Below are 60,948 nucleotides of genomic sequence, written 5' to 3' on the forward strand. Positions count from 1 at the left end.
ATTGAAGTATTAACCGTGTTACAACCGCGTTATTGGTAGTGATATTTTTTAGGTGAAAAAAGCTTGAGCATGAACTGGAGTAATCGATGAACGCGCAAAAAAAGATGAAAAATTCGCATATAAGACGCACCCTTGTATAGGACGCACCAGCAAAATTTTCGAAAAAAAGCCGCGTCTTATACACCGGAAAATACGGTAGTTGAATGGGCATTCTCTGCCATCGTTTACAGCAACAACAACAATAAAAAAAAAAACTCTTAGGTGGAATCACAGATTCCTCGTACGAATTTCACACAAAATTAACTGTTCTCAGGTAGCATGAGACTTTGTCTGAGTAATATGTTATTATGGTGAAAATTTTGCTATACAAAAGTGTATGGAGCAGGTCAGTGAATGGCCGTATCTTTCTCTAGATTACAGTTGCTGTAAAAACTAATGTGTCAAAATACCCGCGCTAAAAAAAAAGAGAGTTTGTGGTCACCACATATATTCTGATAAAATGGGAGCCGTTTTTATATTTTCGAAGAACCTTTCGCCGACCTACTGAGCAGAAGAAAAAAAAGAATACCCTTCATAAGGTTTCAATTCTGTGGTTCGGTTTTGAGCGATATTGAGATTGAGACTGGCCTGTTCTGGGCATGGTCAAATCAGGAAACGTCTGCCGCCCGCGAGTGCCTGCAGAGGCGCGATGTCTCACGATATTCACAGCGGGCATCGGTGCTTCTTGTTCGACCTCGGGAATCGATTTCGTCTTCTATCGATTCCAGCCAACGCTGGGTGCTGAGCGCGACCCAGTGTTGTTGTTCAGCGCCTATTCCGAGAGCGCTGGCTGTCCAACGAAAGCAACCGGCCGGATTCGTACTTGGGTGCACTTCTTTCAGGCCGACTTTACGGCAGCGCAGTCTGCCGCGGCCATTGCTCTTCTTCTCAGAAAAGCGCAGCCACTTGGCGCCTTAGCAGGCGTCGAAAAAATAGTTACCAAGAGCCGAGGCACAAAACAAAATATTTTTGTAAGAGACACACTCGAGTACCCAATTCGTATTTAGTTCTGAACTTAATATAAAAAGGTATCGCGTGGTCAATCGCTCAGAGCAAGATTGGTAAAAAATAAGAAAAAATGTACTTTTCTCACTATATATTTTGAGAAAGTAATCGTTGGTTGGCGCAGATAAGTTGTGTCCTTTCATAATTTTGGCTCCCGTGCTTGTTGGCAAGGCACAGAGTAAGACTGCTTACGCGGGGCTGCAAAGTGAGTTTATTGTACTATTTCTTCACAGATTAGGAAGAATCGTACTGATCTTGAGGGCTCTTTTTCTGTGCGCAATGGGAAAAGTGAGGGCGCCACTGTTCTGGCTCATTTCCGACTTGGCAGTTGCAGTTAGCAGCTAGAGAGCTGGCCGTCTTTGTCTAGTTGCCTGCTGCACAATCCGTTCTATCGAATATCAAGATGCCATATGGACTTGGCACGTGCATGAAGGAGGGACCATTCTTATTTGACAGCACCAAGTCTGTTGCGCAAGTCATGGGACGAGCGCCCCTCGGAACGTCACCTTTCTGTGGTGCCCAGACTGGCGCCACTCGGTGGCCAGCGCAGAAAGCTCTGCTGTAACACCCTGCAGCAAGGAGCGCAATGCAGAAAGGAGAAATGGCAAATCGACGACTACGTGGTTAAAGTGCACCCATCGAGTTAGGTGTCCTTTTACACAGTCTTGCGAAAAAACCGCCAGTATCTTTTTGCCTGTGATGAGGGAGAAAAAATGCTCACCGGCGTTGCCACTACCTATATGTCTGCGTCAGTTCGTCCGAGAATTGTGTTGCTACTATTCCGCAGCCGTCTGCCTCTCACCCGATCTACAGCTGAACCAGCGGTTGAGAGCGGACCGATTGAGTTCGCAACCACCTGATTGTTATCGCAGCTTTATTTTCATGCGCCTTGATTTCCCCTTCACTACTGCACGGTGCAGAGCGCCCACGCGTTATAATTTAATCTTGCATGCACAGTTACACGCGTGCTCTTGGTTTTGGACTGACTTGCGCACGGGTGGAAGCCTATGCAGACGATGACATTCAGAGCACGGTGCGAGAGACTGGCAGCTTAACGCGCGGGCTGTTCGGCTGCGGTGATGCGTAGTGGTGTAATGCATTGGCTAGCGAAGCTGACATGTCCGCGCCGCCACTGGTTCGACTCCCGCTCACGTCCATGAAGTGTTTAGTTCATTTTGTCCGTTAATATGTGTCGATCGGCTATGTCACATGACCAGCGCACCTGCAAGCTCGGTCATGGCACATGGTCTCAGGACGTCATACACACCGGCGACCATTCAGCGCGCGGCCGTGTCGCCTAACCCTGTGAAGTCATCATCGTATCGACCTATCGGCGAATTTTATTACTAACCACACTGTTTTTTTTTCAGCGCACCTGCCATCTCGACCATGTCAGGTGGTCTCATGACGTCACATACCCCGTCGACCAATCAGTGCTCGGGAATGTAACGTGACCTTGTGACATCATCACTCTCTCGGCCGATCAGGAACTTTCGTGACAGACGGCGCCAGGTTTTCCTGCTGATGTGTACTGCAATGCTATCGAATTAAAATAAGCCTTCATAAGGTATAACTTTTCTGCTCAAGGCTTCGTGTACTCGCAATTTAGGGAAGCCGATATCCAGGAGGCCGACACGGTGACCAAGACATTGAAGCGCGTGCGTCCTTGCCCATATAACGGGCGGTTACCGGCAGACGATGTGCTGCGTATCGCCGGCCACCGCTCACGTGTTTCTGCTAAAACAGTCGAGCTCAGCACAACATCCCGTCCTGTGTCTTCCTACCCAAACGATGTGCACTGCTTTCTGCTGTCATGCTAGCAGTGAACTCTACATTTTTTTTCACTTGGTACGCGATAGTTATGCGTGAATAATCCATAGAGAATTGCTTGCATAGTAGATTGTAATCATCGATGCAGATTGCCGCGCGTCGGCAGCAGACGAACAACCTCAGTTCAGTGCCGCGCTTTGTCAAGTTGCGGATCTTTTTTTTAAAACCCTGGGGTCAAAGCGCTCCTAAGCGACATTATTTTAACTTTAAGTGTGCTTCAAAGACAACCTCGGCAACCTCTGCGCGGATTACTCTTGGCAAGGGAGTCATCTGACTCCTAGCACGATGACTCTCAGATTATATAGACCTACTTGAGACCTACGTGACCCCCAGCACTTGTTCCCTAGGCTAGCCAGGCAAAGTGCGCCAGGTGAGGCGCTCGACACAAGAGAAAGAAATAGAAAAAAAAACTGTGCCGCCGAGACTATCTATGACTAGAGGAGATAGGTTTGACGGCTGAAAAAGCAACCGAGATGACCAGAAGCACAGCTGTGGACCTTCAAACCATCTAAAATCTGACACCTTCGAGTGACCTCGGATATATTCAAGCCATCCCCTCGATAACTGTTGCACAAAAAAATCATGGAAGACAGTTGGGCTAGTTGGTGGTGTGTATTCGTTAGTGACTGCGACATTGCAACTAGCGTGGAAAGCACAAGGACAGCGACAAAAGAAACCGACGGGACAGCACGCTAGCACACTAGCGTGCTGTCCCGTCGGTTTCTTTTGTCGCTGTCCTTGTGCTTTCCACGCTAGTTGCAATGTCGCAGTCACTAACAAAAAAAAAATCAAGCCAGAACTCCTTCACATAGCGTAACTATTGTACCTAGAATAGCTATGTATAATGTTCAACTAAAATTGCGTAAACGCTTTCGGCATGTTGCACCGCCCATAACTACTGTATAATGAAATAGTCATCCAGTATAATGTATGTCACATTCTTATCATTTTTCGTTCAATAACTGTTATATAATATTCAATGAAAATCATGTTAATAACTTTTATAGTTTATCGTAACCTCATAACTATATTCCTGCTTTTTATATAGATGAACATGTGTTTTTTCTAAATTAACTGAACGAAGTTTAAAAACTCTGTATCGAGCCTGGCCCTTCCGCGGCAGCTAAGGCTATAATAGATCACCTTTTCTTTTTCTTTTTTTTCTGCTATGGATTTTTTTTTTGCCTCGTGCCTTATTGTTTGTTTTAAATTGGTTTAAGCCCGTTTTGCCATAGGCGGTGCGGGCAGGGCAATTAACTTTTTTTTTCTTGGCAGCCCATCATCCAAAGAAAGGTGGTTTACACTTGGACGTAAAAAGTAACTTTGTCACGCATTTTTTTAATCACCAGAAGTTCCCAAGCGTAGCTGCAACGCAACCCGAACGCCCGCGGTGTCTTCACTGCGGCTGAGAGCGGAGGCCGCGCTGGGCGTGCGACCATTGCGACTGTTCGTTTTAACTGCCCACTCGTGTTTCGTTGTATGCATATTTGTACACAAAAATTACAGAAATTTTCTGCACATTGGAGCCCAGTTATGCACTTCCTGAAATCGACTCAGCTAGCAATACGTAGAGCGTCATGCACGGGGGCAACGGATACCTTTTCCTGTAGTGCAGGCACTGCCTAAAAAGGGACGCACGCAATGCTCGAGGGAGCCGTCGCAGTAATTCACGAATATTAACGACCAAGCAGCTAATGAGCGTTTTCAGCCGAGAACGATGAGAGTAAATGCGGAAAAAAAGGGCTGATATCTCGTAAATAAAATATCAAACTCTTTATTATTTACCTTCCCGCGGTACACGAGAGGTTTCTCGAAGCAATAAATTTCTGAGAGCATATATGGAGCTCACCAAAGACATCAAACGGGCACAAGTAGAAAGTCTCCATTACAAGAATTTGGTGACCGTATGAGGCTCAAAAGAAGTTGAACAAGTGGAGGGCTTAGGCAGACGCCCAGTTTAGTTTTTTTTTTTCTTCTTTAGTTTCTGTTTTCTACGACGAATCCAAAGTTACTCTGGCTGAACGTCTCCGCCATCGTGTTAATCTGTTACCTGCTTGATTTGATCTCGCAGAAGGAGCGCGTTCGAGCGTCTCAAAGTCACAGACTGTAGCGGCTCGCTGCCTTTTTTATTCTAGGGCGGTCAGCAAATTGAAAACAAGAACCAGCGTTCCTCTATAGGGTCCCCTGTCGCAAAAGCACGAGCGGTCGCTTTTCCATCACCGCTAATGGACGCCCGCTCCTGCGCACTGACGCAGGGCGCGCTTAATCTCTGATGACGCACTAAACAATTTTTTGTTCCAGCTCACCTGCTCCTCCTCCTACTTTAATCGGCATTAGTCAAATTGTGATTGCTTTCTCTCTCTGGCAATGCGTGCCGGCTGTGGGCGATTTTGATTTGCTCAGTTGCATTTGTCGCTAACCGCGGAGCACGTATATGCAGAGGTAGCGATGCCACCAAGTCTACGACACGGTTTAGCTGTTTCGAAACCTTATATTGGCGTCACACATAATCTGGCTTTCAACTTTCGCTCTTAATACTGCAACGGGAGCTGAATGAGAAGAAAATATAAATGAATGAAATTTTGAAAGTCTTTCTGCCCCTTTTCGCATGCTACTAAGTTTCCAATTTTTCGTTTCATTGCTGATACTTTGGCGCCATTTTTGAGTTACCTGAAAAATAACAGAAGAAAAAAAAAACAACTAGAAAACACACACAAACTGCGTTTAATGTCACCGAAATACCGTACCTATACCTGGTCGATACAAATTCAGATTTTGAGATATCTCCGGCCTGCAGAGTTTGTTTAAAACAAACCGTACTGCGCGCGTTGTAGCACATATGTACAACCGGCTGCAAAATAAGTGGGGGCACGCGACAGGCGGCTGAAATCAGGCAAAACTGCATCGCCGCGCCGACTGACGTTGCACTTCTCGTGTCAAGACATCGCAGTGCGCGTGCGCGTCCATTCATGCTCGCAGCTGTGTTTTTTTTCTCACCTACAACGGACTATCAGATTGCATCCACCTTGTGGCGTTAGGCGTCGCTTTCTTTATTCACAGCGTGACGCTCGCAGTTCGCTTCACCCTTGCATTGCTTCACCCTTGCCACAGAAAGCGACGCCTACCGAAAAACGCTGCATATAATCAGCTACTGAAATGCAAGCGAGAAAAAAGACACGGCTGCGAGCATGAAAGGACGCGCACGCGCACTGCGATGTCTCGACACGAGAAGTGCAACGTCAGTCGGCGCGGCGATGCAGTTTTGCCTGATTTCGGCCGCCTTACGGGTGCCCCGACTTATTTTGCAGCCGGTTGCACACAAATACAACCGCTCCGGGTATGATCTGAAGCATGCGGGATGCAACTGAAACTTAAGTTCGCGATTCAAAGGCGCCGGAAAAGGGTGCTTCCTAATGGGAGTAGAAAGGAGATGCTTTTGTTGGGGGCTGCAGATCGTAGCGCGTTTCGGCTGAGTTTAAAGAACGGCGCGATGAGCTCCGAAGCATTGCCGATCACATCGAGCGAGGCTTCACGGGAACTACCTGTATGCAGGAACAGAGCTTTCTCACAAAGCACAACTGATCTGAACGCGAGAATGGTATCTTTGAGGCGTGGTGTACCACTCAAAAATAAAATGTATGCAAGCGATGCGAATTTCATTCTTGGAATTTCATTATTTTTTTTCGGGCGTGTTTCAAGCTTTTGGCTATATTCGATCTGGCAAAAAAAAAAAAAAACTCAAAATGCCCGGTAAATGATTACTTTTTGTGCATAGAGAGGAACGGCCACAAGATGCACTTGTTTTGAAGATTTGAGACGAGGAGTAATAAGCGGAAAGCACTTTTTTTTTACCACGCTGAATATAGTTGGACATTAAACTAAGCCTAATGACTGAATTTTGAGTGTTAATTTTCAAATATCGTATGCAGAGCTTGTCCTTGGGCACCAGATATTCAATGGCCAAACATTCAGAACCACCAGCAGCAAAAAGCCTTTCCGAATGAACCAGGTGGGTAAAAAAAATGTCCAAAAATGGTTGGCGTTTCGAGTGAAGCTCGGCTCATCGGCAAAGAACACAACCCTGTGAAATTTGGAAGAAGGCGTAGATGCCAGTGGTGTCCCACGATGGGAAAAGTAGTGCGAACAAGTTTAACAACAAGCGAACAAGTGCGAACATGTTCATGAAGTGGTTAGCACAAGCTAACTTGGTGAAGCAAACCGTGTAGATCAACGGGACAAATACGTCCGGTTTTCTTTATCCCAATTGAGTGCCAATGGGACAAATATGTCCGACTTTTTTTCACTGAACTATTCCTTTTACAACTGTGAAATTTGTTGAGAACCGTTTCTGTGCACCTCATCATCTCGTGCAGTAAAAATTTTTCCATCAATTTTGCAAAAAAATATATGCTGTCCTACAAACGGCTAGTAGGTTATTGTATGCAAAACGCTACTCTCTTAACATCTGATAGGTTCACTTACTAAGCTACCAGCATTGCGCAAAAATAACAAAAGTGTCAGTGCAGTAGTTATATTCCAATGACAGCATGACTCTTGCGTTAGCAGCATTAGCATATGCATGCTATTATGAATTCTGATGTGGTACACCGAATGCTGATATTTGAGCGCTGGCTTCGCAAGTTATTAGGGTTATGCAATTGGCGCAGCACACATAAATATACAGCCTGTTGCACATGCAAATAGTGTTATCAGAAATCGCTGATTTGGTAACACGGGCCGCATATCTTCGGTTCTGAGGAGCCGGCAGCGGGAACAGAAGCCAACCCATTTATTTCATAGTTTTAGCTCGGCGTTCGATTCACACACTCTAATATAGTATCATAATTAGATTGCCGTTTGTATGCTTGGCCAATAAGGTGAACGAGAAAGAGGTGATAGGAAAAGAGCAGCAGGTAAAGAATAGTGTGGCGATGCAGATGCTTTCAAGGGGAGTCCAATGTAAAACAGTTTCGGTAAACGAGGCTGAGGGGTCAGTGGAATTTGCTGTCAGCACGCGAGAAACTGATTTTGGCTGGAAAATCTGACTCTGGCCGCACCAAGCCTAACACCACATGAGTGGAAAGTTGTCACCAAGCGTCTTCGAGACAGCTCGCCGGGACCAAGCATCAACATCCCGAAGGATCTCCTTTATGCCAGGTGTTCCACGGAAGCCCGCCTTTAATTTTTAAAAATATGCTTTGTGGAGTAGATACACGGCTTCTGCGGCACAATAATACCAGTGTTGGCGGACATCAGAAAACAGGTGAGTAATGTTAACTGCTAGGTGCCTGGTTTCAATTAGTGATTTGTCGCCAGCTGTTAATAATAGCCATATTAGTTTTTTATAACTCCGAAAACGAGATTAGCATCGGCGCTGCGGCTCAACAAATTTTCGCCATTTGGCGCAAAATGACGCGCGCTTTCGAATAGCCGGCACGCAAAGCTCATTTATGGCCTTTTCTTGTATTTTATTACATTGATATGAAAGGGGTGAACACCGCCGGACTGCGCAGAGCTCTCTTGAAACTTTCTTCCCCGCTGGGGCCACGCGGGCACGCACAACCCCGAGTGGACATGCCGTAGTAATTGTCGACTTATCAGCGCCGATGAGGCAGGGGGCCCTTCACTGCTCAGTGAAAGTAGGTGTGCCTTCACAAGCAAGAAACGAGCGGGCGAGCAGCTCAAGCAAGACCGATTTCACGAGCATTTGCGCTACTCCACCGCCGCGGCGATTCACTCTGGGAGCAGTAGTACTCCAGCCGGCGGCCGCATCGGCGCGGTGCGTGGCGTACGCGCCACACGATGTTTATCTGCATGAATGCTGTGGGGCAAGTGGGTTCATTTGAGGGGTGTCACGCGTTCCGAAAGCTGTGCGGAGCAGAGGGCCCGGATTTTAGAGCGGGAGCTCTACTTCACGACCAAAGCTGGAAAGGCCGGACCGTCGCTGAAGTCTTGACCTTGACCTGGCCACTGCACGAGAGCCTATCCTATCGCCCCAGTTTTTTTTTCTTTATTGCATGGAAATCAATCCTGCTGAGCTACCAAATTCTTTACGTTCGCACGTACTATTCCGCAATGCAGGCGCACATAGGAGTGTACGAAAACTATGCTATCACCGCAGCTGATCACGCCTCGTGCTAAACTGCAACACAGTCTCGCACTGTGCATTGCACATTGTCGTCTTCATCAATTTCCATCTGCGGCTTAACCTGAGTCTAATATTGTCGCCAAACGTGCCGACGACCCAGCAAAGAAAACATGAGCCAATCCGGCTAAACGCATGCTTTCGCATGTCTACTCGGTTTAACTACGTTAGGACCTTACCATTTTTTTTCGTCTTCTAGATAAGAAGAAAATGTCCCTAAAGTAGCACAGAAGCTGTTCATTTTTTGTTTTGTACAAATTCTAGCTCTGCGTCGTTTGTTTCCGCTATGCACCCTGGCCAATCCCCCCCGTGGGTATGTGCCATTAAGCCTGAGGACATCATCATCATCATCATCATCATCATCATCATGCGGGGCAGCGGAGGCGGTCAGATTCACCTTTGTGCTGTCTTGTCAAGGCGTCTTTACAGCGATTTCTGCCCGATGTAAGGTTTTGGGTGAAGACGCTATGAGCGGCGTATAAACGTTTTGTCTCTCTCTGTCTATTTATTGTTATATTCAGGAGTGCACAGTGCGCTTGTGCTTGATGCGCATATTCACGCCTGATACCTTAAGCTGCCATAGCAGTGAATAGTATGACGAAGAAATGGCGAGAAATAAAGACAGCAAACATACTGTGATATGGCTAGTGGATCCCTTGATGGATACCGCGAAAATTAACGGGGCAAAATTAGAAGGCAAGAAATGTAAGCACTGTCTGAGGGCGCTCAAACGCGTGCATCATCATCATCAGCCTGACTACGCCCACTGCAGGAGAAAGGCCTCTCCCACATCTCTCCAATCGACCCTGTCCTGTGCCAGCTGCGGCCCCCTTATCCCCGCAAACTTCTTAATCTTCCGCCTACCTAACTTTTTGCCGCCTCCTACTATACGCTTGCCTTCTCTTGGAATCCACTCCGTTACCCTTATAGCGACCATCGGTTATCTTGCCTTCGCATTACATGCCCTGCCCAAGCCCACTTCTTCCTCTTGATTTCAACTAGGATTTCATTAACCCGCGTTTGTTCTCTCACCCACTCCGCCCGCTTCAGATCTCTTCATGTTACACCTATCATTTTTCTTTCCACAGCTCGCTGCGTTGTCCTTAACTCAAGCTGAACTTTTTTCGTTAATCTTCACGTTTCTGCTCCATAGGTGAGTCCCGGTGAGACACAGCTGTTGTATACTTTTCTCTTCAGGGATATTGGTAAGCTAGACCATTCATGATCTGAGAGAAACTGCCATATGCGCTCCACCCCGTTCTTATTCTTCTGGTTATTTCACTCTCGTGATCCGGACCTGCGATCACTACCTGCCATAAGCAGACGTATTCTCTTACCGCTCCCAGTACCTCCCACCTCGCGTACAACGCTGGAACCTGACGGGTAGGGTACTGCACCGGATGGAGAGACCTGCCTCGTATAGCTGAGCGCATTGTTGTCGCTGCGGAATACGTTTGGTTTGCCTTGATTCCCTTCGTTGTGCCAAGGATGGCGTGTCCTCGGCAGCACCTAGTGGCGTTCTAGGGCTTAAAGATGGCTGAATACGTAGTCTGAGACGGAGGCTAGGCAGGCGTGCGGTGAAAACGGCTCAGAGCATTCGCCTGTTTGGCCTTGTTGCTTGGAAAAGCGAAAAGCGTCGGGACGAAGTCTGGGTGCCAATGTGACATCCAGGCTTTTTATGCTCATCAATAAAAGGTTTATTCACAGAGTGCGCACGTATTTATCATCAATAGCTCGTCCGTAGCTGTAGCAAAGTGATTCCCGCACAGTGACGACGTGACGGCTCCAAAGGGCTGCCGTGATCGTCCAGCCGGCGATCAGCTTTGATCCATGCTTAGCGTTACCCCAGTCACTTGGGCAGTTTAACCACAGTTATGTTTAACTGCGGTTACCGAGCTCAACCACGGTTATTGCGAATCAGCGGCCGTTTGTGTGCAACGAATGAAGTGACGCGATGACGGGTAGAGCGATGCTGCCTTTGCAAATATCATGCAAAGCAGTAATACAATGCCTCCCTCAAGCCGTCCGCGCCAAGCCAACATCTGTACATCACTCGGAAACAGAAAAAAGCCGAGGCCTCTTCCGTTTACACACCGAGAATTTCGTCCCTTGTACCGCAGGCACTGATCAGCACGACTGCAGAAGGCTGATGCAGCTAGTTTATTTACCCTACCAGTGTATTTTGCGACACCGCGGCCAGGGGATGGGCGCACGATCAGTAGAGTCGTGAAAAAGGCGTTGATCGTGAAAACTGTTGTTCCCGTCCAAGTCTGTTTAACATTACTTTGGTTTTTTGCATATTAACTTTTAGACCCGCAGTACTGCTCCGCCTGTCTCATTCATTCATCATGTTTTGCAGTTCATGTCCTGAGTGACCTAGCAAGACAATGCTATAAGCGAATCGCAGATTACTTTGGTATTCTCCACTGACTCTTATCCCCAGCTGTTCCCAATCTAGGCCTCTGAATACCTCCTGTAAACAGGCGGTGAACAGCGTTGGCGAGATCGTGTCTCCCTGCCTGACACGCTTTCTGTCTGGAGCGTCAGCGTCTGCAAACACGCTGACAAGTTGGAGACTCGGTGAGGGGAAATGCTCGCAGTCAGTATCCAGCGTGAGGGTGGCGTTGGGAGCAGTGGCGGCATGTTGGAGGCAAGGACAGCTGGCAGCAAAGCTGAAAGCAGGAAATTCGCGCGTGGAAAGGGGTGTCAAATATTTTGTTGTTGTTTTCTTGTTTTTTTCACGACGGTCCTGAGTTTGAGATTGCCCCACCCTCATGGGCTGCGTAAGAATTTCATTGGTTTACTGAAACCTGGGGCGGGTCGCCAGGAATGACCGCCCGAACTGCTTTATTTCTGAAGACTTTAAAAAGTCAGGAAAGAGCCTTAAACAGCAGTCTAGGTAGAGGCTTCGTGCTCATCACGTACTTCCACAGAGCCTAGGCTTTAGCAGCTCATCAGTCAATAAGTAAGGCTCTGTAAACGCTTCTCTGTGTGAGATCGTTTTGTGTTTCAGTTATAAGTTTTTGTCATGTGACCTTGCTTATGTAACTTAAAGTTTGCACTTTTGTAAATTATTTAAATATACTTTACCATCTGCATCATCGATCGTCTGCTCCTTCACTACAGCCGAATCGCCACGACTGGAGGGGTCTGAGCCCCTCCGGAGAAAGGGAACGAACCGTCTTTAATTTTACTCTTCCCTTTCTGTAACAAAGCTTTTATTCTTGGTAGAAAAATGGTTTTGCTCTTGGAGCGGGAAAGCAGCGCCTTTTGTCTTATACAATTTATTGATACAGAATATTGATTCAGGAAAAGGTAACAAGAGGGTTAATGTTTCTTCGCATTTGTTTCAATGTCTAGAATTATTACCTGTAACTAACAAATTGGTGGCGTCTGCGTAGTAGATGAGCAATATTTGGGGTCTTATCATTATGATGCGTAAATAATTAATGTACGGACACGAAGAAAGGGGCCCTAAAATTCATTCTTGCGGTACCCCTGTGGTAACGGTTTTCATCTCTGATGAATATTCATTTTGTGAGACGAACTGCTTACGGTTCTTCAAGTAAGCGGCCAAAAAACCTATATGCTACACTATGAACAGCACTTGACTAATTTTTTAAGCAAAGTTCCATGACATAAGGAATCAAAAGCTTTTTATAAGTCTGCATACAGCTCTAATGTTAAAGAAAGATTTCTAAGAATAATTCCTGTGTTCTATAGCAGTGTGGTTTCCGTGGAATGTTTTTTTTTTAGAATCTGTGTTGGAAGTTATGCAAGATGACTTGCTTGTCACGTTTGCTAGCATTAACTTTCGCACCAAACAAACATAAAAACAGGCAGATGACCGCTGGTGTCTGTTACGATAACATTTGCCTTAATTAGGGGTTGTGAAGTATTTATAATAAAGAAATCGAGTGATGTTAACGCCGTTTCTAACTCTCGTTGCAGGTGTGTAGGCAAAATGAAATACACACGCAGGAACAGCAGATGACAAGGATTTTCTGTTCGTAGTATATTCAAGTAGGTTAACATATAATACCCTCCGAGAGCAAGTTTAAGTCTGTTCTCTTTTACATAGCAAAGCATATTTTCAAGGAAACAACAAAAATTATCGAATGGTACCACTTTTGGGCTATGTAATACCCCAAATATATGTTTGCTGACGAAAAGCTACGTTTCGTAATCATCGGTTACAACAGTATAATTACTTTCCACGTGACATTCACGGGGCTTTTTGGCTAAAAGAGAGACACCACGACCATGCCTCGAATACCGTGTTATTTATAAATGAGAGTATGACTGTGGTGTATACATCTGCAAATTTCTGTTATATCATGTTTCGATTAGTATGAGCACTGTAGGTTAAAAGTTAAGGCTATCAAAAAGAAATTCTAATCATAAACTTTCTACTTTGCTGAGTGACAATCCGGTTCTACAAAACATAAACACGGCTTGTACTTACTGCTGAAAGCCAAAAATTTATGGCGCAAAATGGCCGTATTGTACACTTACTCATGTTTCCGCATCAGGTCAGGTCATTTACTGCTGGAATGATCTGACAACATTTGCTGGGTCGCCTGTGTCCTAGCATATCAATTTTTGTTTTCTGATTGTGTGTCAAACAGAGTGGTATCCATGACTAATAATCCAGCCCTTTGTTCCCAAAAAACTTCCCTGCTATGTTTGGCAATGTTTGCTAGCGTGAACGCACGGCTGTATCTTTCAAGCGCTTACGTTTTCTTAGCCACAAATCTGTCTGTGCTTGGCAATTGTAGCGTATAGTAGCATTCTCGGAACTTTATCTGCCTTAGCTGGAAGACGATGAATGGCGGTTATGTCATTCGGAACAGTGACGATAAGGAACAACGAGAACACTAGAGAGCTCATGAACTTTCATTCGCAGGTCTTCCACGGCATTCCGCATTCAGGCGTCCGCTGCGCCATTCAAGTTTGTTTACGGCCTCCTGTACCTGGGAAAGCTTTTCAGGAACTGCTTCTTTTTCGATTTTATCAACAGGTTTTTAAGTCACTTTATGTGCATATCTTCATCATCGAGACATTTCAGAACGCCATAAACCCTGAAGGACATGCCCTGAACTGTGCGCTTCATGTCTCCATCAAAGCTTCTGAATTAGAGCTGCTAGCTGTAGCTCAATATCACTGCCACCGACACCCTGTCGGGCTGTCGTGGCCACAGTGCTGACCGGCTTGTCTTCTCGGCGACACTGACATTTACAGCGTTTTTCATATGTCCTTGAAATGCCGCCACGTTTAGAGTAATGAATCTGTTCTGAGCAACAGTTACTCTTTTGTACTGAACTCTTGCGCAGTCTCGGGAAGAGCGACCGAGAGAAAAATGCTTAGTTGCGGCTGCACCACTGGCACAGTGACAGCTTCCCGCTAACATACCATGCAAGGTCATCAGCAAGCCACTCAGCACTCTAAATCAAGGGTCATATACGAGCTAAAGCCAACAAAATCAACCAGTTCGTGCCGGCGGCTTGGCGAAAGCAAGCAGTCATAATTCGCTACATCAGTTTCTGCTAACTGAAGGACCAGTTGGCAGCTATTGATCTAGGGAATTATGATTGCTTGCTTGCACCAAGTCGCCGGCACTAACTGGTTAATTTAGCGGGCTTTAGCTCATACAAATTTGTTTCTCTCTCGCACTCTCTGCGAAATGTGCGAGGCGTACGTGTCTGTGCTCGAACGCATAAACCAGCGCTTCTCATTTAATCAGAATCAAATGTCAACTCCGCACAGACAACACCAACAACCTGTTCATTTTCTCGCTTACAAGTGCCGACCGCTTGCAGCCGTGCTCGTTTCAATAGGGATTTGTACATGCCCTTCTGGACAGCACATTTTTCCTTGAGAACTGCCATGTCAAGGCTTCCGCTACTAAAACTGTCTCAGAAAAAATAACCTGACTACATGAAGCTTAATACGTCTGTATACCACACATTAAGCGAGATGTGTCTTGGTCGTCGCTTAAGGGTGGGGAATGAAGCCACCGTAAAACTAACACGAGTCAGACGCTAGGCAGGGAAACGCAGTTATCACATTTGCTGAAGGAGGTGTTTGTTAGAAAAGACGAGATTACTAACCAGAGGTCGATGAAGAAATAGTTGGGCTGAAGTGCAAGTAGCCTGATGTTTCTTCGTCTTTGCTGCCGCGCGAGCCCCATGGTCGCACGAAGTCATGGGTGGGTCCACAAACAAATTCGCGGAAGAGACGTCGGAGAGCGCACGTTAATGAAAAGCGCCAATCACGGCTAAAAAGTGCAACTTCTGCGTTGGAAAAAAAAATGTAGGGGGGGGGGGGGGGGGCGAATGGAGTGACCGACTTAATCTCTGAATTAATTGCTCTATTGTGTTTCCCTTCCAGCAATCTGCCTGTCACGGATCTTAACAACGAGCAGCCGCATTTTCATAACTGAATAATAAAATTAACTTTTTTTTTTCACTTGTACGTTGATTATATAGAAGGAAGGCTGGCGCACAAGTGCGGCCTGTGCCATTTGGGGCTGGGCGCTAACAGCACGTCTTGACGTCTGAACTTGACAAGAAGTACTGTAGCCTTTTCTGTTCTTTTTTTGCCATCATAAGCGCGCGCACACACGCACACAAAGAAATGGTCACCCCTTTTCACCTTTCTTTTTTTCCCCTGTTCCCCTGACCCGATGGCATTGCGTACTCCTGTTCGGTTTGCGGACGCACAAAGAACGCAAGGGCGCTGCGTTTGCTTTTTCGGGGTGTCGCCTGAGAACCTTCAGGTGTCACCCATTTACTTCTCTCAAACTCCACGCACATAATCAATCAGAGACAAGAACAATTATCCCCCCACCGCCACCCCACCCACAACCTCTCGCGGGTTTCGTACGAAACGCGGGCTAATCTAAAGAAAAAAAAAGACGAAATCGAAAAGACGAACTGGAATAAATGCCGCAGATTTGGTGCATTTCCTCGCAGAAGAGGCATCAAAGCGCGCACGCAAATCGCGAAGTCCGGGATTGGACCGAGCCGAGTGACGTCACGCGGCATCAATTGGGCGCCGGACGGCAAAGTGGCGCGCGCGCTGCCCACTCGATGCACGCCCACGCCGACGTCGCCGGTCACGTGACGACGTCCGAAAGTGGCTCCGGGCTGGGAGCGAGGGGAAGGGTCCCGGCAAGGGCGGCCGGTATAAAAAAACTGCCGCTACAAGTTCGTCCCGCGAAGTGGCAAGCACCCAGGAAGGCGTCTTCCCGACCGTCGAACAGCACTGGTGAGAAGGACAGCGCACACTTCGTTTTTCCGTACATCCATACTGCGCTTAGTAACGCCCGTTTTGAACGCAAATGCTCTCTTCAGCTTGCTTGTGACTGCGACTGCATGAGCGTTTAACCCGCAGAAATTGCATGAATCGGTGCTTGTAGGCGCCAAAGCTTGCGATGTAAGCTTGAAGTTGCTAATGCAGCCTGAGCAAAAAAGAGCACTTGTCGCGCACAAAGGGTAATAGTTCTTCAGGATTTCCCGCTGCTAACAATTGCGAGGCAATGTTGCATGGTGGTGTTTTACTCGTACCAAACTAAAGGAGCTTCTTTCGCTCTTCATTTGACAGTCGCAAAAAAGCTGGGCTGAGGTTTCCCGTCATAAAAAGAAAAAAAAAAACAAACTTGGGTTCTTTTGCGAGCATGTATTGCCTTCTTTTTCTAAAACCGTGCTATAATTTATTCACAGTAAATTCAAGCTATCAGTCGGTAAGCCGAATGTACAACTGCATTTACGAGTGTCATGCACTCTAGTGCAGCCTAAATCACGCTGAGCGCGGTCAACATATGTGTGTGCCTCCGATATTTACCTCACCATGTTGCTAAGGTCAAGCCTTGAGTCGAGACACGGTTGGCTGTCGCTCGTTCAACAGCCAGTCGCACGGCTCCAAACGTGGGTTCAGGTGTCCATGGTGGGCGTCTGGTGTGCGCAGTGCTTATTGCAGGAAGCGCAATAACAGAGTTCGCTATCTCACCACGAGGCATGCTGAGTTGTTTAAAACATTAAATTGAAAGCGCGAAAACATTAATAGCTTCACGGGAAACTGCTTCATGTATAAGCCGTTTCGCAGAGTGCTAAAAGCGTCCTAATCCAGTAGCAAATTGGAACAGATCAGCTGATTTGTTACATGTCACAGTATCGGAGAACCTGAGAGTGCGGTCATCACTTGAGAGGTGGTCGTTGACATATCTCCGTGCAGTTTTTATGGAGAATTCACCTTTCAACTGGTGCTTTGCTGCGCTCACGACATACTGGTATTCGCAGGTACTTGCATCTTGATCTCCCTTATTTCATGCGACATGTCCGTAACTCCCCTTTTCTCCTCCGTATAGCAGAAAGGAGAAAGAAATAAAAGTTGCAACATTCCTTTCCTCATAGGGCTCTAACCCTGCATTCGTACATGTCCCCCATCATTTCTTATCCACAGCCTATGAAACGAGCTAAATTGTACCCCAGTATTGCTCTCATAACACAAACTCCTCACGTTTGACTTGCCGCGTTATCTTTGTCCTAGACGATGGGCAGAACATTGGCGAGTCGGCAGCTGAGTCCTGCAAATGGCTTTTGCCTGGCCGCAAGACCTTAAGTTTAATTCGGCAAAATATCTCTCCTTCGTGCCACGTTCTTCCGAAAAGTTGGCAGTCTCCGCACTCTCCCCCAAAGTTACTGCTGTTGTAAAGGACGCTGGGTCGACTTTTTGTCATTCGCCTCGCTTGTAATAGCAGCTGCACCTGCGATAGTGGGCTAGCTGCATGCGCGTGACTAGCGTTTCTCAGTAAGAAGAGAATCCGGCTGAAGACCAACGGTTGTTTAGAAGAAAGCAGGACAGCTTGCTACTGCTCAACCAAAAGTGAAGTTCATCTTTTGCAGCCAGAGAGCTTGGCCGTGCGCAACGCATTAAGAATGTACAACGAGTCCAGTACAATGCGCACACCGCATGCTGTAACTGAGTACAACCTATTCTTGTTGTACTTTCACAAACGCAACTTTAGCCAACAACGATACTCCTTCGTCTTTTACGCTTGGCAATACAGGACGATGTGGCCTTAGTGATCAGCGCTGTGTTGTGTGCGCGTCCTTCAAAATCCCACTAAAAGCGATTTCATGCATTCTGCTACCAGAAACATGAGTTCAGACTCTTTACACGAATGCTTTCTTTGTTTAGTGCTGATGCGGTCATGCTCCATAATACAAACGCTTTCCAAATGGCCGGCTGTATTAACCGCGGTCTTTTGACTTGTTAAGTCATCAGTACTGTCGTGAAAACCCGAGGGTGGGTTCATGCTGGCACTTTTTGCGGCAAGCGCTGCCTGCTTGGTTAGATTTGGTCATGTTGGCTTAGCAAACAGTATGGATCTTTGTTAGAACCAGTATACTGAAGTAGACATTAAACTAATAGATTCATCTTAGATTATTATGTGTTAAAGCCTGCTGGAGTGGAGTGCTCCGGATTAACTTCGACCACCTGTCTTTGCTGTTGTTGAAAATGTTTATTGACCAAATTAAGTATGAACCCCGTGGTTTGAGTCCCTATTTTAGGATTCTACTGGGCGAAGCTGCTACGGTAGCCCTGTTTACGAGCCGTTTATGGCGCCCAGGGCCTTTGTTCAGCAGGGCAGTCTGCCACTAGTTAAAGGTTCTTTGACATGCACTGATACCGCACGGCACGCGACAGTTTCTGCGTTTATTCTCCGTCAAAACAGCGATGCCGTGGCCGGGATCGAACCCGTGAACTGGCGTCGAGTAGCAGGGTGCCTTTATAGCAATGAGCTGTCTTGGCGGGTCAGCGTAACTAAAATAGAATGCAATATAATATTACGTGGCATGGAGTAGATCACGCGAACGCTGATGTACTCGCCTACTGTTTCCTTTACCTGCGCTCCAAATACACATCAAAGGTTTGCAGTCTGGTCCAAAGGTCAAAGTGTCTTATCCTGCTTATTCTACAACGTACAGCCATAGTCGAAATTCTCGCTACTTTTCCTTCAAGAAGGCACTTGTCGTACTGGTGACGGCGCCCGACGTATACGCTGCCATTTAATAGAAAAGTATCATTTAAGGGTCATGCATCTTAGATGCATGACCCTTAGATGCAGCTCGGATGCATCTTAGATGCAGCTCGGGAATCGAACCCCGGTCTTCGGCGTGCGAGACGAGCATGCTATCCGCTCCGCCATGCCAGCTCGATGGTTTGGAACGAACAAAGGCGCGTCTAGTGAGTACGGTGTCTTCGCTCACTCCCATCCTCCTCCCTTCCCTTCCGGCGAAGTTTAGGTGTCCACCGAGATATGAGAGACAGATACATTTCCTTTCCTCAAAAACCAATTTACCGACGAGCGAGGCGTAGAACCGAATGGGCAATGGCGTTCTATGGACTCCCTGGCCGCATTGCAAGATGCTGTCGCGTTCCACTCTTAGAGGCGAAGCTTAACATCTTAACCACACATCAGTGACCACACTTTAGGTCAAAAAAGTGCCCCCTGAATTTCGACGGGTGGTTACCGAGATATGTGAGACAGTTACTGCGTAATTTCCTTTCCTCAAATGAACCGCCGCGGTGGCTCAGTGGCTATGGTGCTCGGCTGCTGTCCCGAAAGACGCGGGTTCGATCCCGGCCGTGGCGGTTGAATTTCTTTGGAGGAGAAATTCGAGGCCCGTGTACTGTGCGATGTCAGTGCACGGGCCAAAATTTCCGGAGCCCTCCACTACGGCGTCTCATAGCCTTAGTCGCTTTGGGACGTTAAACCCCATAAACCAACCAACCTTTCCTCAAATACCATTTACATTTTCTTCATTACGGTCGCCTTTCTCTTCTTTCACTCCCACTTCCTCCCTTCCTCTACGGTGCGGTTCAGGTGTCCACCGAGATGACAGAGAATTACTGCGCCATTTCCTTTCCTCAAAAAGCGTTGCGTTCAAAGGGCAAGGCATCGCGCCGAACGGGTGGTGGCGTTCGTGGACTCCCTGGCAGCGCTACAACACGCTGTCGCGTTCCACTCCTAAAGGCGAAGCTTAAGCGTCATTAATTAGCATTTAATTAGTATTCAGACATTAATTAGTAATTAACCACTAATTAGTGATTTGTCATCACTTAGTAATTAGTACTCAATTGTATATGACGCCACCAGTGCCACAGAAGCAGCGAAAGTGGCTCGGAAAACGCTTTCGCCTCTACGCACTTTAGACAGTCAAAGTGCCCCCTGAATTTTTTGCATTGTGCCAGAATGAAAGCACAACAACTTGGTCAATATTTAAAATCATTTTTAACTGGAGAAGATTTGGAACATTTGTCTTCAAAAAACTACCAGTCGCAATCATTGATTTTTTTACAGCCATATTAGAGGAGAAAATAAGAAATATAGTTGCCTAGGGCGTACACTGACTAGGTTTAGTCAATAATAACGTGAAATGTAAATGTAAGAATGTAAGATAAGCGAATCTTTAATAGCTGCTGTCTGGTCTTATTTTCAGTCGTATCATACCTGATTCTGTTATCTGAAGGAAGATGCAAAGGGTTCTTTCTTTCTTTCTTTCTTTCTTTCTTCCTTTCTTTCTTTCTTTCTTTCTTTCTTTCTTTCTTTCTTTCTTTCTTTCTTTCTTTCTTTCTTTCTTTCTTTCTTTCTTTCTTTCTTTCTTTCTTCCTTTCTTTCTTTCTTTCTTTCTTTCCTTCCTTCCTTCTTTCTTTCTTTCTTTCTTTCTTCCCTTCTTTCTTTCTTTCCTTCTTTCTTTCCTTCCTTCCTTCCTTCCTGAATACTGCAAACCTTGTAAAAGTCCAGGCAGGGGGACAAAAAGATAAACAAAGCAATAAAAACGAAGTTAATAAAGTATTGAACTATCAAAGTAAGGCGAGAGGCAATAAAGAATCATTCCAATCTGCTGCAGTGCGAGTAAAAAAAAATGAAAATTTGAATAAATCTGTTCGTGCAAAATACGGCGTCAGCAAATTTGGATGATGGTAGCGAGTATGCCTCGACGTCAAAGGAAACGAATAGGGTGATGGGTTAATTGCTAGATCTCGATTCCTAAGCAAGAAAAGAAACTGCAAATGTAAATTTTTCCTTCCTTGTTCGAGACACTGAATGCCATTAGCCTGCATTATTTCAGAGGGTGAGTCATGCGGTAAAAAATTCGAGTAAGCAAACCTGACAGCTTTCCTCTGTATCTTTTCGAGACGGGTAATATTGTTTTTAGTAAACGGGTCCCAAACAACGCATGCATATTCGAGTTTCGGTCTAATTAGTTAATTGTATATCATGAAAAAGATTATGCCAGCTAGAAGTGTACCTGTAGGCCAGTGTCGACTGCGTAAGCGTTTGAGGCTTGCGCCCCAAAAGACCTTCCTCATCTTTGCTGTCCTTTCCTTATTTTGGTTATTTGCCCCATCTGAATCATACAAATACTGCTGCACTCCGGCCCCCCAGGTCCCTTTTATTACGTCACCCGCAGAACTACTTTCATATCGCAGTCATTGAACCATCTCAACGCCGCCCCGGCGTGGTCTGTCTTTGCTTGCATTGTGCTAACAGCGTAATGTGCAACTAATGCCTCGAAACAGACGCGTGCTCTACCGGACGGGATGCCTAGGAGAGGTCTGGTCCGATTCGGGCCAATGCCGGGATAGGTTAGCAGGCGCTTTTTCATTGACGTTACATACCATAAGAAATGCGGCCACGACGGTCTGTGCTGAACCACTCTTGCGAAGCTCAGGACCAAGGCGTCGCGGCCACGACGTAATCACGATGAGTTTGGGATGGATACATATTGTAACTTAGGCGAGACTACTCTAGAGGGTAAGCCAGCCTTTGCTGCAGTCAATCCTTTGAAATAACTTCCAATTTATTCTCATATGTGCACAGTGCAGAACCAGCCATTCTACAATGCTAGTTATTAAATTTTGGGCCACAGAGTTTTATGCTCAGCTTTATGCTGAAGCAGTGAAACTCGTGATAAGGACGGGAGTGCAGCCAACAAGCAAATGAGCGGAAAGTGGCAGGAGAACTTATACTTGCCTTAACAAATTTCATTTGGCGGCATAGCATTTGGACCTCGGGCGTTCAATATCAACTGAACAAGGAGGGTCGGTTCTTACAGCTCTTTTATCGTACAAGATACCAAAGTTCCCATAGACTTGGTGCTGCAAAATCTGGGACACTGATTGGTCTGGTTTGCAAGCTGGTATATGCTTGGTGGTATAGAGAGCGCAAGATGCCACCTATAGCTAACTGCACAGTTACGTGGGCAGCGTCTTCATCTGCCGGCCCCCAGAATCCGCCCAAGTTTCCCGGATATTGATTCGCAGTTTCGTAACTGGAGTGATCGAAGAGCTGTGGCTGGCTATCAAGTGAATCAAAAGAAGCGTATCGGTTATGGGCTTCTTTACATGATACTCCTTGCGCCAAGGGAACCCGAATTACGCACCTCTAAAGCACGACCTTCTCCTCTATAAGAGCAAGTCTGTCGAGGGAAAGTGTGCATTGTCTGCTAGGGTCAGTGCCCGTCGAACAAAGAGAATAAAACTATGCGTCATCCGTGGGGGCAATGTTCTGTCTCAATAGCATTGTCATCAGTACTGGCTGTCACGAAGGGCACGGTGTCATGGCCACACTCACGAATATTCTCGTTTTTTCAACACACCGTACATACATAGTTCATTCTCCACGCTGACAAACTCGCAATGTTATACCCACATCGTCACATTGATTGACAGTAATTAATAAAATTTAAGGCAGAATAAATTGTTCATAAAATCAACCCGTTATTGGAACGTGGTCTACAAAACTTTTTACCCCACTGCATCTGGTATCAGCTGGCGTCTGAAAATGACGTACCGAAACGAACGGGACTAAGGCATGATATTGGTTCTATGTCACTCCGTAACTTCAAATGGCACACCCCTGTAAGCACATCGCGCGCCCATGCAGTTTTTTCTATACCTGTGAAGTCCGTACTGCCAAGGGTGAGTCAGGAACGCCTCAGAGCTTATGGTTCACTAATTGGGAGCAATAATTTCCCATGAACAGTAAAAAAAAAAAATCTGACCCTCACCGCCAACAGCATTAATTACTCCTTAATTGTTCCTCCCGTGACATTTCAAGAGCGTCTATTAGCGAGCAGAATTTTCAATGAATGTGGACCCATGTAGTTCGAACTACTGCATCAGAATGCCCGTCGCTAAAGTAGTGAAGTGCGCATTCTTAAATTTGGTAGCGTAGGTAGTGATCCAGCACGTGGGCGATGTGGGCCTCCAGGAATAATTGTCACAGTTTTGGGCGGAATGAAGCACGCTGCTCCATTCCGCCCAGCTCTGCAAGGAATAGATAGAGTTGGGAAAATTTGCGTCTGGAGAGCCCAAAATTGAAGCACCTGGTTGGTTTGAATATTAGTCACCAGCTGGCTATCGTGCAATTCTCTGCAGAAATAAATTTTCCAGTATTAGTTTTACTGCCGACAATGACTGCAGCTATCTTGTCAGCGCAGTAACCATTTCTTGTTAGCAAAATCTCGTACAAAGAAATCAGGCAAAATAAGTCGTTGGTCACTAACTACGAGCTTCTTTTTTTGTGCACGCGATTTCAGTCTTAGTATAGTTGATGTGAAAGTTCTTGCGCATATAGATTTTTTTAATCAACCGCGTTTTTCGTGATCTGAGCAAACTGAAAAAAAAAAGTATAAATCTAGTAGCTAGGAAAACGTGCATCCCAGAATATCTCGAGCGGACTGCTCACGATACGTTCAGACCGTCAACTCTACGTCTGCTGCAGCCTCAACAATTCTGCCTAGTGACTGTCTGTACGACGGCGGAACTTCTCAATCATGAACTAACAAGGGATTCCAAAAATCCATATGTCGAGGGACGTGACCCGTCAAAAACCAGCTTTCCTAAGAACGTATGCACTTGGAGGTGGCTGGTTATTGCTGCGATACCAGAATTTAAAATTCTAAACCGAAAGTGTGAAAGTACGCACATTTCGTATCTCCGAGGAGGTAAAATGAAAAAACAAAAACAAAACTAAACTCGACAGATTTTTAAGGAAACTATTTTCTTTATTTGAAGGAAACAAAGCAATATGAATTTTAAACGTCCATGAGTGGGACTGAGCTTGCGGTGTTCATTCGAGTTGGAGCACAGTGGAAGCGACAAACGCAACCACAAACTGCTCGAACAAATTCTTACGACACGCGAGTGAATCGACAGTTTTGAAGGCTGGGGACGCCCCGCCTCAGAGCCCGCCTCGTATGAGCCGGCACGCGTTGCGTGCAATCGAATAATACCGGAATGCGAAAAATTCGCGCGATCGCCGTCCCTAGCTGACGCGAGTGTCGGGCATGTGGCAATCTACCACTGTTACTCGTTTTTGTGTTTCGAGAATAGAAACAGATCTTTTTCCTCTCCAGGCTCGTCGGAGGTGGGATGGACCCGGGCAGTCGCGCGAAGTATCGATCCGAGGAAGACGAGGCTCGCACCTTCTTTTTCGCAATCCGAGCCACGCGCACGGCGGCGAAGCCCGCAAGCAGCAGCTGCCGATGGCTCGGCACGCGGCGATTCTCGCGCGGGACCCTTTTACGAGCGCGTGCTGCGGAGAGGGTGGCGAGAGCGCAACAGCTGCGCGTCGTCCGTCAGGGCCGCGACGCGTTCGAATCGCCACCGCGCCCGACTGCGAGAACAAACAGCCCGACGGCTATTTGCTCCAAGGGGAGCCCTCCGCCGCTCGAGGGGCATTGATTGGCGGCGTCGGTGGGAGCATCGTGCTTGGGCGAGCTGGCATTCTCTTGCCGTGCTGCTCTTGGAATTAGGTCCCTTTAGGGAACGAAACGTGTTCGCTTCTCGATCGGAGGGTATCGTAAATGCTGCCGCGGTGACAACTGAGAGAGCGTGGCCAACAGTCAAGCGTTTTGGGTCAGGAAGTACTGCCGAATAACGAGCTCCAGGCATCCTCTCCACCGGCACCGCCTCATTAAAACCCCACCTTCTCGACCCTTTGGAAAGACGACGAAGGCGTCCGACCGTCGCGAATCCACTGCACTTCTTGCTTGCCTCCCGCAAGAGAGGGAACAGAACAGCCCGTAAATACAGGGACAAAGCTGTGACTCTTGGCGATTTGCTAAGCACGAAAGCAATGGCTGAGAGCAAGAGAAATTACCTGATAACTAGATGAGCTATAAGTCGTGTTTGAAACAAGCCAGTTTCATTGATCTCAGCCACGGGGTGCTCAAGTGCGTTCAGGTTGTTTGACTAGTAAAGAATAAATATATTAAATTTTTCAAAAAGGATCCCCCCGACAGCTATTCAAGGATTACGAAGCGTAAATTTTCTTGTGTAAAGAAATTAGCGTGAAGAACAAAGGCAAAGGACAATGGAGGAGACACATGAGGCGATTAACAAGCGCTACCTACACTACCAAGGATCACTCTTTTCCTTAGGTAGAAGGCGTACTGTCGGGCTTGGCATGTTGCGTTGAAGATGAGCCGCACTAGATGGTCCAACAGGAAATGTTGAAGAGGTAACACATAAAAGGAAGGGCCCGTTATACTAGAAATACAGATCAGAAGGGCGTGCTGTCGGGCTAGTTGGTGATGCATATTGTAAATAAATTACAAATTGCCTTATTCGTGGAAACTAAACTAATCTTTTTATAATAAAGTGAGCCAGCATGGTGTGACAAGTTTAGGTTTTGCTAAGAAAACATCGCAACACCGTAGGCACGAGAGTGGCACCACGACCTTGCCAGAGATATGTTTGTGCGCGGCCTGAGTTGAGTTGTAAGCTACTGCCGTCAATTGCTCCACCCTGGAGACACTTTAATATTGATGGTAAAAGTTGTGCAATCTGCATGACTGCAAATCTGTGACCTAGCACACCTAATCTGCCACGCGCACGACCACTCACAATACTCATCATTTGCTGCTGTCACCATTTTCAGTGCAGCTCAGTGTCGAGGGGCCCATGTTGTGTTTACGCCTTTCTGTTTTGAGCAAACTGCAAAAGAAAACAGCGCAAACTTCTCATTTGGTCTAGTACTAGTTTAATGCCGTGACAGCTTCTTCCACTACTGCTTTGTATAAGCAGTAGTTGGATTCTTGGTTGAGTTGGCGCCGAATGCCCTTCTGTTCGCTTTCTCCGGCTCTCGGCGGAAACGATTAAACTGGATCGCGCGGGTGCGCACGGGCTGGCGCCAACATCACTTCCAGCGCCACCACATCTGCGGACGCTGTTCTCGAAATAATCTTGAAATGCTACATGAGGTATTTATAACGCGCCTATGACATTTAATAACTTTTAGCTTGGTTGCAGATTATCCGTAGTGGTTAAACGGGAAGTAATTTGTCTTAGAGCATGTGGAACAGAACTGAAGTTAGCAACTTTTACCGGATACATTTGTAGAAACAAGAAACGAGGTCAAACACCATGTTTTTGTCTGAAATAGGTGCATGAAAACAAGAGTCCCTTTTTTTTTTTCGAGGCTGTACATTTCTCACTAAGCTCAATGCATCGGAAATCGCCTTTATGTCATTATTCATCAGCATCGTCATCAGCATTATTAAGCTGCGTCAAGTGGTCCAAACCGCTATTTAACCAAAATGAGCAAAACTTTTGTAGGCTTCGGGATTAGTTACATGCACAAATTCAGAAAGGGGAATTTAATTCGGCTTCAAAAACCGACGCCAGGAAAACTGTACTGAGAAATTTCGCCAAAGTAGTTCTCACAGCACCAGCTGTTAGTGTATGAAGTCGGCGTCGCAGTTGTTGCACCGCGATTTCAGATCATGCGACCGCCAACGTGGTCACGTTTCTTGTCACGTGCAAGTAACGAGGTAACATTCCCTCCTTGAGATGCCACTTCTTGTGCGGGCTTTGCCACGTTTAGCTGGCCACTGCGGAAAAGTGTGCTTTGGCGGACTCTTTGCAACGCAGAACAGCGGAACGTGCTGTATGCCCGACGCACGACGGTCATTGTCAATGGCTGCTCGTGCTGAATAACAGTATAAATCGACAGGGCGTCATTTCTTTCACCCTGTAGCGTTTCGGAAGGCTCGGAGCCTATGCTGAAAATTCACTAGTGTAGGTGATGTGCAAGCTGCTGAGCATTCACTACTTCGTCTTTCGTTCGAGGAGAGAGAGAAAAAAAAAGAAGTCCTTATCATTCGCAGGGAAAGCGAATGATAAATGATAAAAGTGCACTGCGTTACACACGCGCAGCCTTAGTAATAATAAATGATGAAATCAGACTGTAAATCAGAACAGAAGGGAACAGTGCTAGCTAGGCAGTCAGCAATGGAGTTTGACAAATAGAGCAAGTTGAATGAAGAGTAACGTTCGTGAATTTTATGAGGAATAGAGGAAAAAAGTGAGAGATTCTGAATATCTGCGAACTGCTGTCTTCTTTCATGAGATAAAGCTTTTCAAGAACCGCTTTTAAATACAGAGCGCGAGAAAATTAAAGCATTTCAAACTGAGGTTCGTGCAGATTATGTGCTCAGTGTTTGAAACAACTGCATATGTGAAGCCGCGTTCAGGTAGATCCTACGCGCAGTGCATCGGGGCAGCGCAGACGCATCATTACATTTTACATTGCAAGATATCAGGCAGGGTGGAAATTGAGGATCGGCAAAGTAAAGAAAAGTCGCAGCCAGGCTCCGCGCCTGCTCGGCTGCCGCGTTTCACACAACCTCCGATGGCGAGAGGACCCAGTGGCGGACGCCCAAGAAAGCTGCCAGACGACAATGATCCGAAGGGCCTCGTCTGGTGGGCTTCACTGATAGGGGACGACGGCCGCGCACATACGCTGACGTGAGAAGAGGTGAAAACGATGGTTCTGATCCCTACTGGCACTGGCGGTTCCCATCGCTTTCAATTAGGCGATGAGAGCAGGCCGGCCGTCTCTGCTCTGGAAGCGACAGACCTACCAGATAACTCGTTGCGGACATCGGATTGGGCCCCGCAGCGCCGTAGAACATCGGAGCCTGGTACAATACGCCATTTATTCGTGCGTCTCATTACAGCCCCGCGCATCCAGCACAGAGAGCCCGTATTCAGAGAATGAAATCTGTGCATCTGTCTGGCACTTTTATCTCAAGGTCACGGTTCTATTTGCGCTTGTTCCGACCGCACTCAGGAAGAGATAGATGCTGGAGCAAGATATCGAGTTGTTTTCAGGCTTCAATCACTGCCGATGGCCTTCATGTGCTCACATATATCTTATTACCTGCCATTTCGCAGATTAGAACCTCCTGCTTCGTGCGGTCACGTATTCCCACTGACACGTGCTGTTTTCCTATGTTGAACTGCCTCAATCAAGGAGGGATCAGAGGATAACAAAAGTACCACCATTTTCACTAATCATTCACAAAAAGTGTTTTATTTGAAATTTTCCTCCGTGAACCAGGGATACGCCACACAGCAAGACTCATAAGTTGACGCAGAAGAAAGACTACGAAGAGTAGAATGGGCAAGAAAGCGAAATAGAAATAAAATTGCCCTGTTCACACTTGAAGAAAGAATACAGGAGTATCCCTGCGCTGTGCCCGCCGTGGTGGCTCAGGGGTCACGGCGCTCGGCTATTGAGACGGAGGACCCGGGTTCAGTTCCGGACGCAGTGGCCGCATTTCGATGGCTGCGAAACGCGAAAACCACCCGTGTGCTTTGTGGTCTCAGGGCACGTTAAAGACCCCAGGTGGTCTAAAGTAATCCGGAGCCCTTCACTACGTGGGTTCTCTCATAGCCTGAATCGCTCCGGGACGTTAAACTCCACATTATATACCACTATTTTTGCTGACTTCATTGAGATTAAGACGAAGAGCTCATTTGCGATTAAGCACAGTGTAATAAAAAAGAATGTACGGTGAAGAAAAGAGAAGATAATTTATAGGACAATTTATTTTTTCGGCTACCGGTAGTTTCTGGTTATATCTCTACGGAGGATGCCACACAGGCCTGAATTCTTCTTTTTTTTTCTGAGACGGTATATTTCTAAACATATATTTTTCTGAACATATTTTTTTCCTGAACATATTAAATGTTACATGAGTATCATCACATCAACAATTTCCGCTTCAGCTTCGTATACCGAGTTCGATGCCGTTTTGTAGTGCGTGTCTGCTACCGGATATCTTTCTGCGGAGGACTCCAGTCCATTAGAGCAGTAGAACCACGAGAGGCAGGTGTGCAAGCACTTTACTTAGCAGTGTGCGCAACAAAAGAAAAACATCGAAAAATATCGATACGCACGAAAAGCACTGCCAGGCACCACTTACCGCAACAGGCCCGAACCGGAAAGTCTGAGCAGCTGATGTTGGGAGCTTGTCAACAAAGTGGGAACCCGACTCCAGAGCAGCTTTCGCTGACGCTCCAGTAGCTCTCGTTCTGACCCTTCTACCAGCGATTGGTTGTGGGCTTCGTGATATGTTGTTGTTTGCCTCTGCTGTAGAGTACATCACTACTTTGTTTTTCGCTGTAACCGAGCTCTATTTTTAGACGCAAGTAAAACTCAGTCAGAGTGGCAACTAATAGCACCACTGCTCTTCGTTCTGTATTACGGGGCTGCCATTCCTGTATTATAAGACTCGCTTGGCGTCAGCAGAAGTATGTCGCCGGCAACGTACAATATTCCAAAGAGCGTGCTTCTTAAAACAAAAAAAAAAAATGAAAAAATGGGACACTATCAGGTCGAGCCTCATGCGCTTTGCCGAGCCGGCGTCACACGGGCTCGACTACCTAAACGCTAGCTCCAAACGATAATCGACTGCCGTCATCAAACAGAAAGGTGTGCTGACTTTAATCGGGGCCCGACTGCGCGGGGAGACGTCGGAACAGGCTACGCATACTGCCGCCGCCGCCGCCGTTAATCCCCGACTCCTCGGCTCTCCCCTTCCCCGGTCGTTCACATCACAGACGTCCCTTATATGAGCATTTATGCCGGACTAGGCTGGCGTCAAGGCAGTCTGAGCACCGCTCATGACGGGGGACGCCCGTAATCCTTTCTGCGGTCCATTCGTGGCACCGGCGCGCTGACAGCCGGGAAGGAGACAAGCGGCCACTCGTCGTCTTGACGCGGGAAGCGCGTCTGCCGCGCAGACAGCGACGAGTGGGCTCTCACGGGAGAGATCTCGTCCCCTTCGCAACCAAAGAAAAGCTGCCGGCCATTAGCGTATTGGCGCGGACCGTAAGGCGGCCGCCGCGTAATTCAGCCGCTGGACGCTCGCCGCAGAGTCGCTGGATTTACGCAGACATTCTGAGGAGTGCTCTTTTGGGCGAGTTGGCTGAATAGCCGCATGCCGCCCGGAGGAATCAGAACTCGAATGCAAACACCATAAATAATTTATACGCGGATAATCGTTACTCTGCGGAGTCAGCGTCTCAAGTTACTGCCAGAGAAATAACACGAAAGCTAAATCCGACATTCATCCGGATGGTATCCGCTGGAAGACAAAGGCCTCCTCCATGGAGCCCCGTTCTGCGCCAGCTGCTGGTCACCACACGCTAGCAAATTTTCCATCTCGTCCGCCCACCTGTTTCTCTCGGCTTCGTTTTCCCTCCCGTCGAATCCACTTTGCTACCTGATAAGAAACCATCTGTTCTCCACCCGTGTCTTGATTTCTGCTAGGATACCATTCAGTCACGTTTCCTTCCTAACTCACGCTACTCTCTTCCCATCTCTTATCATCCCTATTATTTCCTTTTCCATGCCTCACTGCGTTGTCCTCAGTTTAATTTCGTCCTCTTTTGTTAGGCGCAGAGGCGAGCGCTGTGGCTCGACAAAATTTGGCTTTTTTGACTAGTTACGTGCACTGGAAAGGTTGCTTTGACTGCATGCTTTTCGAAAGCGCATCTTTTTTAGCACAATGTAGCCAAATTTTGTCGAGCCACAGCGCCGAGGATAATCGCGTTTTCTAAATTATAAAAACTGATATGACTATCACTAACGACCAACTACAAACCTCTTTGCAACCAGTTGCCTAGATGTGATAGTTAAAAAAATTATCATAAATTAGTTCACCGCCTTACTACTCAAGACAATTCACCGCCTTTCCGGTGTCCGCCAACACTGGTAATACTATGCCGTGAAAGCCGTATCTTTCCATCCAAAATCTTATTTTTGAAAATTACTTAACGTCTTCCCAGAATTACCTGGTAGTGTCAGGTTCTAGGCGTTTCTTTTCGAAGTGTATTGGCCCAGTAGCAGTACAAATAAATGATGTGTACAAAGTGACACCACTTGGTTTGCACGCTCTATGGCGTGCGCTTCTTCGCCATCTTTGAGAAAAATTTCTGGGTGAGTTAGGAGCGATAATGGGTGCCTCCCCATTGAACCGCGGAGTGATGCTCCCGATGCATACGAAAAACTGGGCGGCCGAGTGCGTTGTGAACCCAAAGGTACGAAAAAGTGGGGAAGGCGACACGAAACACCTGACTCGCTGATGTGTGCCTGCGCGCATTCTTTATCGTTATTAGTAGCTCTTTACTGATAAAATAACAATAGAAGGAAAAGATGTTGTTTTCCTTTTTTTTTTGCCTCTTTAATTAAGCTGTACGAGCATTGCATATGTAGGTCCCTTTCAATACAAATTTAGTTTACTGTAGTTGCACCTGTGTTGTCTATCTTCCACACGTCATCATCCATTTGCGATCACAATATTCCCTGCACTTTTGTGGAGGAGCAGCAGCGTGTTGGGGCCACATTCGTGCAGGTCATAAAGCAGTGGTTTGTTCCTCTGGCAGTGGAGGACTAGTGCTACTTATTTTTTAACCCCAAGCGCTCTTCTAGCAATGTCAAATTGATGGATCAGTCCTTACCCTTTCAGCAGCAATGGTTGCTTGCTTCCCGTCCGCCGGAAAAGTGGTTGCCTCGACTTGTCTGGCGAAATGCTGAAAACAACATGGCACCTCGACCCGGAGGCGGCGCAACTTTGCCAGTTTGAAGACCCTCAACGGCAGGGATTGCGCATAGTTGTGTGGACATCGGCCCATGTGAAACAAAATTAGGCTGAGGCTGCGGTGATAAAGGGCATTGTGGGCGGACGGAACACGTGGCGAACGATGCCGCCACGCGTGCAGTCGGTGCGTCGTTGGGACAGCATCAGCACAAAGCGCCTAATGGCAGCTGTGCAGTCGTCGCGGACAGAATTCTGCGCGGTGCTTATCGACTAATTTTTGGACTGTACAGACTGCTTTATTGCAGGAATATTTTATTTGGCAATAGCTTCCGCCGCAACGAAACGTCTACGGCTGTGTTTACAAAAAGAAAAATGACTCCACAATTGAAATTGTCTGTCGTTAGAACAAGGCACCACCGCCTGACCATAGTTTAGTCGCTGCTTCAAATAAACTAGCTGGAAGGTCAGCAGTCAGTAGCGTGATTGACAGTTTATTTTAGACTGTCATATTCTTTGTGACCACCAACAAAATCGATTATTGTAGCATGCCCCATGCTGACAACTACTCGATATCTGGTTAGTTGCTCTAGTGCGGAAACTGTACAAGCATAAGGTTGTGCTCTCGGCTTCAGTCACCAGATCAGTTCGAATTTTTCTTCAGCTATGGAGTTGACATGCTAAGAGGTATTGCTGCGGCTGGCATTCTCCCGCTCCTTAAGAGTGCGACACATGTTTATTAGCCATATGGTTTGGGGGTGAGGATAACTTTCGGCTCAGTGTGAGGTGTAGGCATAATAGTCCCTTGGACAATATGCTCCTGCTGACTATTGCTCAATATTGGAAACAGTCTAACAACCCTCCTGCTTGGGCGTTCACAGCCCAACTGTACAAGTACTGTACAGTTGTACTGTACAAGTAAAAATAACAAAAATAAGATGAGTGAGTTGGTACCGTGCGTCATTTGCTTTGTTTGGGGTGCATGGATTACGAACTTTTGTCAGCGTGGTCCTTTCTCATCTAGCCTCCTTCTGACTCTGGGACGGCGAGATCTTTCAGAAGCGTATACAGTACATGGTTGTCATCCAAGTCGTAGCAGCTAAGTAAATTTTATGTTTTAAAGTAGTTAGCATTGCACGACAATTGCAAACTTACAAAAAAGTCGAAGACTAATCGAACGAAGACGCATACACAAAACACTGACATATAAAATCGAGTTTTACTGGCGCACAACAGACTCATATATACATGGCTTAACAAATTTTAGAAGCGCCACAACAACCTGCAGTCAGCGGCACTTCTGAAACTGTGTCGCTTGCAACACCGGGTACTGCACAGACGTACGTCCTCCGCGCAAGATGCGTAGCTAAAGCGTCACCGGCGTACGCGGGAACTTGTGCGCCAACACTTGAATCACTTCTCATTAATCAATAATATCAGCATAAGCTGGCCGCCTCACGTCACCATGCAGAATAGCGCCGCGCGTCTGCTCCAGAGGCCATGTCGAGCATTCGACAAGCTCCCATCAGCACCCAAGGAGCGCAACTTCTAGGTGGGAACCTGTCCGCTTTCGACCAAGTCCATGATCCAGCCCCCCAGTGTATCTACCCCGCTGTTACAAGTTCTAATTGCTTTGTACTGGAGTGTCTGTATGATTGTATTTCATTTTTTGGACCCATGACTAGCCTACGGCTACGGGTCCAGACAGTGTTGGACACATCTTTGTGTACTTTTAAATGTAAATAAAGAATTTGAATTTGAATTTGAACTCCTCGGTGGAACAGCGCTGGTTGTAGCTCCACCGACGCACCGCCGTTGACCAGCGCGGTGTTAGCAGTCGGCTCTTGGGCGTACGAGTGCATCTCCTGCGCTGTCTGGATGGGCAGCTCTCGCGTCGCTGACCAGGTAGCCGCCGGAGGCGTCTGCAGTGGCTGGTACGAAGGGTCTCCCGAGGCGCTCTCGCTCACCAGTGTGCGCTGCACCGCCAGCTTGAACGCCGTCGTGGCGCCGAACACAGTCCACGCACGAGCCACGAGAACCTTGGCAGCCAATGCAACCGTGAGGGGACTCGACGCACTCGGCGCAGTGCAGCTTATGCAGAGGCACGAAGCAGGGGCCGACATTCCCAGACCTCAATGGAGGGGCGCCGAGCAGTCGGTCGTTATCGGAATGGCGGAGTACCTGGCTGATGACCTTAGGCGGTGTAATGCCAGTGCTCGAGAAACACACTGAAGACGAAGAACATCCACGTCATTTTACAACGATGGCACTACGGCTACTGGAAAAATTACAGGCATATTTTGATACGCGCTCAAGACGTGAATAGGTGTTGTTTGCTAGCACGCAATCCCGGCTATTTTATCCATTTATGCGAACAGCTTCAAACGCATTGACGAAGTCCACGGCGCCGGCGTTTATTATTATTATTTTCGTTGCTGTTTATTATATCAAAGCATTGTCCAATGCCAGGCCCGCTTCATCGTCCTCGTTGTCGTGTTCATTGTCAGCATGCGCTGTTGTGCTTTGAGCGACGAGACAAAAGAACACTAGTAAGCAGCAGGGCTTTCTTCGCCTCGTCCGCTGCCCTTGAGTGCAGCTTAGATCGTGTTGTTGGAGTATTCAGTTTTTGCATGCATGAGAAAAGGTCTGTTCGCGACTCCCGAAAGGCGTCACGGAGTTTCGATGGTGCAGGATGAGGTACATTGAGCCGGCTACGGCGGCGTTCAGCAAGACTCGCGATGTGCTTTATCACTAAAGTGGCGGGGCCGTGAAAGAAGGGAGTTTTATTGGTTCAGCCGCCGCCAGGTCACACAACGTGTGGACAACTTGGCACACTTATCAAATCACTATGTTTAAAGGCACACTGAAGACAACTCTGTACACAATGTTTGGTCTTGGTAAATATTGATTTCATGGCTCTTTCTAGATATCTTCACGTTTGTCCGGCATGAAAAGACATATTTATTGCTAAGAAAATTGTATTCAAAGCTTCTCCCGCGACTCTATTCAAACTCGCGACGTCTACATCGAAAAGGACTCCGTGATCGCCGTTTAGAAGTGGACAGCAATCTATCCTAGCCTCTGGGATTCGCGATAGAAGCTGTGCCAATGCACTACAGTTAACTTGCGAAATCGGCCTGTGGTGGCGGCACCTGTATTTTATTTTTTGGCCTTTTAGCTTTGAAAGCTTCGTTTTAGCTGAAAGTATCGTATTTGTCGTTAAAATGCGGTTATCTATATATAAAAAAAAAGCTTCAATTTTTCATCACGGTCCCTTTGCATGTCTGAACATTTAAACTCGTCTCTGTTCCTTGACGTCCAGTGAAGTGACCCTGCCATCCATTGGTGTCCCGCAGCCGTCTTGGCTTCAAACGTGAAACTCTTATATCCGGAGTCAAGCACAATGCAAGCAATCTGAGATGGATTTTCATGCCAAAATTGACTGCTACCTGTATCCAGGTAAAAAACAAAAATCCATTCACCGATGATAGAGTTGGTAATTAAGCCTTCGACTTTTCGACTCGTAGGCAAGTGCTCTATCGGTTCAGTGGTGAACCCATCAGCGCTAGCATGTACGCTTAGAATTAACTAACGGTGCTGATGAAGAACCAGGTAAGAGGGTTGAAGTTCGCAGTCGCTGACGTAGTCCATTTACGGTTTCCTTGCTGACAGTGAGGCGTCGTCACAGACAATTGTCACTTAAAAGCAAAATACGTGGTGGGATTTCCAAGAGTAGATAGCAGGGGCGTGACATGGGACCATACATCTCATCTGGCCATGCCTGCCAAAAAAGTTTGCCGAGGCATATGCCATATCGGAACTCGGAACAGCATGCCAGAAACTAGGGCTTGAAGCAAAACAGTATGTTTTTGTTTTCTTATAGAGCTGCTCACTTACGACAACCTGCAGGAAAGGTTTGAGAAAGGAAAATGCCAATTAAGGTATAAAAAAAAAGCCCGGTAAATTGGGGGGGGGGGGGGGGGGGGGGGTATGAATGCCAAGGAAATAATGAACCATGGATGTGACTCCTAGGATGTTATGTGCCGGCAATAAGGGTTGAGCACTGCATAAATAGTTACTGAACGTAATAATGCGTATGGCTTGATTCTGTATGTGTTGTAGCGGTGATATGTGTGTTCTGCAGGTGTTTCCGCAAGAAGAAACACAGTTGTTAATATGACTATTAAGTTGATGCGAAAGGCAGGGTGTAAAACAATACATGCAAATAAACCTGTGCGTCGCTTTTTAGAAGTTGCCTCATCTTCCGGCAGCCCTGTTGTGCGGACGTTTTCTTACGAGCGGCGCATGAAGGAAGTCCTCGTGCGATCTGCGCCGCAAGTGAGATGTTGCCATCGCGGGAACGTCTCCTTGCCAAGGAGGGGAAGGGAGCGAGAAAGGCGCGTCTCGCAAACAGCGAGTCACAGTCGGGCGGGACAACGAAATAATGCAAGAGATGGGAGGGAATTGATGTCGTCGCAGCTATCAACTATGCACCGGGAAAGAGGGTCCGTTCCCGGCGCATTCGACAGGGATCCAACCCCGCTCGGCCAGGCGGGGCGCAAACAGGCGGGATCGTGTTTGTCTACGCTGCCGAAGACAGGGAACTAAAGAAGAGATGTGCCAAGGAGGGGGCGGCTGCGAAGAAAACAGAGGCAAGGCAGCGGGTGCTCCGACAAAGGGTTGAGAGAGACCCAAGCGGTAAGCGCAGAAGAGCAGTGCTTTCGCACGGCATCGTGTTCTGCGCGGGGACCTACTCTGCCTAATGGGCCTCCCGATGCGCCAAGACGAAGCACGCGGAGCCCAGAGTGAAATGGATGGCGCCGCGACGACACGTCTTCCAAGCTCGCCGCCCACTGCCCAGGTCCTGGCCTGCGCGACTTCATAAATCTCGCTCGGGGCCACATTTCACGCAGCAGCCGCCTTCGCCGCTAGCTCCGCGCTGCGTCACCTTCATGCACCCGAGGTGCGTCCCCCACGCCATGCATCGCGAGGGCTGAGGCGCGTGCGGCCTGCGGTCGCTGCGGCACCTTTCCGTGCCGAGTGCATCGGAACGCGCCCAGCCGCGAACCGCTGGACCGATGAACGAACCGGTGGTTGCCGAGCCGGTGACCAACGGCGCACCTCGTGAACGGCTAATGTCGCGCGATGCTCACGATCGGAGGCCCGTGTCCGGGCTTTGTCGACGATCGGAAGAGCTCCCGATGAACGTGGGCGCCGCTCTAGGTAGAACTGGCAGTTGTTTGTCTCGTAAGGAGTGGGGCGAGTAGGAAGCTGCTTGTTTTGTATGGGGCCGCTCACGTCCATGGCGCTGAGTATAAGCCCGAATATACCCCGGACACGCCCATGGGAACGGGCAAGAGGAACCAGGCGATAAGCTCCTTCTCGCAGTATTAAGTTGAACTGTTCCATGCGCCTTAAAAGATGCGCGGAAATCTAGGCTTATTCATACGAAGTTCCTATTTATTTAACTATTGGTGTTTAGCCGTGGTATAACACAAACGTCAAAGGAACGATATAGGTCTAGGCACCTGCCTAAAATATGATGCCGACGTATCTTAAGACAATTTTTGAAATGTTTTACTGAGGTCTACGAATTATGTGCATAATTATTGGCCACGTAGCAGCAATCAACAGAACTAGAAAAAAAAGTGCCCACTTTACCTGCGCTCATTGCAAGAAGCGTCAAGATGTTGCTTATTTTGCTTTTTTTTAAGCTCTGTCAGTTTATTGCTATCTTTCTGGACGGCCAGTTCAAAAGCACACACAGGCAATGTCAAGAACGTTCGCGCTTTTTATAACTCTAATTTGTACTGCTCGTATACCGAACACAAGTGGCAACGGACTGCTAAACATGACTTGTCATATACTGTATAGGCCAGGCAGGAGGACTGTTTAGTAGAGTTCAGCACAGACGCGAAAGTGATACGACGTTGTGGCGAATATGTCCACAGCTAATGAGGCTACTGTTGGCACTGCTTCCGGCAAGCGTTTCACGCAGTGTCACAGTAAATTCACGAAACCGCTGCCATTTCACGTTACGCTGCCTCTGATGGAGAAGAGCCGGCGCGCTGTCCTCGCGAGCGGATGGACGCGCTGTGCGCGCCTTTGCCTCTTTTCTTCGCTCGATGCGCTGCGTTGGCCGCGTGCGCGTCAAAGGGGGCGCTCGTAAATTTGGCTCCAGGAAGTATTATGCCGCCTGGGCAGACGGCGCCTTCTCATTCAAGACACACACGCCCACCCTGTCCGGCTTGACAATGGCCTCTTCACGATTTCCGGAGAACGCCAAATAAAAAGGAAACTGATTCTAGAAATTGTTGAAAGCGCACGTCACAGTAATGTACGAGCGTAAAAATGGCAAAAAAGAAAACGGAAAAGAACTGGGATGAGAAAGGGGCAACCCGGTAGAAAGTAGAAACTATCGCTTTTTCAAAGTATGCACATTGCTTCAAAGTGCATAAGAATTACAAGTGTGAAAGCAATTGCGAGGGCTCATAATGTTCTAAATAAAGGAAAAGGCGGGGTATGTGTAGAATATTTAATCTGCTTCTTTGCACGCCACCTAGGGCGTTTTATTTCGTTTCTCATATTTTTGGGGTACTTTGCAGAAAACTCACAAAATAAGCACAGTAGAAGCCCTTTTATATATATTGTTCATTTGATTCTTCAAGGACCTCGTGTTCAGACATTACATGAGGGAGTGGGCATTACATGACAAACAAATCTAATACAAATCATGACGAACTGTTATCGATGAGCCGCTCGAATGCTAGTGGGTCGACGGCGGTGGCAACTTCGGTGGGCAGGCCCCATCATTCCCGTGCTGTCCACAGGAAAAATGACCCCTGAAAAGTCGTAGTATAGGCTTGTGGGGGATGCACTGCATTGCGGGGGCAGGAGCGGGCGATGCGGTGGGATTTTTTTTTTTATGCACTGGTTATCAGAATGCAAAAAATGGAAAAATTTATGAAAAAGGCTAAGTCACGCTACCTTGCGGCGTGAGTCTAGAGAGAGTAAGTTGATTTAAGCTTTTTGCGCCGAGATGCCTCAGTCGTAGGAATATTTCGACAAAATGAATCGTGTTGCTCTGTTCTGAACCGACTTAAAAATACCAAAAATATCATTAGCATACTCTAGCTTGGCTCGCACAAACGTTTGGAAAGCAAGTTGTTTAATAGGGGGAGACGCGAGTTAAAGGTTTCGGCGTATAGTATAACGTAGAGCACGATTAGCAGAATTTATTATGTGGTTCATATGACACGTCCAAGGTAGATCACGCAAAATATGTACACCAAGATATTCAAATGATTCAGTTGTTGCAATCTGGATGTCATTGATGCTATATTCAGGCACAACGTAATTACGACGACGGTGGATGGGCCTAAAGACAGTTTTAAAGACATTCAGTGACATGAGCCAAGTGCTACACCAGTCCTGTATGCGAGTAGGCCATTTTATAATGCGAAATGGTCGGTGGGGTGCTTTATTGCTCGGTACACCGCACAGTCATCGGCGAAGAGGTGAATACGTGAAGAAATGTTATAAGGCAGGTAATTAATGTATATCAAGAAAAGGGGGGCTCAAACACGGTACACGAGTGTTAAGGACGAAGAATGTGAGTTGGCATATACGAACTGCGGACGGTTAGTTAAAAATCCTCGAATCCAGCTTAGAACACAGGGATGCATGTTAAGGCGGGATAACTTTAGTAATAGACGACCACGGGGAACCTTATTAAGTGCTTTTTTGAAATTTAAATATATTGCGTCAGTCGGATTGTTGCTATCTAGTTTTAAATGTAAGACATGCAGAAAAAGCGCGAGTGTCACAAGAATGATTTTTGGAAAAACCGTGCTGACTACGATGAAAGAAATTCACGGATGTTAGGAAGCCAGCAGTATGAACGTATAGGATATATTCCATCATTTTACAAGGCACGCTTATTATCGAAATCGGGCAATAGTTACTCGGTGACGAACGGCTTCCTTTCTTGAAGACTGGGATGGCCTTGCCCACATGCCACTCATGTGGAATCGAACCGGTGTTGAGCGACTACTGGAAAATGAGTGATGAAAACAGCCTGCAAACGTGTTTAGTATTTGTAAGAACTTTGGCGTTGATACCGTCCACACAGGTGGATGACGAGACAATGCCGATGTGATCAAATCTTATATTTTGCATGAGTGGATGCGCAAGGTATGGTGGACTAGGAAAACTGTCAAGCGGTTCATTCGTAAAAACTGAACTAAATGCTGTGTTTAGAGAATTGGCAATCTGTTTCAGGAACCGGAAGTTCAGAGCTCTTGCAAAGGGAAGTCTCATTCAGTTGATTAGAAGTAATGGTTTTTCAGAAACACTTTGGGTTAGTTTGTAGCATAGATGGTAAAGTGGTAGAAAAAAACTGACGTTTAGTTTGAGCACAATGACCTGTCGTATGTTTTCGCGACAGGGTATACTCGTATCATGTGAAAGAAGAGCTGGATTGTTTGACTGATCGAAAAAGGTGTTTGCTAACACTTAGTCGTTCGAGGGATACGTTAAACCATAAAGATGTTTCTATTTCTGGTATTGTAATGTTGGGAGTGTAAAGACGTATAAACCGATGCATCCTGCTTTGAAAAGCAACCAATTCGACTCGACAGATTTTAGTAGAATGTTAGTGTTGAAGGTAACGAAGTAGTCTGATAATTCTCGGTTCATGCTGACATAGTCGCCTTTATCATATTGCGTAAGTGTTTTATTATTTTTTTTTGCTTTAATACTTTGCAATAGGATGAAGCGTGTGCTGCTAAATGATCGCTCAAACCGCGGAAAAGGGTGATAGGAGTAAACTTATTGGGATGACTTGTTAATACGAGATCTAAAATGTTGTACGAGTGATCAGTATAACTCGTGTGGGATCAGTGACAAACTGCGTTAAGCCAAATGTTATGCACGTGTTCATTAAATCGCTGGCTTGGGTGCTTTCAGATAGCTAAGAGGCAGGATTAGACCAATCTATGGTGGGAAAATTAATATCACCAAAGAGAAGCGCGGAACTGTTTGGATACGTTTGTGTTAACGTGTTTAAGGCATCATAAAGTAAAGGTGTGAAAGAACTCTCAGCATTATGGAGCCCCGACAGCAAATACCAGTGAGGATGTGCGGGTAAATAGCGATGCAGCGAGGCCAAATCGTTTTTCAGTTGCGACTAAATGCTGACACGTGAACAATTCAAATCCCGGTTACTGGCGATTAGCACACACCCCACCGCGCGAATTGTCAGGTATATTATCTTTGCGGCAAATGTGGAAATCTGAGAGTAAAAGGAGAATCTGGGTATTGTCAACTGATGTGCTAAGCTACGGTTCAGTTAGTAGTAAGCCATTGCATGAAGATGAAGCTACTAGGTTGCATAACAGATCATGCTTTGGAACAACATTTCGAATGTTAGCGAGCAGAAACGATAAAGGGTGGTGATTATGCGAACGCGGTTTATAATTTGGTCTTAGTGATCGCTATGGGCATTCCTCAACGTCCCTCGTTATACGTGTGGTCGCAATAGTAGGTTTTGTCTCCTGCGGCAAGTTTTTCATGTCGCAGCTTGTGCTACAATTGGACAGGTCCAGTCGAACTACTCTCCACACAAGATGACAAAGGAATAAAAACCATAAAAAACTAACCTAAAGAATGCTGTGGCTCAACTCAGCTGAGCCAGCTGGATATACAGAGCGAAAGCTGGGTTAAGCATGGTTAAACACCGTTTAGCTTTGGTTCATCTTTATTTTTTCAAGACTTCAGTGAGAGCAAATCACGTGATGCATCCCGTGCCACAATTGCGAGAGCGAGCGTCCAGAGCTGGCGGTCGGCGCAGCGGCAGACGTGACTGCCAAGCGCACAGCTGCGGCGTCGAGGAAGAAGATCGAGGCACCTGCCACGCCCGATTTTGCCCATTCGGCGCGCCTCCCGTCAGAGGTCAAATCGAAGAGCCAGCTGACCTTCAGGCTCAGCATGGGAGGAGTAGAACTTTTCGCTCTAAAATAGGAATGCTGCAGGTTTGCAGACATCAAATCAGTGTAAGTGTGATTTACAGGCAGGAGCTCCGCGGGGTAAGGGCACTGCTGAAACTGGTGAAACAGGTGCATGCTGAGGCTTTAAATTGAGACCATTTGCTCCACTCCGCGTCTGACAGTCAAACCCTGTAGCGTCTTCCGTTGCTTCAGTAAGCCGGACCCGATAACTGCCAGCGTCTAGACGTCCACCTCTAGCTAAACTAGTAAAAAGGCAACTAGAAACTCAATTTTGCATTTCTACAAAGGCTTCCGCTGCTAACAACGTTCTATGAGCTCATCCTGCACACCCTGAAAGAGTAACAAAAAACAGCCAAGACAAGGGGAAAAAGTAAACAATTTTGAGTTCATGAGTTCAAGTCCAAACAAAAGTTTCTGTCGCGTTGGGAAACGCGGGATCAGGGCGAACAGTACTCGCGCGCCTCGTTAAAATGACTACGTGCTCCACTCAGACTCAAAGAGCCAACGCGTGCCCACGCGGGCGGAACACACAGTGATGAGTGGCCACAGTGAGCTACAATAATAGTATTCCAGTCCTCTGCGCGCGCGGGTTTCGCGGCCCCTTTCGCAAACTTAACATCATTCGCTTTTTTTCGCTTGGCTTAAAAAGAGCAGGCCTTGAACTGATGCGCGCCACTGGCCGTCACGACGACGCTACGCGAGGGCTGCTCGTCACTGCCGGCGCAGGGTACACTTTAGGGCCGGGTTGGCGTCCAACGACGACGCATTCGCCGCGCCTCGCGGAGGAGGCGGCCGCGTCGCGAAACACGGAAAAGGCATTAAGGGTTGGAAGGGCCTCTGTTCAGGAGAAAAACTCGGCCAGCCGCCGCCGTAGTTACAGCCTGCTCCTGCGCTGCTGCGAGAACAGTGCCAGTTTAGAGGTCCAGTTTCTATTCCCAAACGGGCGCGCGCAGCTTTGCATCATCGGTGGCCCCAGAGGCCGCTCGTGCCGAGCTGCCCTTAGAGCGCGCCCCTCCTGTGCGCCGGAGAGAGTGCTAAGGTGCGAGATATCTTCTCCCCAGCTCGCGGAAAGCCTTTCTCTTTCTTTCTCCGCTCAGCTTTCGTTCGATAAAGTCATCGCGGCCCGGCGCACCCGAATAAAACGCAAAGCATCCCTGAAGACTGCTTGGGGCGTCGGTGAAAAGCTTTTTTCTGCTTGCTTTCTTGCTGCCCGCCGTCGAAGATAGCTATGCTCTATGGGTACGCAATGACGGGGCAGCAGCGATAAGGACGTAACGAAACCACTGGTGCTTTTTACCTCCGCAAGAAAGGGACGACATTCGATACACGGTGCCCGCGCAAAGGAAGACTGGGTCGCCCCTTCGAACACTTGGGCCTACAGATGCGTCGTCTGTTTTCTCGATTTCGTGAATTAAGTGTTCAACGCGTTCATCACGGGTCTGTTGTCGATGTCCGCCCTCATCCCGCGTTGTGGTTCCAGGCACAATCGAAGCTATGGTGCTCCCTTAGCAGACGCCTTTAGCGCGCCGTCGACTGTTTTAAGCGAGCGACGTGATTCTATATACTTTGCGATTTGTCAAATGTCGCAACTCTCGGATAGTTTTCTCAAATGCCGCAAGCGCTGGGTATTTCTGCAAGTCATCCTGCACGAAGCGCTGCATTTAGTGCTGTTAGAATTGAACGCTACGTAGGAGTTTACTGAATTCTAGCATTACATATATATTCATGATGTCATGACTGGCAAACTTTTTTATTTTGCTTTATCTTCCTTGGAGTTGATTCGTCAGCCCAGACGATGAATAGAAGCATTTGGCATCTGGGCTTCAATGTGAATCGTAGTGGGAGAGCCTCTTCCATTGTGCTGGAAGCCTGCCCAGATCTTCCTCGTCCCCCCCCCCCCCCCCCCCCCCCCCCCCCCCCCCCCCCCCCCCCCCCCCCTTTTTGGGCCAAAATTGAAAACTCTCCGGACGCAAGGTCAGGGCCAGTCTTATTGTTCGCCCTGCTGCGTTCTTCCGCGAGGCACTTCCTTCTTTCTCGTCTTTCCTTTTTCGAAGGAGCTTTGAAAGAGGCACACATTCAAAGTAAAGTAACCACTGCTCCTTGGGTCCAAGAAAGGCCCGTAGAATGTGTCACGAATAAAAATAAATAAATGGGTGACAGCGCGGAAAAGGCATGGGGGAAAGGTGGGGGATGCGAAAGAAAGAAATCAGCAAGATTTCCCGAGTTCTCCGGCCGGACGATATATTGAGACGACCGGGGTGTCGAATACGTGATCCCCAGAAGGAGCCGCTCCTCAGCATCGGGCAGTGCTATCAGAAAAGGACACACCATCACATTTACTGTCTCTGCTTCCTTTCGCACCTGTAGTGCCAACTACAGGCTTTGACAGATTTCGCAGCACGAAACTAGAATAATCAAAAACATCCGAACACACCCGACACTTATCATAACGTCGGCGATGCATTTCACTCAGGAAACGCTAAAAATGTGCGCACGCAGTGGAAAGCATCAAAAACGATGGCGAAATAAAACAGTACAGACGACATTAAGTCCCTCCGAGCTGATATTCGTACAGTGACGGGAATGGTTAATCTATAAAAATAGCTGTATTACTCATTAAATACTCTCATCTATACAGTTCTCTTTTAGTTTGAGGGACAACCACGAAAACTAACCTGATGTCACTTTTCAGACTGCAGAAAAGAGCAGGAAGTCAGTTTGTAACCTTGATTTCTTTGCACACACTAGGCCGTACTTTGACTAGCTTGGCATACGCCCTATAGAACGCCTGTTCTTGCATAGACTGCTACTCGAGGCATTTCGTCTCGGACAGACTGATCACGTACAGTTTAATCAGACCTTTGCCTCAAAAGAAACTCCATACAACCTTAGGCATCGCACAGTTACAATGCCACTGATTCGCACAAACTACAGAAAACAGACCTTCCACTCCCAAATATCGACGTTACTGAACAATAATCCCAGTATCGTGGAAAAATTGCAGACCTCTAGATTTTCCGTGAGGTTTAAGAAATTTGTTGAAACACAATTTCTTTGCTGTTTTAATGAATAAGTTCAATATGTACCTCAATCTCTTTTTTTATTTAAAAATGTTGTGCTGACGCTTTGGAATGTTTTGTTGTTCTGGTGTTTTATTTATTATATGTTGTTATATTCTGAAAGAATGCCTTACTTGCTGCATTGTGGTTCGCCGCAGAGTGCAAACATGCTTTGGGTGCTGCGGCCTGTGTCAGGCAAACTTACCGCATTCTGCTGCAGCACCTGATGCAGTTGCAGTATCGAAGGATAAATAAATAAATAAATAAAAAAAATAAATAAATAAATAAATAAATAAATAAATAAATAAATAAGCCGCCGCGGTGGCTCAGTGGCTATGGTGCTCGGCTGCTGGCCCGAAAGACGCGGGTTCGATCCCGGCTGCGGCAGTTGAATTTCTTTGGAGGAGAAATTCGAGGCCCGTGTACTGTGCGATGTCAGTGCACGTTAAAGAACCCCAGGTGGTCGAAATTTTCGGAGCCCTCCACTACGGCGTCTCTCATAGCCTCAGTTGCTTTGGGACGTTAAACCCCATAGACCTAAATAAATAAATAAATAAATAAATAAATAAATAAATAAATAAAAGCAAGAAAGAACGTAAGAAAGAAAGAGCTCTACGACGCTCTGTTAGTGTAGGGAATGCAGAAATAATGCTGGTTAGTGCCTGAAGCGCTAGCGTTGCTTTTTTTTCGGCTATCTCCGCTGATTTGTTTTCAAAGCTCCTTAAAGGGACCCTGAAATGATTTTGATCGCCATATTCTAAAGCGACAGATCTGCAGAGGTGGTCTTAGTCAGAATTAGAGCCAAATTTAAAGCTCTCCGCGGACCCTATAATTTACGAATAAATTTTAAAAATTGCTGCGTGCGGACGATTAGGGCGACACCTCACCGCGCGTTCTTAGCTGCCCCCACCCCGATGACGTAGAGTAGCGAGGCTACTCAAAGGGAGTGCCCAGTTGACGTGGGCGGTATCGGGCGCGGTGGGGTGCTGTGCCAAGCCGTTTACTTTATTTATTTTTCTGGCACGTCGGCGTGTATGACTTTAGGGAGGAGAGGAGGAGCGTCAGTTTTAATCGCCGGTATTCTCGGTGCTAATGAAGCTAGATTTAAAAAAAAATTTCGGTGCGGTGACTAGTGAAGGAATAGCGATTACTCGAGTTCTTTTCTTAATTCAGTAAATATCATCTCATGGTCCCTTTAATTTCTGTAGTTAATTCGCTTATTTGATTACGCGTCCTGTGGTGTAATACGCCTCACATAAAATAAATCGGCAACGCAGCAGAGGATTGCAAGTACTTCTCTGCTCAGCTGTGAAAAATGACTACACGGCAATGCCGAACGAGTTAAGTCACGGCAGTCGGGGCCAGGAACGACTCGAACGAGCACAGCTTTTGTTTTGACACGCACGTGCGCTTCTCCAGACATTTGTGGCGCGGGGCATTCGTTAACGAGCGCAAAAGCGCCGCACGTATGCATCAGTCGAAACAACAGGGTTGACGCGGAAGGAAATGCGGAGAAGTGGCCATCCTGTTCGAGATAACCACCAGGACAGCGACGATGAGCAGCCACCTGGTAGGCCCGAATGTTGTCGGCGGGAATGTCATCGAACGTGTGGCTACGTCGCAGTGTGCCATGCTGGGGCGGGGTTTGTCGCCAGGCTTCCGTGTGCTCGCTTCGAAAGCGGAAGACGAGGACCGCACGACGAGGGAAAGCATCCGCACGGCTCCGTGATTTGAGCGCTTGCCGAAACGTCGATTTCGCACGGCCACTGCATATCTTCGCGCGCAGAGCTCTGTCATTTGTGGGAGGCAAAATGTGTGCCAGCCTCGAGGCACTCACGGCCACGCCACCTGGCGCTCGTTTTATTGGCACGTGTCACGCTCTGCGCTGAAGCATAGCCACAAGGTCATGCCAAGTGTTCTTGTTTTCTAGAAGGAGGGGGGGGGGCTGCTACCCGAGGAAAAAAAATGGGACATACGATATTCGCCTAGTGCTGTACAGCTACTTCAGTTTTAATTTCAATTATTTCGCATCTTATAGCCCGCGCAAGCGGCAGGAGTCCGGACATAAACACACACAAATTTGTTTTGACATAGTCGATAGCCTGTGGCATTAGCTCATAACAATCTGAATACAGAAGCGCAGAGTAGAGCTATGCACTTAGTAAACACTAGGGGAGAGTGGGGCAAAATACGACATTTTGCTACTTAGCGCCGCCTAACTTTTAGATGAGAATTCATATTAACTTTAAATTTATCTGGAAAGACTCGCCACATGTCCACTGGTTTACCAGATGGTTATTAAGCGTATAAAAAAACTTCGGAGTGAGCCTTGGTGAACTAGAAAGCGGTTGAAAATGTGAGAAATTTGCAGGCCATATTCTTCAGAACTCTGCGGCTCATTACACCTGGCGTCCTAGACTAACGCAAAAGTTTAGTTATTGGAATTGGTTATTGGTCTTATATTATGCAAAATTCAAGAATTCTTGGATCTCGGTTAATTACGAGAGAATTATTTCAGCAGCTGGCTACATGTCGGGCAAAGCGGGATGTTGTGATGTTCTGGAGGAGCTAAAGTAAATGTAGTGGCTTTATTGCTTGCTGTAAAGCTCTAAATTCTCTAGGATAGTCCGAGCGTACAAAAGGAAAACGCTTTAAAGGCAGCTGTTTTTGTCACTTCAAGTTGTTCGGTGAATTCCACGCAGTTCCAGACAAAATACCATCTACGTTTGGTAAGAATTTGACATCAGAACGCTTGAGACGCGAGAGTGGAGGTCGAGGTTTAGAAAGCCTAGGTAAATTAAAAATAATAAACCCATTTTTCTAGAAACCGAGATTCAAATAAAAAAATCAGGGGGCACTTTGTTGACCTAAAGTGCGGTGAGGCGAAAGCCTTAAGCGCGGTGTTGCTGCTTGTGATTAAAAAATACGACGAACTTTGGTTCATTACATGCCATACAGCCAGATTTTCAGTCTTGTTTAAAAAGAAAAAGAACGAGGTTCCACACGGAACCGCGTACGCAAACTGTGGCTAAGAGTTTTTATCTGCCATTCCACGAGGACGTAAAAACTAATGGAACGCGGCTGCGGTTCACTGGTTTACTTCAAAAGATCTCTAAGGCGAAACCGTGATCCGAATTTTCGCATTCGTAATTCGTCCACTGGCGTAGGTCTGTATCTCGTATGCTGTAAATGTGCACCGGAACGACGGTCGAGAAGAAGAGCTCGCTTGAGCAGCAGAGCGCTGTGCAAAATTTAGGCATTTTGTCGAAGCGCATACCGGGCATACTCATCATTCAGCGTACTTATATACTGGCCGAAGTAGAAGGGAGCGATAATGGAGTGCCCGGCACAGTTTCTTTTTTTTTTCTTGTTCAGTCAAGATAACCACAAGGCTATAGTGGCTGCGGGCGAAAAACCTATAGTATTGCGAAGTAGAAAAAGAACGCGTTGGATTTTCTAGAAGAGCTGCCCACATACCGAAGGAGAGCGCTCAGCCTCGGGTATAGCTCGAGGGATTTCCCGAGCACCTCAATGGGAAATATGTCGATGGCAGGAGGAAGCCGAACCAATCTAATTGCTGCCCCCAGGCGCGGCTCCAATTAAAAGCTACGTCGAGTAAAAGCCCCGCTTGTTTCTTTGCGCGTCTTCCACTGGATAATGCACAGAAAACGCCACCATTAAAGGCGCCGCCGCGCGCAGTCTCGCCGCATGTCTCGTTCTCGCAGGGGACGCCGGCAAAGGGACTGGCACTGGCTAATGCGATTATGCCTCCATTACGATCGTAGCGAATTCGCTGGGCGCATGGACGTGAAGCGAAAAAGTCAGGAGGTCGTAAATAGCACTAACCTGGCTGCGTACGCGTTCTTTTTTCATCGGCGCGACCACGAGGTTCCAAAAGAGACAAGTGTCGTTTTGCGCCTTTCCTTACTGATATAGTAAACGTTTGCGAAGTTACTGCTATTGTTCTTTGCCGGAACTTTTTGCCTGCAAGGGCATTCTAAGGCTCTGACAGCCAGCTGTGAAATTACTGAGCAGATGAGCGGAGTAATCGTAATGTGGACTGAGCCACGCAAGCAGCACCGATGGTGCTGAAGAAATACTTGTGATTTCGTGGGCCTGCATATTTTGAAAAGAAAAAGGTTGTTATTTACGTCACGTGCAACGGGAACTGTATTTCTTACAGCAGAAATCTCACCGCAGCAATCCTGTATACAGAGAACTTGAAGTTCTATTTACCTTTCGTGCATTTCGCAAGGTCCTAAAATCGGTTGAATATGCAAGTTCTTCTATTGCTTCATTTCTGAAGTTCGCACTTCATTTTGTGCACCATAAAAAGGTTATGCGTATGTCAGCAATTTAGTCTGACATATTGGCAGACTGGCTACCGACATATGAATTCCAGTCATCAGCGCTCCCTCCTCCTTGATTATCCTCTGTCTTGGCTAAAGTTTAGTTTTCAGTATGCCGAGCCGCTCCCTGTTTCCCACTACGAGCAGGCATACGATGCTCTACCTGGGGCCGTATACTTTTAAATTTTCCAGTTCCACTTTTGTACTGGTCCATTCTCTTCCCCTCTGTCATCGGTAGCTACCATATGAGATCTCACGCTTGCTAGCTATCGAGCAGTGTTATGCGCCGGCTTTGTTATAAAAGGCAATGCGTTTCGAAAAAGAAAAGAAAGAACTCCATAAGCCGTAAGCGTCCCAAAAAGAAATAAAAAAAAGAGATGTCAAACAGTCGTGCGAACCACTCCTGCGAAGTGGTTGCAGGATATAATCACACCGGTGTGAGGAGTGCTGTCTTCCCTCATCACAAAATCGTCATCTCCGACATAGGCTACGTGTGGCTTTATTCGAATCTGTAGCGCTTCCAGAAAAGTTTCTACTTGTATCAAAACATGAGAGAATATTTTTACTGTCGCATCAATTTCCTTGTAACGAAGATCTACTGTGTAACATAAACGAATTGCTGCCTGTAGTGATAGGAGGGGCCAAACTAACTTACGGTCATTTCGCGTGTAAGCGAATGTAATGTCCAAATAATACGCTCACGCAGGTTTTGGGGGTAAATATTATGTCCGAGAGAAATAGCAAGCCTGAGGAACTAATGTTTGTTGTAAAATAACGAGGTACGTCGTGTAGCCAGTAGCCGGTTCGGCTACTGCTATCGCCGCCACGGCGAACACACTACATAATTTGCACGAGTGATCAATTGTACAAGTACAAACGAGCGCACGCGCACATAGGGCACCAACAGGGGCCTCACAGACCTTCCTTCCTTCCTTTCTCGCAGAGCGCACACGAGCGACCATGGCGGCCCTGGGACGAGCCGGCCTGTTGCTGCTGGCCAGCGCGGTGGTGGTGGGCTGCGGTCAGGCCAGCGGCTCCGACGACGGCACCGCGCCCATCGGAGCGGGGGCCGAGCGCCAGCACCGTGGATTCCAGCAGCTGCGCCTCTCGACGGCGCGGGGCTTCGGCAAGCGTGGCACGCTGCCCGCCATCGCCGCACTGCTCGGACACCACGTGGCCCTGCACCGGCTGCCCGCTGCGCAGCAGCCCGTGTAAGACCCACCTTCAGCTTGGCCGCTGTCGTCTCAGGTGCAGTGGGACGAAATGAGCGGAAGCCCTGCAGACATCCAAGCTACGCGGCTCTTAGCTCTCGACCATGCGCAGGATGACGGGCATTGTCCTTCGACAGCGCTCATTTTTGTCAGGCCTTCTTTCACACGGATTGAATTTATGCAGCCACAACCGTTCACGGCTGTTCCGGTGCCTGCCGAAGCTTGCCACTCCGTGTTGCGTAAAGGCGGCGGAAAAGTGGCGAAAGAAACTACTCGGGGCACAGGAGTCTCATGCATCGGTCACAGCGGCATCCGACTGCAACCTAGCGCTGTACTCTCGATGCGCGCACGCGAGCCAAAATGTCTCAGCCGACCACTGAGCTGTGAAAAGCGATGAGGATCGATACAGCTAGCCCTCGGAGCGGACATGTTATTCCAGTTCTGCTCCAAGCCCACAACAAGGATGGACGTGTAACAAGTTCGAGTTCGTGCGACATATGCTTGAGGCGGAACTGAGAATGCGCAAGAAATCAAACTGTCATGTGCTTCTACTTGTGTTTGCTCGGTGTTTACATGCGCGTTTAAGAATTTGAGGAACACCTACGCATTACTGTAAAATGATACAACACCTTGTCGCGAAGTAAGAACGGACTTTCTGCTGAGTTCAAAGACGGCAGCACATAGACATTGCAAGCGAAGGAAGAAAATGCTAGGAGTACGCGGCAAACGACTGATTCAATATCCGCAAAAATTTAACATGTGAAACTCGCATAAGTAACGCGAATTCCTTAATACAAATAAAAAAAAAAGAGAGAAGACATGTCATGCAGAATGCTTCTCTGTCATTTTCCTGTAAAGCGCGTAGCAGTGAACGGGGGTTTGATTTAGTGAATATCATAAAGATGATAACAGGAAAAAAGGAGGCCCCTGTCGTGCATCTTACAGACCCCGATCACTGACATAAACAGAGGACATAGCTCAATTGCAGTTCGAATAGACCGATGGACACATCGGTTAGCGAGGGGAAATCATTCTAAGGTATAAGAAACTGAATCTTGAAAGGCAGGGTAAAATAGTCGTTTACTCTAAGCTAGCTTTCTTTCTTTCAAGGTCAATCAATGAATTCAACGGCATTTCTCTTTGGCCGCGTCGCACCGCATTTGGTTCGGTTCGAATGCACTCTTTCAGAGAACAGAATGCAGGAAAGAATGTTAACTCGAGCCCGGATATATCGAACTCGGGTATTTCGAATTATTGGCTATATCGAACACAGATTATTTCTTTGAAGGTACTGTGTAAAAGCATCGGAAAGTCGCGCAGCATATCTAACTCTAATTTCACCGGTCGTTCGATATATCGAACAGCGCACCGCGCCCCTACAAGTGGCGCTTCTCCTAAAGACACACTTCGATCATTTTTCGCCGCGGACACGTGTCGGCTGCGCCTTCTTGGGCACGTGCTGGCAGCTGTGGAAGTGCGTGTGTCACGGTGAAACGAAGGTGGGGGGAGGGGGCTGAGGAAGGCTTTCTGTCTCTTGCACTCCTTTTCAACGCCTCATCACGTCCATGCGGTGAAGCCATCCCAACTAAGGACTAGCAGCGGCCATCGCGTAGCGTGTTTCCCTGTCTTCGCTGACGAAGGCGTTGCGGAATCGAACTGCACCTTAACTTTAACCAACTATTATTCTATAGTGTACTGGTAACAGGATTAGGCATCTTTTGATTCGCCGTTCGAAACAACTGTCCGCTGCGGCTTAGATGCTCGTCACTAGCTGGTGCAATGTATTTTTGCTTCTAGTTTGCAGTTAAGCTTATTTATTGCCATTTTTTTTTAATATCGAAGTGTGGATACAGCCAACTATTTTGCGATCCCCTACGAGTTGATTTAGCTGGGTTCGACTGTATAAACAATCAGTTTCAGTAAGATGCAGACATTCTTTGACATTAACTCACCTTTTCGCTAGTTTAAGAACTAGGCAACGACGGTTGGCACAGCACACTTTTCGAACTGTTTTGTGCAAAAAGTACATACATGAAAATCGGACGAAGTGTCAACATTATATTAGACAGATTCGCACAGCGCTACGGAACGAGCGAACACGGAACACAGGACGGGTGCTGTGTCCTGTGTTTCGTGTTCGTTCTTGTCCTCGTTCCGTAGCGCTGTGTGAATCTGTTTATTAAGCATGAACCAACTAGAACACACCAGAATCTTCTTAGAATTATATTAGACTTGCGGCTTGCCAGTTTTCGGCGCAAAAACTAAAATCTATCAAGCCACTTTCCGGACGTCGCTCTCTGACCATATAAAAGGTGACGCTGCCTTTGATTTTCGTCGGGTTTTTGGTGCTGCTTCACCACGAACTATTACCAACTTCCTTAGTTTGCCATCCGGATTCGGAATGCACTTAAAGAAAAATGTTAGTGGCGCATGCAGACATAGAATGAACATTGAGTTCAGTTCACCTACTTCTGACTCCATATTGCTGCTCACCCACATCTTCTTGCCCACAGAATCAAGAAAGGCTTTCGTAACATGAAGATCTCGACGGCCAGGGGATTCGGAAAGCGCGCTGACCCCGACACTTCGTTTTTTCTGGACAACGACGACTTCGATCCAATGGATTACAAGTAAGAACGATTAATGTGGTCAGCGTGGCACTGTGAGGTCTTTAAAGCTTCGAATGTACAAGAAATATAAACCGGTGTTCTTTCCTGACCGTCTATTCGGGTAACAGAACGAGCACCAGTTTTTCACAAATTTTGGCCTTCTTAATATGTGGCTTACCCACAAGCCTAGGTTTACTGCAAAGGTGCACGCTTTACAGGCAGCTGCGATTATTCAAGGTAGCACGAGCAGTACCGAATTTGGTGGTGCTACGTAAGAGGCCGTTTATCTAGATTCTCGAGAGTGTCAGCGCTCAGTAGGGTGGATGTCCTCTGTAATTTTGCTAGGACACATGTGGTGCCAACCAGTCAATGTTACTGTGTAGAGCATGGTCTCAGTGCCGCAGGCACATCACTATCGGCCTTTTAATATGCGTATGGTTTCGTATTCAACAGGCGGGAGAAAATTCTCGCCACCTCTTAAATGATTTTCTGGCAATATGTCCTGGAGGCAACAAGTTAAGGAGTAGAAACGAATTCGGGGCTTGCTAGGCTTTATATAATTTGGGTAGTTCTTGGAAAACGGAAAGTTTAACGGCACATTTCAAGGAAACCGTTGTGCCGAGTTCTGAACTCATCTCGCCGTACGCACGGCTTGGAGCGCTTATTGCCAGATAGGAAGATACCTGCAATAATCATCAGTGCATTCCACTAGTTGGCAGTTATCTAATGAGGGCCGTCGAAAACCTGATATGCATAAGGAGTTTGGAACCCTGACCAAGCTTACGTCGTAGTTAAGTATTGAGTCCTTGAAAACCGTGCTGTACTTAAATCGTTCGCCGTAAAGTTGCCCCTCTGACTCCTTCATAAAATTTATGAATATCGATCATTCCATTACAATTTCCTACAGCTGCCTCCCGAATGTTTTCGGAACGTGATCTTCAGCAGAAAGTTAAGCGTACCATGTGTCCTTCATTTTAGGCTTTTTAGAACTAGCAAAGGAGAACACGCTTTCACCGTAGCCATACCAGGCCTACTGTAAAACGTGGAGGCGTTCACCTTAGAAACTATTTTCTGTGTTTATTTCGCCTGCCTGGCCCGAGATGGTCCCGCGCCCCTTGTCCCAAAGGGTTTGGTTTGGTTTGTCGGGGTTTAACGTCCCAAAGCAACTCAGGCTATGAGAGACGCCGTAGTGAAGGGCTCCGGAAATTTCGACCACCTGGGGTTCTTTAGCGTGCACTGACATCGCACAGCACACGGGCCTCTAGAATTTCGCCTTCATCGAAATTCAGCCGCCGCAGCCGGGATCGAACCCGCGTCTTTCGGGTCAGCAGCCGAGCGCCGTAACCACTGAGCCACCGCGGCGGGGCTGTCCCAAAGTGATCCAAATATAAGCCCCAGCTTTCTCTCTCTCTCTCTCCTTTCTTCTCGGGCGTGCAACAGTGACTGTGCCGGTGCACACAAGCAACGCCAGTGCCCCCAAGCTCGTGATTCGAAGTCAGGTGCAAGTACCGCGAAATCTTCGCACGTGTCTCCTTTTCTCTGTGGCTCAAAAAAAAAAAGTGAAATGTTTTAATGAAAACAATGTGTTCAGAATGGCATTATTCGTGCTTAACGTCACGGAAGAAATAGGAAATTTACTTATAAGCTATTTACGTAGGAGCCTATGTCGCTTTGACGAAAAAGCTGTTTATCCGCACCTGTACGAGCCAAAGGCCAGTGCCGCAAAAACGTTTTCCTGGTTTCAGTTTCATAATAGGCACCGTTTTAATCTAATGGTGCGCTATGAAATGAGAATGAAAATCAGTTTTCAGGAAAGAAAAAGATTTTCTCATTTCTAGGTGGGCATCTCAACCACGCCTTGAGGTAAGGAGGGAGTGAAGGGTAATAGACACCATGGTGGAGGGCTCCGGTTAAATTTTGACCACCTGGGTTTATTTAATGGTGCTACGAGTACCTTAATTTTGTATATTTAGCAAAAATATTGAAAGCGAAGTTGGAAAACCACAGCACAAATTATAAGGGCATCACGGGAGTCCTGGCCTTCAAACTCTAACAAGCAGGTCGGCTGGCTAATATTCAACGTTATCCCAGAAAGTAGCATTTCTCCACAATAAAGAATCAAAGAAAGAATAGGGGCAGAATGAGAGGTTGCTATGCGATTCTGTCCTCTCTTAACGTGGTCATCATTATTGTAGCTTCCCATCTAACCTAGTGCCTATTCTTGATTGGGGACACATGATAAGCAAAAATTGAACGCATTGAACATCACATCTTGAAGGCGGAAATGTCCGCCATCCCGCACTGTGGTTCGGCGGCCGGACGACACTTACTTATGAACGTCCTTGCCAGGCAGCACACGATTGCCACTGTGAAAAAAAGTTGCACTCCCAGGAAACTCGTTTTCTCAGTAGCCTGTAGACAAAAGCAATTGGGAGGATATCCCTGACATTTATAAATATTCCTTATAGTTATTTTTTGCCTTCTGTTTATTGCAGCCTCAGGGCGTTTCAGAGAGAAGCCTAGTACTCATTCGTGACTATTTTCCTGTCTTATTACCATCAAAAGGAAGCGCTCCTTAAAGTATCCCGACCTTCCTTGATGCCTTCCTTGCACCCAAAACGGCAGACGATGATTGCCTCTACTTGAGGTCGGTCGATTCCATCGCGAGCGACAAAGAAATGGTAAGTTCTGTCACGCAAACTTATGAATTTGGGAAGATCTGCTGCATACTGCCTCGAGCATTTGCTTTCACACTGGCCCGCGCTCCCCGAGATACCGGTGCGCTTGTCTGCGTGTCTTCAGATGGTGGTATGGGGCCACTTGCCGAAACATGACTTAGCGCGGGCGTGCTAACAAGGCATTCTTTGAATTTGCATGCGCGCTGTAGATAAGTGCACTTAATGGGAGGCAACAAGACATTTAGAAGGTTTCGCTGTTCTTATTTTGTCCAGGAGTAAAAGGGATATTCGGAGGATCAGCTTATCTACGGCCAGAGGATTCGGCAAGAGATTAAGCCCCGGCTCATCTGACGAGTCCTACCAACCTGCCTCGTAAGCGACGCTTCATTTTCCGCCTTTTATCGCTTAATATTGAAAGTGTTTTTAAATAACTACCTTGTCTTCTTTAAATAAATTAAAATTATTCTGCAAAAGTCACTTCTAAGCACCTCATTTATTTAAATGGCAGATATGCAAAACATTCAAACCACAGCAGACTGAAAAGTAATCCATATTTTCAAAAATAACGAGAATCTCAACTAATGTGTTCACACTAGCAAGTGCTGATAACGAAATTTGGAAACTTCAAATTTATACTGGCACAGTGCTCTGTAGCACCGAATCTCCGCCTTTAAAGGGGTACAGACACAAACTTTAGAGCGCAAGCAAACGATATATGATTTGCTTCATGGGCGTAACGAGATGCCTTCTAGCGAGTTTCAGTCGCAGATGTTGAGTGGAATAAAATCTAACATAATTTTGAATGTTGTCTGAGGAGCCGCTCGGCTTGCCACCCGCATCTTGTGACGCCAAGGTACACTTGCCTCAATTATTGTGACGTCACCGCGCCCACTGGTTGTTCACAGGAACAACCAGGCGACGTCATCATGAATGCGGTAGTCCAGGATGGCCGTTCGACCACGACGTCCTGGTGCTCTTCAGCACTGGAGCCGACAGAGACCGAAACTGCCGGTGCAGAATCGTTTGCAATTAATTGTTCACGCTGCGAAATGGTGTTTTGGGCTCATTTTCATGACTACTAGGCCCGTAGACCACTTTCAAGGCGAAAAAAAAAAACAGACACACAAAAGCTTAGTTTATGTACCCCTTTAACTTGCACCGAACGGCAAAATAAAAAAGTGCTACAAAGAAGAATTCACCCACGTGGCGCTCCTCATGCACAAAATTAGCGATGAAATTTTAAGTACGAGATCAAGCGACATGTGAGTGTATCTCTGTTTACCTATTGCCTGCGTACGAAGGTGTCAGAGTGAAACGTGTGAAACTGAATAGATCCCGGGAGGCTTCGTGTGTAAAAATGAGCTTCACGTGCTTTGGTGGTGTGTGTCTCGCAGGCAGCCAGCCGCCACTTGGCTAGCAGAGGAAGTGGCCAAGGGAGACTTGAATGGTGAGTGCCCGTGAGATTCTTCACCAAACGATGTTTGGTAAATTGTATGGTGTAAATATAAACAAAATGAAATAAAACTATTTACCGCGTCACATTAAAAAAAAAAAACAGCACTCCTGCCTTGAACAACGAGAAAAAAAAGATGACCATTGAGCTAAACTGCTTGTACTCAAGTTTATATAGCTCCGTGTATTCAGGGCCCTTTGTTTTCGGGTTTCAGTTCTTCCGGAATTCGGAGGGTAAAACTGGGCGATATTTTTCGAGCTCAAAAAGAGAGGTGCCCCATTCTTGCCCCAACACTAATTGCGGGAAAATGTGGATACGTCCCAGATAGGTGAGCGACCAATGCCTCGTGTAGAATCTCATTTAGCGAAGTTTTGACTAATCGCTTCAAAAATTACATTGACGCTGTGGATAAAGCCCGCTGAGCAGTACCAGCACCAAAAGACGCTTTGGGTTGCTAACAGTCCCCAACAACACGGAAACAAGCTTAGAGTTCAGTGGGGTAGGCGCTAGCGCCAGGCGAGGTTTTATTTTATCGGCTACGAACCCAGGGACTGCCGTAATGCGGCGGCTCATCCGAAAGGAGACCTTGAGAGAGGCTGTTTCTGGGAGCTGCACGAGATGCAAGCGCAGCACCCAGCTTTTCATCACACGTGGACTCAGAACCACGCCCGTCAGCTTTCTGCTCTGATACGTTGTTTCCTTATTCATCTCAACAATATTTGTTTGCCTCAGAAGCGCGGTTAATAACTAGGGAGTCTGAAATTTAAATAAAGCTCAAACTAAAAGGTCTTACATCCTTCTGCAAGCCCTCCGAAAAGTTAACGTTGCCATTAGCCCGTTATATGTCGGGTGTCATGAATCGCGACATGCCAATGGTTACTCTGTATTGATTTACGCACGGAGCTTTGACGCAGGTTTCGGTGTCAATATGTGCCCCGCAGGCAGTTCTTTGTAAACAAATTAATGGCACCACTGCGATATTGAGTGCAGCAAAACGCGGTGCGCATTCACGAGCGTTAACCAGTGCTCAAATGATAGTCATTTCGATGAAATTCTAGGCGGAGAAACGAGGCACCGTTTGATTTACAAAATGTACGTTGTTTACATTTGATTCGACTTTGCATCTTGTGTGTTCAGACGCTCTAAACACACGCTTCTGGTGAATAGCCCGTTGCTTTCTGGCTTGTCGCTGTCTTGCGCCATTGGGCACTAGCTCCAATTTCTCTATTCGAGAAAATACACTGAAGCACTCTGTTCGAGAATTCCTGCATTTCATCTGCCAGATGATGAGTACTAGCAGCCAGCTGTTAAGGTCGCCCCAGGACGCGTGTTGCACCAGAAGACAGGGTTACAACTATTGCCCTGTAGCGACAGCGAAGGTGACAGCTCAAAGTGCATGGGAGCTTCACTAGGGAACCACTTCTTGAATGTGTGTAGCTGCAGCATCCGTGAGGACGCAAACGACTGCGAAAAATGCGCTGACGGTCCGATCTTGCTCTTTGCTGTAGTGGAAACGCTTATAATGCCACTGTAACGAGCAATCAACTGCACTGCAGTCGCCAAATAAATTTCCGCTGCTTCAAGTGCAACCACCTCCTTCAAGAAAGGCATGATTGTTATTAAGATGGCCTAATGTTGAATGTCGTGAATGCTTATTTCTTGTATCACATTTACAAACTTAGTTTTTCAGTGTGGGTGCTCGAGCTCGCATATTGCAGCAAGTGTATTCTTATTACTTCGCCATTTTATCGTTAGACTTTTCTCACTTTACCAGTTTCTCACTCTGTTCTTTCTTTTTTTTTTCGTTTTCAGATGACGGCGCTGTCTATCAGGACACCTTCTAGACACTACTTACTTAAAAATATGATCGACGCGTTCCAGCTACGGGCATCGATTGTTTCTTTCTCGCCAGGCCTATAGGGCAAAGCTGTACATACGCAAAATAAATGATCGCACAAATGCACTGAATGCTGCGGGAAGACGGCCGTCAGAATAATCTGCACAGTTCTGAACACTATACGCTGTGGAGTTCACAACTCACTACAGTTCTGTACAATCCTTACTTTCAAATAAATATAGAGAACTTGTTATCTGAACCGTCTGTGTTGAAATTGAGCGCATTAAATGATGTCTACCGGATTCACCTTTTGAGGCTCCATATTCTTCCTAGTTTCTTTTCTTGGTTGCTTTCGATCTACACTGAGTGAAACGTTGTAAATGTTAAATTAGGGAATAAAAACACAGCGCTGGCTTATTACGAAATCACGGAAAGTTTCAAACTCATGAACAAAAAGCGCCATTTAAGTTGCCGTGCAACGTCGGGATCGTGCTGAATCACTTTGTGCGTCTTAACCCGTACGTATTAAAGTCTAATTTTGCCGCCTACAAGGCAGGTAAACCGAAAACCCCAGTAAAGCAGCCATGCGCTGCAGCTTAGCTGGAGTCCCGCAAAGGGACTCGATAGCATACAATGGCTACTGCCAATCCAGCTTCGCAAGTGGTGGTCGTTGGGTCTGTGCGGATGGCCCTTCCGCAAATAGAGAGCTGTATATGAAGTCTAGGATTCTGGCCAGCATGACTCCTCGCGGGTGCGTTGTCTTCGGCGGAAGGTCTTTAAATGCAGGAGCTTCTGGACGTTCTGCACTGAGGCTACGTGGAGGCGCTTGTGTGCAGCTGATGGGGCTTCTTTCCAAATTCTGATGCTTTACACTTTGACCCTTCACTGTGAGAGCTTAAAACCAAATTAGCAGCCAAACTAAGAAAGAACAGGACAGCCCCCTTACCGCGCCAAAAGTTAAATAATTTTGAAACTGCTCATAGATGCGGTGCCGCAAAGCGACGAACGAATACCTATCTGCTCATCTTCCGTAGGCGGCACTTGTATTTTCAACATTTCCGCTTGTATTTTCAGTGAAGCTGCACACACTAATGAGGAAATAAGCAACATCGTCTAAGAGTTCATTTACTCATTATTTCTTCCTTTGCTCGCGACTCCAAGAGCTAAACACGAATCACAGTAGTGCTGAAATTTTCGCCCCACTTCTCTCATGATGGGAAAAATTACGAGTTATTCCACTTAGTCTTTCTACTTGTCGTACTGACGAAAGCAATGGAGCCAGGAACCAGAATACCTTGCAGCGAAGACGTCTCAAAAGAGGCTGGAAATTGAGATTTACCATGAGATATCAACATTCGACATAATTCCAGCCGCTGCATCGAAGAGGAAATTTATCCTCCTTGGTCATTCATGAATTGGTCCTAAGTTATTTTATTTTCACAGTAATTTGCATTTCTACAATGTAGGGGCCAGTAGCAACGAAATGCTGCAAGTTCAGCCGTTTTTCCCAACGTTTTTGTAGCCTGGGCGTTGCAGGGTTAACGTACACTCACGATGCACAGCACACGGGCGTTCTCACACTTCGCCCCCTTCGCCGCGGCCGCGATTCGACACGGCGACCTCGTTCTCAGCAGCGGAAAGCCACGACAGCTGAGCCGCTGCGGTGGGTTCTCAGCACACCTGCGCTTCTGGACACCGACGACATCGAAACGCCGGGGCAGTAAATCGTACACGCAGAACCACTCGAATATTCGTTAGTCTGTGACCAATACGATCACCAAGGGAATGCAGCCGGAACACAGTTCCTAAATGCGATAGTAAG

General features: G+C 47.0%; 1 protein-coding gene across 1 annotated transcript; it reads left to right on the forward strand.

Annotated features, from left to right (window-relative positions):
- The first annotated feature begins 16,194 nt into the window (after positions 1-16,194).
- LOC149349544 (uncharacterized) lies at positions 16,195-59,377 on the forward strand. Its single transcript, XM_089576789.1, has 6 exons — positions 16,195-16,288; positions 50,282-50,549; positions 53,063-53,179; positions 56,110-56,208; positions 57,231-57,283; positions 59,102-59,377. Exons 2-6 carry the CDS (start codon positions 50,299-50,301, stop codon positions 59,131-59,133), a joined length of 552 nt encoding a protein of 183 aa, XP_089432915.1. The 5' UTR covers positions 16,195-16,288; positions 50,282-50,298; the 3' UTR covers positions 59,134-59,377.
- The last annotated feature ends 1,571 nt before the right edge of the window (positions 59,378-60,948 follow it).

This window comes from Amblyomma mixtum, chromosome 3, assembly GCF_055824585.1.
Source record: "Amblyomma mixtum isolate Tamu chromosome 3, ASM5582458v1, whole genome shotgun sequence".
Taxonomy (NCBI): Eukaryota; Metazoa; Arthropoda; class Arachnida; order Ixodida; family Ixodidae; genus Amblyomma; species Amblyomma mixtum.

Excerpts from the sequence above, each read along its gene's own strand:
- LOC149349544 (XM_089576789.1), top strand. The coding sequence starts at position 50,299 with ATGGCGGCCCTGGGACGAGCCGGCCTGTTGCTGCTGGCCAGCGCGGTG. Across the intron at positions 50,550-53,062 it reads CCCGCTGCGCAGCAGCCCGT|AATCAAGAAAGGCTTTCGTA; the intron begins GTAAGACCCACC and ends TCTTGCCCACAG. Across the intron at positions 53,180-56,109 it reads TTCGATCCAATGGATTACAA|GAGTAAAAGGGATATTCGGA; the intron begins GTAAGAACGATT and ends TATTTTGTCCAG.